The sequence below is a fragment of the Protomyctophum bolini genome (assembly GCF_963924005.1).
Source record: "Protomyctophum bolini genome assembly, chromosome: 13".
Lineage (NCBI taxonomy): Eukaryota > Metazoa > Chordata > Actinopteri > Myctophiformes > Myctophidae > Protomyctophum > Protomyctophum bolini.
In genome coordinates, this window is record NC_137874.1 from 35,961,632 (window position 1) to 36,033,720 (window position 72,089).

The window sequence follows — 72,089 nt, forward strand, 5'->3', positions numbered from 1 at the left end:
ACTGACTGCACACTGTGTAGCTCCCATGCCAATATACATGGCATGTGACATTTCAAGCTACAGTAAATGCTCTTGATTGGAATTCCTGATGAAAAGTATTCAGTGCAAAACGTCCTGTCTTGTATAGGTGCGATTACACAAACTTTGCATGAGAGCGAAGTACCACATGAGACTACAATATTTTCTCTTTTCATGGACCTTCATGCTTAGTCCAGCTAGGTACGCAATAATTCCCGAGCCATGTTCAGGAGCTACAGTATCTATAACATATATAGTTTGTTTACCTAGCGTGAGGTAGCTTGATGTACAAGCACAGCCCCTGGACATATAGCCTTGATAAATAAAAATATATACACCTGGTGCACACATTCCCTGTCTGCAGCTCATTGCATCATCAAAGTAGTCACAAACATAAGGAAAAAAGAAAGAAAGAATAATGATTACAAAGAAGGAAAAAAGATGAAAAGATGAAGGGTCACTAATAAGGTCCCTGGTTACCACTAAGGTTGGCGTAGCAACCAACCAAAAAAAAAAAAAAAAAAAGAAACACAAGAAACACAGCTTCACAACAATTAACAATATAGCTCGATCGCGTCTTTGTGTGGCAAAAACCTTTGTATAATGTGTAGGTGTAGTGTTTTAAAAAAAATATTTTATCACACTTAACCCATTCTGACCTGAGATCAGATTCATACGAGGTTTCCCCTGGACACACACTGGTCTGATTAACCCATTCTGACCTGAGATCAGATTCTAAAAATGTCAGTGGTTCTTCGATTTTTCAAAAATAGCAGACCTACAAGCTCGTAGCGCGCCACTCGGTGGCGCGCTATGAGCTTGTAGATCTGCTATTTTTCAATAGCTAAAGCATAACGTGATGCTAAACACCAAAATGGGTTCCCGTTCAGAATGTGTTAATTGGCTGCTCTGTGGTTTATGCAACCTGTTGGGGTGCAGTGGTTCCATATGGGAACACTCACCCTGGGATACTAAGGGTGATGTAAGCCATTCATTTTTCCGCCAGTGTCAATAGCGTCCTTTCATCTCAGAACCATGTGAAGTGTGCTCGCAGCTTTCCCGCCTCATTAAGGCAAACTGTCACCCACGGAGTACAAGATAACGGAGGTGTCAAAACACATTGCGGATTATTCCCATTTGTACGTACATGGGACCAAGACTGTACAGAGTGTTGCTTCAATCAGTATTGTCCAATATTTAGGGCAGTCCCACTACTAGAGGCAGCTAGTATTTTCTGGCGTACAATTAGAGAGTACTGTGTCAGTACAGAAAACAGTACAGTCCAGTTAGTTAAAGAATGAACAATGAACAACTGTTGGAAATAACTATTTTTTCTTTAATTAGTGCTGGCGGTAATCGTCCAGGGTCGTCTGGTCAAGATGTGTTCTTCTAAAGGTTAATCGTTCCCGAGTCTAGTAAAGAGACTTATACAGATAAATTGGGTGCCCGAGAACTAATGACAGGAACAGTGTTTAAATATTAGTGTTAAATAATCAGTTGAGTCTAATAAAGTCTTAGAACCTAAATAAACTACAATTCAATAAACTACACCAGGAGTACACCTGTTCATGACAGGGTGTCGTGCCGTGATAGCAAAGAGATTTAAAATGGCCTGTGACTCGTTCAAAAATGTGATTTGGAATTTGGAACACAGTTGCATAGAGGATTGAGAACATAATATCTGACTGACATAGAAAAGCAAATCTGTGACAAAGTGCAGGATAATTTGGGTTTATTTTATAATGTGTGGTATGAGAACATTGATATAAAAGACAAGGTCCAGAATTGGATGGATTATGCACCGGGTCAATGGGGCCAGTGCCCATGTGCCCAGTGGCCCTTGACGGCAATATATATTTACATTAAATAATATATTAAATATAGTTCAAATGTGTTCTACACTCAGTGCAAGTCCCCTCCCATATAGCCATTTGACTAACTCAGGTAACATGTATTTTTTAAGATGTTCTGTTTAATAAATATCATGTAAGTACTAGGTTATAAAATGTAAATCCTCTACGATGAAGGAGGAGCTCTACGGGAGCATTCTTAACGCACACATGTCTTACAACTCATAATTTTAAGGCATGTGTGCGTTAAGAATGCATAGTAGTGTGTTTGCCTCTTCTGGGTAGCGTGGGTCAGAGTGGGGGGCCTTAAAAGATAATTGGCCCAGGCCAGGGTCCTCCATGAGTCTTAATCTGTCCCTGCCACTGCATGCCAGCTGCTTATTTTTGAGGCGTTGATGGCAACATGCATGTCACAGAGGAGCTGCTCCATCTCCAAAGTCTGAAAGGACAAATGAAGGGATTGGATTTATTCGAAGCAGTGGCTGTGGGCTGCTATAGAGAGCCTGAAATTGCCATGGCAGAAGCTGAATGGAATTACCACTTACTGCAACAAAACTCTGCCTGGAGGAATGCCCTAATAATAACCTGCGTCTCCCCCCCCCTCCCCCTTTCAGACAAAAATTGTAGAACTTATAGTGATTCATATGGTGTCTTTTAGGTATACAGTGGACATAATTTGCCTGCCAGAAAGCTCCACTTGAGCACATTCATAATAAAGTCAGTCATTTGTTTTCTTTTATGTTGCTACTGCTCATAATCTGTCACTAACCACTAATCTGTCAGGATCATTAAAACCTTATCCCACCATGGTGATGGTGATAGAGCAGATAGACATACTGGCCCTCATTTATCAATCTTACGCAGTCGCAGACAGAGAAACGTGCGTACGCCAAGATCACCATCACAGGATTTAGCAATCTATCACCACTCTGACTTGAGTGTACGGCCTGCTCAAATCTCATGTCTGCTCTCAGGTCGTGTAGGAGGCGACATCAGTTTGTTCCATCGTAGACATGCGGTGCAGCATTGTCTGGCAATCTGACCGGCATTTAAACATAATATTATGCAGCAGCCACTATTCAGTTGATGACTTAACTGAACATCGCTTAAGTGGCTCTTAAGTATCTCTAACATAAATAATAAAGGTAAAGGTAGTTGTAATTATGGGATTAACAGGTGACACAATTACAAGCATTTAAAAGAAAGGTATTAAAAACTATCTACTGTATTAGGTTGGATGCTTAATCAGTCACCCAATTAAACGGGAACATAAAGGTTTAACAGTTATTCAGATATCTGGACTTTTGGCTTTTTAAGACCTACAGCATAAGCACTTGCTAGAGGATGGACATCTCCAGAGCGCACAGGAAAGTCATAACATCGGTACTGGGGGAAATTGATATTTGAATCATAACATAGCCTATATTTTGATGTGATTTGCATAGTTTGACAAAGATTATTCCCACATCATAGGCTGTATGATAATCCCACTCGCCAAAAAGTGTTAACCCAGTATATAAATATGGTGAAAATGTGTTTTATGTATTATAATGGTTTCAATATTGTCTTTATCCTTTCTAGTATCTACACCAGAAGAAACAAATGGTGTGAGACAGAAAAGTGCAGAGCTGGACAGAAGAATCTTAACCCCCTCCAGCACCCTGCAGGACACAGAGGGCGAGGTCCACCAAACACTCAGCACAGTTTCACCACTGAACGGCCAGAACCGCTGGTCCGTTCTCAAGGGCCAGCTGCTCCATGAGCGGCTGCTCACCAAGGACTTCCAGGGAGACCAGCGCTTCTTCAGAGACGATGGATCTCTGGCCGCTGGTCCCACCATGCCAGGCTCTGCCCCCGTCTCTGTCCTGGAGGAAGGGGAAGCCACCACCCAGCTCGTGCCCCACGAGGATTCCCCGGCGTTCTCAGACATCGCCACGACCGCCACCTCGGCCGCCACGACTACCCCGCTGACCACATTCGCTCCCACGACACCTCTGTTGCCTGCGTCTGCATTGCAGAAGAAGGTCTCTGAAGACAAAGGGACAGGGGTAGACGTGGGGACAGCGACCACAGAGTCCCTGACTACCTATGTGACACATACTAAGAGCAATGGAAACCACCCCACCACAACAACTCCTTCCACCCTGAGAGGCCTGCCTTACGGCCAGGGTGTGGTTCCTGTGGAGACTCCCTCTGCACCCACCTCAGATAGGACAGCGGAGGGCAGGGGAGCAAAGAGTACAGCAGGAAAAAACAAAGACAGTCCTGGCCGTCCGCTCACCAAGCTGACCACAGCATCGGAAGTAGGAGAGCGCGAAGGAAACGCATCTACTGCCACAAGCACCATTACAACCACCACCACCATCACCACCATGCAAACGTCAGGTACCGTCAACATTACAAGGATGGCTGAATGCTTGCTTCTGATTGGTCAATCACTGAATTCACTATGTGTTATTTCTGGATAATGACCGCTGAGTCAATAACAGTAGCCTCGCGTGGCCAGCCTTCATCTGCCTTTGCGATGCATATTGCCCCTAGCAGATAATGTCTGGCCCCTCTCAATTGTGGAAGGGCTTCACGGCCGAAATGGAGACGCCAGCCAGATTCGTCTGGAACAAGGCTATAACCAACCAGGGCCCAGTATTAAAATATGGGGCGGGACATTGCGAAAACAAATCCAACACTGAGAGGGACGAGACTAATATCCACGCAGTGATATTAGTATCGCTACGTGAGGCTACACTAACAGACCGCTGTCTAATCAAAAACTCAGAGCACCTGCTGCGCTGCTTGTTTTTGTGCTGTATCCAACATGACATCATGTCATTGTTGAGAAATAAATCCCTCGCTCCTTTAACCACCTTGAACCTGGCGTCCTTATTTTGAGCTTGATTATTATTTTATTTTTTTCAACAAAAACAAATCTAATAGCAGTCTGAGGGTGCTAGTGCACCTCTCCCAAACCAAGATCTTCCTTGAATAAATATCACTTTAAAATATATTCTGTATATATTTTATATATATTCTGTATATATTTTAGATGATCAAACCAACAAGGTAAATATCATAGTTAATGACCAGAGTAAAATGTATAATCTCCCATAGTTGCGCAGTTGCAGAGTTCTCACCCGATTTACAGGTGGTTTGTTTTGTATGATACTGGATTTGGATTAGCAATGCTGGTTTTCATACCAAAATGCTTATGTAGATAATTGTAGTTGTAGTACTATATAGCCTACTCATCATTTGTGCTCATGCCATTAGTTGTTGGCCTACCATTTTAATTTATCTAAATAAGTTAGTGGCTTTATCCAAGACCAAGGCACTTTACATAGATTGTGCATTACATTCACCCACACATGCATACACAGATGGCGGTGGAAACCATGCAAGGCACCAACCAGCTCATCAGGAGCAATTTGGGGTTCAGAGTCTTGCTCAAGAACACTAACTCTGGGGGAGCCCGGGTTCAAACTGGCAACCTATCCGGCCACTCTACCCCCTGAGCCACCACCGCCCTTACATATAGTAAATGCCAATATAGTAAATGTTGGCTTAAATTTCGGTGTACTACCTGCCACTGACCCAAGGACAGATAAATTTAGAATTAGCTCTGCCAAGTGAGCTCAGTGGCGATAACAGAGTTGTTCATGTGGCAAACCAATTTGGCCTGCACTTTGTCTCATCCACTAATCCCAGAATGAGACGGAGCCTGGAGAGTGTGACCGACCGGCCACGGGACTATTCCGACACAGGTGGACTGTCGGAGGGATCAATGGTCTGGGCAAAAGGGATCACATGTCTTTTTTATGTCTCCTCCAGGGCCCTGCACTCTGAACTTCACTGACCCCGAGGGTGACATCGAAATTGTGCAGCAACCTGCCATCACACTGGATTCTGGCATGGAATGCACCTACCTGGTGACAGTCTATCTGGGCTATGGCATTGAAATTCAGGTGAGTGCTGCCGACTTGTCATCATTCAAATCCAATCAAAATGACGCAATGACCCGAATAGCTTGGGTTTGTGGAAAAATCTGTAATGTTTAGGTACTGTAGATGCAATACTGTAACATACTGTAAGTGTGTTTTTGTCCTTCATTTTACAATACTAAAGGTCCTTACACATTGGCAAATTAGCGATGCGACGCAAATAAACGACCCGAAAATGCAAAATATTTGGCTGGTGAAATGCGACAGGTTATTGATCCGTTTCCAATGTCCCATAAGTCGTTAAGTATTTTGTGTGTGCATAACTTCCTTTCCCTCTTGCTGTGTTGCCAGATGTCGCAAGAGAAATAAGTGGCCAGGTCTATGAAAACAAGCACAAATGAAAATAGCAGATCTACAAGCTCACAGTGACACGTTGTGAGGTTGTACAGCTGTTATTATTTTGAATATTTCGTAAACATTTTAGCAAAAATGGCACAAACTATTAATGGATGTCCGTGGACGATTACATACCGGTATTAATCTGGGGTTCCTTGACGTGAAGAAATGTGGGAACCACTGGTTTAAACAACATTAGGAAGCAAGCCCAAATAAGCAACTACTGTACACTTTAGAAACAAGGCCAAAAAAACCACAACAAGCAACTACCAATATTTTTTTTACAAGCGACTTTACAGAAAAAGAAGCCATAGGTCGCTTATAATAAGCAGACATGGCAACACTGACTGAAGGAAGTGAAGCACACACACAAGGAGCCCAAGTACATTCACGCTGAAACAGGTGGATATTTGCCACTCCTCTCCTCCTCCTGCTTTATGTCCTTGGTATCCTTTCCACCACTTCTTCACTACCGTGGTGGGGCCCAAGAGTCATTTGGGATCCACGGCCAGTCGGCCGCCCCCTCGTGCCGTTGGTAAAATACAATTACCGGTAGCACGCAAGTTTGTTTACCTATATTGTTGTTTTTTGTTTTTTTTATATATATTTTATATTGATTTTAAACCTGGGAAAGCACAGGTGTGCAATGCTGTGAGCATGAGTGTCACCACTCCTCTGACAATTAATGCTGAGGTACTGGGGGCCCTGTTGTTAACCCATTCTGACCGGGCACCCATTTTGGTGTTAGCATCATGTTATGCTTTACCTATTGAAAAATAGCAGATCTACAAGCTCATAGCGCGCCACCGAGTGGCGCGCTACGAGCTTGTAGGTCTGCTATTTTTGAAAAATCGAAGAACAACTGACATTTTTTAGAATCTGATCTCAGGTCAGAATGGGTTAATCAGACCAGTGCGTGTCCGGTGGAAACCTCGTATGAATCTGATCTCAGGTCAGAATGGGTTAAGGATGCTATGGCCCATGCTGAGCAGTAATTGTACTGAACTAGCTTCCAAAGGGAGCCAGCCCACCTGCTGGAAGTGCTCTTTGCCAACATGGTCCCTCACGGCTAGTCCCAAAACAATTAATCCTCACAGATTTGTTCTGCCAAACGGGCAACTTCTCTTACAGGATTTTAGTCAGGCCTTTTCCTACCATGAGCAGATGGCATAATCAAAACCACATAAAACAAGTTGGCTAGTAGATGGAGATTTGCCACGTCCAGAAATTGGGCTTTTCTGGCCTGAAAATGTGTTCTGCTGTTTACTGTGCTCATGAATTTTTTTTATGCCATAATTTCACCACCCAGGTTATAGCTAAGGCCTGGCCCCTGAGGTCAATTTGGGACAAAGCCAGTTTGCACAGCCTAGGTTGGGAACCAAAAAAAATATTTTATTTTTTTGTCCATGTGAAGGGACAATGTGTTTTCTGTATACCATAACTAGATGTTACAGACAATGGCCTGCAGTTTAACCACATCCTTATGCTGAGCCATCTGCATAAAACAGGTTTATATTGCAAGCTGCTTTTACAGGAGGTCATTCAATTAGAAGTAGGAGATACGCCACTTCAGGTCGGAAGGACTCAAGTTTAGAGCATAAAGTTTGCTCTAGCTCTGCCTGTTAGTGTTAAGGGGCAAATGTTCTTGAGGTTAACCGGGGAAAAACAATGTAAATGGATTTGTTTTCACTGACCTTAATGTCATTTGCATCATTTCCAAGTAGTAGTATTTCAAACTTGTGCATGTTTGTGGAAGCATGTTTTGGGGTCTGTTCTTAGTCTACAAAAGTGAACCATATCAGGATGTGCATTATCTGGCATTTTCAATTCTTCAAACACTTAATTTACCAGCAGAGACTTGAAAATGGGTGAGCTTTGTCTTGCTGCCTCTGGAGGGCTAAGATAAGTCTAAACGAAAAGTGTTTGTTTGAGCACCATTTCTCTGAATGCCTCCTTGGGGTAACTTTGCTAAGGCTTAAAATACACAAACTGCAGGCAGGCAGGCGCACACACACACACACACACACACACACACACACACACACACACACACACACACACACACACACACACACACACACACACACACACACACACACACACACACACACACACACACACACACACACACACACACACACACACACACACACACACACACACACACACACACTTCAACGCATTCATTCAGCGTGAAATCTGGTCTGCAAAGAATTACATGCAGGCAGAGATGGGGACCCACATACAGTATATATAATTATATACTGTATGCACCTCTATCTTCAAACTGGACCTTGTGCAGTCATGTGGGGACATTCAGTGCAGCCTCATCTTGAATGAAGATGTACTTCAACAGTTGACGGAATAGAACAGAGGCTCATGTCTTTACAAAGACCTGTGTCTCATCACGACCGTCTTCTACCGTTATAGCTTCTCCGTCTTGATGTACTAATGCACTTTTGCCCAAGACAAATTTCCCCCCGTGGGACAATAAAGTATATCTCATCTCATCTCATCATTCTACCCGATTTATGACAGACAGACAGATAATGAGAACAAAGCTAGAATGTACAGAGAGACAGACACACACACACACACACACACACACACACACACACACACACACACACACACACACACACACACACACACACACACACACACAACTCAAATACTCCCCAGCTTGCTGCTTATTGTAGGGATCAATACACACACACACACACACACACACACACACACACACACACACACACACACACACACACACACACACAACCAGCATGCACACACACACGGCCGCACTCCAACCACAGACCAATCACTTCCGATACAACCTCCCAGCCAATAGAGTCTGGCTAAACCCAGACGTGCTAACTTGGGATTCAGACCTGACCCTCTGTCGCTGGAAGTGATTATGTAAGATAGTGGGGTCTGAACATGGGACTATGTCAATTCTTCAACTATACGTTCAACCTGGGTTCCCTTTTTTTGGCATGTCATTATACGTAGGTAAAAACCTATAATAATAATATACAAAACCCTAACAAAGTATATAAACTCACAGTGTGTGTGTGTGTGTGTGTGTGTGTGTGTGTGTGTGTGTGCGTGCGTGCGTGCATCAATGCTTATGCTTATGTGTAAACCACATTAAATTGCCTTGCTGTTTAAATGTGCTATACAAATTATTAAATTAACTTGCATTGCCTACTTTAGTTCATTAACCCATTCTGACCTGAGATCAGATTCATACGAGGTTTTCCACTGGACACACACACTGGTCTGATGAACCCATTCTGACCTGAGATCAGATTCTAAAAATGTCAGTCGTTCTTCGATTTTTCAAAAATAGCAGACCTACAAGCTCGTAGCGCGCCACTCGGTGGCGCGCTATGAGCTTGTAGATCTGCTATTTTTCAATAGCTAAAGCATAACATGATGCTAACACCAAAACGGGTTCCCGTTCAGAATGGGTTAAACACAGTGTGACTCCTTAGAGACTTTTTGATTATATTTCTGAGACACAAATACTGTATGAAGCAAGCATCCAAAGCATATGCAGAAGTGTTTATTTTAGTATCTTGGATCGAGATGAGACGATACACCTGTGGGTGTAGTTAATCAGAGCTTCAGCCAAAGAGTTTGTCAGTGCATATCGTCGTTGTTGGGTGGAAACCTTGTATGTCCCAAACCATTCCTTTTTCATTACTATACAGCAGTTAAAACAATAATAGATAATAGTGAAAATAGCCGGTCTACAAGCTAACAACATGTCACATCACAATTGTCTGCTGTTTTCACTACTTTTGTGCGACACTTTATTGATGAACTATAGGGCATTAATAACATTAATATATAAAAAGCTTAAATATGGAGATATGAGGTTTCTACCCGATAGCGAAGATATGTTGGATAAAGACCTTAGTGCACTATTCAGCATGCTGTTCTACTTGTTGCAAGTTACAGATTGGGACTTCAACTGGATTAACAGTGATTGTTTGTTTTTTTTATTTTTTTTTATAATATTTGTTTTATTTGGAAAGTGCATTGTAGTACATACATCATTTCAACAAAACGACACAAGAGCATTTCCCAAGATTTTCTTCTTTTCCTTTTTTCCCCACCCCTATTCCCTCCCTCATCCCCCCTCCATGCGGCACCATCTCCAATGTCTCTGTATAGTATAGTCCTTTTTCTACAGGCATCGAGTCCGCACTCAAACAGAGACAGAACAGTGATTGTTTTTAAGACAATTGTAGCTATTCGGAAAGGAATATGATACTGATCTGATCAAACAATAGCAAAACATGGGACTTGAGCAGAATCCCTTATCTGATTTCAGCAGGACATACTTATACTTGCAGACATCGCTGAATGTCACTGTGCACAACCCTTTTCAGGTCAGGTTTGTTGTGTCTATGGATGGTTCTGGTACCGGATGGTACCCAGACCTGGCGAGCCGACCCGGAACTCTGAACCCCCCTTCCCCCCACAAATGTGGTAATCTGGTTCTCCAAATTGGAGAAAGAGACTGATTTCCCTTTAGAACTGAACTGGGACTTTTCAAGTCAACAACTTAAAGTGGCCCTCAAATCATGAGTGTTCAAGAACCCTGCCCCCCACTATAAAAAACCGACCCTGTCACAATTCCATGTTCGTCTTTTTCTTCCATGTTTCTATGGCCTATTGTGGCTTATTCATATTGCTGTCCTGCTTTGTCCTGCCTTATCGCTACTTGCAGCGATTATTTTCTAGTTATAATTATAATAATAATGTCACGACTACTGGTATGTCACACCGAAGATATATGTACAAGGATACGTGGAGTAAAACTCTTCCGCCTTTATCATCCTTTTGTATGTTTTTAAATTGTGATAATAACATTTCCACCTGGTAGGGCTGAACGTTTTCCGATTACATCAATTAATAACACAGTGAAATATTGCTCAGATCAATGCTTGGGACTTTCATTTTGAGAGCACTATTCATCAGCGTCCTTTATGTAATCTTTGTTGACAGTAATCTCCTTTTCATCGTAGTCCGAGATAAAGAAACTGAGACAAAATGGATTGTTGTTGGAGCCGAGCAAATTGATTGCTTCCACTTTTCTTATGAGCTTATTTGTCATGCTCGCATATCTACCTCCAGTGGGATCACAGACTGCTCCCTTCCATTAACTGGTAGAATTGCAAGGTTTTGTCTGAGATAATCCATTAGCAGATTCGTTCTCTTGGTGGTCCATTGGGCTTGACTGTTTTGAGAACTCAAAACTCTGTTACAGGTAACATTCTCTCCCTCAGAGATGAAGTAAAGAGACTATACACATATCGAAGGACAGACCTCCTTTGGTATGCCCTCTGAATAAACCTACAGCACAGCACAGCACACCACTCAATGGGTAGCATTGTCACTGGCAGACAGGCCACTGTTGTAGGTGGTGAAGGTGAAGAAAGTAAAGGAAGGAAGGTGAGGGGATACAAAAGGCAAGCTATAGAGGAGATTAATATTCTTCACGCTGTTCAGCTTGAATTACACTGGAAATGATAAAAGGAGACAGCTCCTCATTTCTTATTGGAATATCATTCCATGCAATCCCTGACAATCCAATATATCATAAAGGAGTATTTGCTTAATACTCCTTTCAACACTCTGGCCAGTTTGTAATTAAAAGAGGATGAAAAATATATATTTAAACGTTTTAGAACGTTAATTTTGGCCAGTCTGTTCAGCTCTACAGTCAATGGTTATCTGTCTGTATTGTATTGTGTGTGTGTGTGTGTGTGTGTGTGTGTGTGTGTGTGTGTGTGTGTGTGTGTGTGTGTGTGTGTGTGTGTGTGTGTGTGTGTGTGTGTGTGTGTGTGTGTGTGTGTGTGTCTCTATATACGCATGTACTGTATGTTGAAGGCTCTCATGTTTCTTAATGGTAAACCACATTTGCTTTATTTTACAGTAGCGAAATATCAAATAGTTGCATTTTCATGAAAGCAAACTGGTATGATATTAATGTTTTATGGCAATTACTTCTTGAGGAGCAAATAAATATATTTTACCATGGACCCCCATGAAAGATGTGTTGTTAAAAAGCTTGTAGATTGTCTATTTTCAATTAGCCAAAAAATATACGTGTTATGTGCTTAAACTGATTTTGATGCTATGATTTTGAGACATTCAAATGTTGTGCACAATTTGAGACTTATATTTACCATTTTCTCGCCGTGCCTTTGGTCAGAGACTCAGAGCGAATACTTTCAACACAAAATAAATTTAAAAAGAGAAAAAGGTTAGTGAATTAAAGATGAGTCACAGCCAACATCAAGCTGTCCTCTGACGGCATGTCTAAAATCCCCCCACATCACTCTATTCGGGGCTTTGATCCCGAGATACTTAAAAATCTGATGTGACGTGTGTTTTATTATTTGATCAAGCGAATCCTTTGGGTTAGCCAGCCTCTTTCCAGGCCATCTGTCCCTTTTCCTTGCTCTGCACTGATCTAACGTTACCTGTGTGCGTCTCTGTAGTGGTTATCAACATGCAAGGGACTTGAGAGTGTGAGGGAGAGAGGGGGGGGGCGTTCAGGGGTCAGTCTAGACTGGACGTGGTCTAATTTTAGCCCAAGGCACAACGTATGGTGGAGGGTTCGGTCTCCATTGTCCAACATGATCTGAGTGAGTGTTAGAGCTGGAGAGAGATTTGGATGGCGTGGCTATAATGTCCTCATCACACTGTGATGAGACCTAGTTTACCAGCGCCACCTGTTTGTTTCTGTGAAGTCACTCATAGTGTTTCTTTTTGTTTGTTTGTTTTTCAATTTATTTCCTACAGGTCTGGTTTTAACATTCAGATGCAACCAGAGATAAATCATTGGACTAATTTACATGAAACTATTTTCGGCGCAAATGTTGCAAAGCAACTTAGGCTGTGATAAAAAGAAACCCACACACTTGTGTGAACTGAGGGGCGCTCTTAATTATCACCATACATCATCATACATCAGCCAATCAAATCATCACAGACACACACACACACAAACCTGGGGGCTGGTGCCCCTAAACAAATAAAAAATAAATGAGGTGAGGGGCGCTCTTATCATCATACATACTCTCATTCCGGCCAATTAGAATTTGCGTCCTCATCTTCAATGTTTGCGTTTACACAAACACTCAAAGCTGGCCATTCATTGTCATATGGCATTTCATTGCCGGGCGCGGCGCAGCGCACGCTTGCGACCAGCAGCAATAAGTTTGGTTTGATTGATGTACGTTATATGTGTTTCAAGCCTTATGACCTGCTGTAAAACCAATTGCCCTTCGGGGACACTAATAAATAACCTTGAACCTTCATGATGTTTGTTAGGACAATGTTTGTGTTTGCACACACCCTCAAAACTGGACATAGAGCCCCTCAAAAATACAAATGCTGTGATTTGACAGATACGTGTGTGACATGTGTGTTTGTTTAACCGTTTTACTGCCATGGAATTTTTCAGAATAAAGGCGCTAGACTAGAGTGTCAAGCAGATGGGCAGATTTTACTCTGAAAGCCCCCACCTTCCATTTTCCCCCAAAACGAAAAAGAGTTGAATTCTATTACTACTTTGCGCTACCTACATTTCCAAAGCATATGTGCAATTGTGCATATGTACCACAGACTATTTACTTGACGCAATATTATGTCAAAAAAGGGGGAAAAAAGAAAAAGTCTAGCCAGGAATGGTATAACAGTTTCAGTCCATCTGTGACCCTAGCCTCCAGCAGCATCAAACACACGACACACAAGGGAATGTCACAGGGGAGCCATGCAGGCCTGGCAGTGTAATGGAGGCCACGACAGGTCTGCTGGCTTTAATCAACTTGAGATGAGACAGCAGGAGCCTTTGTGCCACGCCTTAGGGGAGGATGCCAGGACATAAAGGAGGCCAGTTTGATCTTGATGAGCTTTTTAGGGTGTCAGGGTTTATAGCTGAGATGAGTTTGTCAGACCGGGCCCTCCCAAGAGAAAAGCTTTCAGGTGACACTAATTGCTGCGCCACCTAGCTAGCTGTCATAAAGGGAAGACGACTCTGTCTGGCAGAGGGAAAAAAATGCTCTCTCTCTCTCTCTCTCTCTAGCTCTGTCAGTGTCATGGAGAGTAGGGCTGAGTAGAGATGCAAGTCCCGAAAATAAGAACAGAAATCAGCAATGCATGTATTCAAATCTATGCAAAACCGCACCCTTCCACAAATAACAAACTGAGATGTCCAGGCCCATGAGGGATGTCAGGAAGCAAAGTCAATTCATCAGAAAGAAAACATATAATAAGTCTCATTAACATATTTCATATATGCTGAAGTTCCTTTAACCTCCCAGGCTGATAAGAACTTCCTGAAGGAAGCGTATCTTTGGGTATAGTCACTGTGGCAGGCTGTGGCAACCCGGGAGTTGAGAAACTTACAAAAGTGTCAGCTACAATGTGCCAGCTGCTATTGTGTTTAAACACAACATGAGCTGCTGTGCTTTGGGATTAGCATTCAACTCTCGCTGATTAGCAAGCCGCCATTGTTTTAGACAACCGTATAAACAGGAAAGGGTTCGGGCTGTTTATGTAGAGGTGAATGTTCCACTGAGATAGCCATAGTCATACAAATAGCATCATAATAGTGTGCTCTCTCTCTGCTAATGCCTTTGTCAGGATATGCATGAAAACAACAATTGGCAGTGCTGCATCACAGTGGCTAACATTGTAATAACTTCTAATAAGTATTCATAAACCAAATTCGTAGATTGACCGTATTCACACAGCAGTCATTTTGTTCTTACTTGGGATGAGGAGTACAGTGTTGCCAGATGATTTTTTTTACTATTGTACTAGACTCTAGTACAATAGTAAGCCTCTAGTAACTAGAGGCTTAAAATTAGCATACACAATAAAAAAAAAGAGAAACCACAGGTTTAATTTCCGCAGCTGTCTGGGGTCTAGGTGGGGTGTTGGTGACAGGCTGATAGCTAGTGATAGTGAATTAGTGATAGCCTACTACTTTCAGATCCACAAAACGCAGCGAAAAAAAACGCCCCAGTGTGCAACCACCTTTACTGTAATGCTTGCCATCGGCACTGCACTACTGTATAGTTCCAAACATAAAATCCTCAAGCTGATGATGAACAGCGATACATGGATCACGTGATTGCGTCATGGCGAGATCAAAGACGGTCATAACTCTCTCTTTAAACGGGTCTGAGTCCTCTCTAATCTGAGTCTCTGTCCATCACAGGTGTATTGGAGGTTGACGGGGCTGCGGGGCAGTCATTTTCTGATACAAGTTTGCTGTGGTCAAAGAGCAACCTGTACTGTATGTGTAAACTTGACACATCCACCCACAGTGATGTAAATATGAGTCCCAGGATGCAGGGATGGTCTTTTAGATGAGTCCCAGGGACATTTTATGAGTCCCACTTCAACGATGTTATAGGAGTCACGGCAGCCGTGCACGCTCCAATGGGGGCACACGCACGCTCCAATGGAGGCACACGCACCATGCAGTATGGTATTATTGGGTGGAAGATCATACAGAGAATACAATTATTGTAAAAATACGATGGTTATCGTACAGCCATGGCAACACTGCCGCCGAGTATGAAGTGAGAACCTTTGTACTGTGTACAAAGGTTTCAATGCTCTCTGCGTAAATATGAGCAATATGGATTAAAGTGAAGTATAATGACTGTTATCAAAGCTCTGCTCAATTACCTGGAAAAAGCCTTTCTTGGAATGTTGCTCCAGTAACAGACAAACCAAAGTGTGAAATAACAATTGTTATCATACTGGCCTTACTTCCCCCAGTGCACCCACTGAACCTAAATGTTGGTCGAGTTCCCTGACAGTAAGGAAGTGTACTTATTTCTTATTGGCTTAATTTCCCATTTCTATGTGACTATGTGAGATTGTGTATTTCCGCGGCAGTGGATCACCGGGTGTTTTCAACAGTATAGTAAGAAGCCGAGAGTATATGTGTTTACCTATTTATTTGAGAGGGCATGAAAAATAAATTCCTGGCTGTCACTATAATGCATTGTCAATGTCAACAGAAGCATACACAATGGAAGGCAAAATACACCGACATCAAATGTACGTTTTTCTCATTGGAACAGACTTTAGTGTGCATCACATGGTATGGATTATCTTGAGGCCATGTTTCATGTCGTCAGATAGCCTGTAACCCTAGTCACACCTGTCAGCCGCAGGAGGCCACTATCTGCCTGGAATGTGATAACATGCATCTTCCTTTTTACACGCTCACACGTTGCTGCACGCTGCACAGCAGTGCATTCCTGGGATGCTTTCTGTACAAGGACTTTCACAAACAGTTCCAGCACAAAGTATAAAGACATTGTGCAGAATGGCAAACATAGCCAAGTCTTTTGTTACTGTGATCTCAGGGTTATCGTCTGTTTCTTCTCTTCAGATTTTTCTACATCCTGGCAGCAGACCACGGTCTGTCAATGAATGGCGTTTTAGCCCTGCAGGATGGTCAGTTCATTGAAATGGTTTGATTGAAGAGACAACGGCCGGAGGAAAGAGATGACTCGCCTTGAGATGACTCGCATTGCCCTCTTCTCTCATTCCGACACAGTTCAGGAGATATTTTATTTGAAGAATAAGAAGCGGAGGACAGAGAGGATACTTGATTCTTACTGCTTTGTAGGCTATCAACATTTCCAGTTGAAAAATATACAATTATATAATATATTGACTGATGGCAGTGAAGTTTTTGTCTGTTATCAAATTAAGAACGTATTGGGGGATTTGCAGAAACTATTGTGGTTAGGAATGATCAGCTGACTGTCCCAAAGACACTATTAACTAAACATAAATAATAAATAATAATATAATCAAGTGGCCTATCTTGATAAATGCAGTGTTGGGGAGGTCTGGACTCTCGTGAGGATTTTTTCTAGTATCATTGTAATTATAATAATGCAGTATACCTGTTATCAAAGTAGCTGGAGACCTGTCTATGACATGACATCAGTCATTATAACCACCAACTTTGGAGAGTTCGGGGAGACACATGGGCTAAATGTGGACACAGGCACACACAGACAGAGATTCTGTGCATTTACACGTACGTAGATAGATACGATTTAAGATTTAAGATAAGATGTAATACATGCACTCTCTCTCCTTTCCCCTGTATCTGAATCAGCATCTGTTTCTTCCTCATAATGTACCTTGCAACCATGACTACATGCCAAATTTCCAAAACAACCAATTCTGTAGACCCTGTGACCCTGTGACCTAACCAATAATTTTGGAACATAATGAAGTTTGGGCATCGTCCAAAATTAGGTGTTGATTTGAAAGACACTGCAGGAAACATTCTCTGCCATTGTTGGATGGTTCAGACATTTACGTACTTGACAAATTCTATTCTCACTCTCAAATAGTACTATAGTAACTTCATAGAATCGGTTGTGCCTGAAAGCCAAAAAATGTACGTAAAAGGGTGACGGCTCAGCTAAAACCAATAAAAACGGGATGGCTGAAGTAAAGTTGAGCCGAAAGAGACACCGCCGAGCAAGCCTTTAGGCGAGCAAGTTTTGCCCATGAAGGGTCGTCTTCACCAAATGTTGTGTACACAAATGTATGCAGTGTATAATTTAGTAAATCTCAAGAATACACTTAAACTTCATTCACTGACATCCAAACAATATTTTCACTTCAGTAACCGCAGCTTTGGTGGGGTTATTGCCTAGGTGAAATGGGTTCCCTCTCCCTCCTTCCTCCCTCCTTCCACCTCCACTCTCTTCCTGATAGAACTCTGGTCTGACATCATCTCCCCCCAGCCCCCCCCCCCCCTCTCCCTCTCTGATCTGAAATAGGCTCTCTTTCTCCTTGTCCAATATGTTAACTTCACAATGGACAATATTCACAATGGATAATGACACAATAGTAACAGTATTGCCCTTTAAGCCAGCTCCCATTATAATCCACCGGGGTATGGAATGTATTTACATGGCTATAGTGTGTACTGCATGCATGTGAGCCCACAATGAGTATTGTGAGGTGTGTGTGTGTGTGTGTGTGTGTGTGTGTGTGTGTGTGTGTGTGGGTGCGCACGTGTGCGTGCACGCTCCCTCTGGACCTGTGGCTGCGCTGCTGGTGAAGATAAGGTGGTCTGATGTCTCCTGACACGGCCAATGATTCATAATTGAGGCGGGACAGCTGTTCCTGGCTGCTGTGACACTGTGACAGGTCCCAGAGTGGATGACAGACGACAGTGCCCTGTGGAGACAGCCTATCTGGCGGTGCAAATTTACACCCACCGCTCGCTCACCTGTCCCTCATACTATAAGCCTGCCTGCCACATGAATAGAGAGTGGTGGCAAAGGTCAAAATCCCACCCCGCTCCCTACAACCTGCTTATATGTGAATGTGAACTGTTTTCAATGTAGGGCTGCAACTATTTTTTGTTTTTATAATGATATTTCATTGACATTATCAGATATTTCAAGTGTCAATGGTGTACAAAGGTGTCAATGGTTTCTTTTACTCACATGACGAACCATGCATGCCACTCTACTTACTAGTAGAGTAACAAACATAGGTTACACACATACGCATATTACAGATAAACGAACAAAACAGAAAACAAAAACAAGAAAAACAAGATCTGACATAAAATGTCATTACAGGTTCCCGCATTATGATTATTATTTTGGCAATGTCTTACACGCAGTTACTTTATCAGCTGAAGCTCTATAATTAAGCATTGTGAAAATGTGTCTTGCTACCTTTCCAATGAAACATGGCGACGGGCGATAACAGAGCAGAACCAGATAAAGTGCCTCTCGGGGCACAGGTCTCCACCAAGCCAGGCCCTGGTGGCACTATAACAGGCCAATGTGAAAAGAGCATGGGACAATGTCCCTGGTGATTGGTTGAGCATGGGACAATGTCCCTGGTGATTGGTTGAGCATGGGACAATGTCCCTGGTGATTGGTTGAGCATGGGACAATGTCCCTGGTGATTGGTTGAGCATGGGACAATGTCCCTGGTGATTGGTTGAGCATGGGACAATGTCCCTGGTGATTGGTGACACTTGAGTGTGTTAGTTCTGGGATCAGTTTAGTGAGCCTAGGAATGGAATGTCACCTGGAATGTTTAGTGTTAGTCTAGTTTTAGTTGACTAAATATAAGATTTTAGTCGACTAGTTGATTTAGTTATACTAAAATGTATTTTGGCGGGCCTTAATGCCGTCGTAATGGCTGATTTTATACTTGCTGAAAATAGCCGATCTACAAGCTCACAGCGCGTCGCGGCGCACCGCGTTGTGAGCTTGTTGATCTGCTATCTTCAGCATGCAACCAAGTGTAAAATGACTTCTGTCTTACTTATACTGGATCTTTTGTCCACTAGTCGCTTGCAAACATTTTCGTCTAGATTTTATTTGTTGACGAAATTGTCTCTATATTTTTCTATTGATACATTTTATGATTAATCAAAAACATTAAATGTCATATTTGTTTAATTGTATGAATCAACACCAAAAACATTCTAATTGATGTTCAGTCAGATAACTCACAAATAGATTAGGGACATAAATAGCTTGAGAACATTTTATTTTATAAAATGTTAAATGCAACTTTGAATATTATTATATCTTGCCTTTCAGGCTCTCCTATAATTATTCTCTGCTCTGCACATTAGAAGAACCATTTAACCCATTCTGAACGGGAACCCATGTTGGTGTTAGCATCATGTTATGCTTTAGCTATTGAAAAATAGCAGATCTACAAGCTCATAGCGCGCCACCGAGTGGCGCGCTACGAGCTTGTAGGTCTGCTATTTTTGAAAAATCGAAGAACGACTGACATTTTTTTTAATCTGATCTCAGGTCAGAATGGGTTAATCAGACCCAGTGTGTGTCCAGTGGAAACCTCGTATGAATCTGATCTCAGGTCAGAATGGGTTAAGATCAGAGAAGATAATACATGTTTATTACATGGCTTGGTTGAATGCTTGATTCTGATTGGTCAATCGCTGAATTCAGCGGTGTGTTATTTCTTGATAATGACCGCTCTGCTCTATAACAGACCGATGCCTAATCAAAGCCTCAGAGCACCTGCTGCGCTGCTTGGATTTCACTCACTTCCTTGTTTTCTGAGGAAACTGTGCTGCAGCTGGGCAGACGGCCAGCCGCGACACTTATGGATATACTTTCAAATCAATACCGTAAAAGCAAGGAAATACCTCGTTTTGTTGTTACTTTTGGGTGAATTTATTAATAAAGTAGCCGTGTAATAAGCAGGATAATCTATGACACAAAGGTAGTTGTTAAAATAATGCCCTTCTCAGTGTTTATTCTTCATCAACAACTACTGCCGCGTCATACATTATCCCTTGCATAACAATCTCTTTATATTAAATGAACTACCCAAACTGGAGACAGCAGGTTCAAACTGGTTAACTGTTGCAGACACTGGACTTTATTATAATCAATTCATTTGATGAACCGTTCGGCGCGGTGCAACGGTTCGTCAAACGAATCAAATTGCACCCGGCCTTAATGTGAACGCTGTTAGTGACTTTCTCAAAATAGTTACTACAGTTACGCTAATGCTGCGTTCACACTGGCAGCTAAATAAGAATCTACAAAGTGACACAGCTTATCTGTCGCCGAGTCATCGCTGAAGCGTTGATCAACGCGCTTGTTGACGTCAAGCGTGCATCCGACAAGCGAGAAAAACACAAAAGAAAATATAATGCAAACATGGGATGAAAAAGAACAGGGAAATGGCTGACGGAATTGTGGCGAGAGAGAGAGAGAGAGAGAGAGAGAGACTGGGGGGTTTTGTAGCTGCTGCAGTTGAAGCCAGCTCAACTTGGATTGTAGCTTTGTAGATTTTGTATCAGCTACAAACATCAGGCTTTGTATCTTCACGTCAACTGGCTCCCTTTGAAAATGTCAAAATTAAGGGGTGGCCTGTTGCTTTGTGGCTGGCAGTGTGACGGCAGCATGAGGCCTCTGAGTCTGTCGGTGCTCATGTTCAGATAAGTGATCAATCACATGTTCACTGTGCTTGCTGTGATGTAAAATCATTGATGAATGCTATTGATTAGCTGTATCATTATCAACATTACTAAATGTGTCGCTGTCGACTATTCTTAACAAGGAACAATCAGTGACATTGGGAATTCTTTCTTTTACAAAATAGAAAATACAAATCTACTTCAGTAGTTTATTTTTACTCTCTGAATTCCTCTGATATACATTCTCTATTTTGCACAGAAGAAAGTTTTTAAATAAATGAGTTGTTTGGTGAGGACCAAGACGGAGACAGCAACATTTGTGTGCTGAATCAAAAAATATGATATATTATGACATAAGATATTGCAGCTTTATTTATTTAACGGTTTTAGTCTGGGAGCAAAATAATTTAATTTCAATAATAAATACAATTGTTAATCGTTTTTAATTATGATCACATTGACTACTTGCATATTTGCATATTTGTGATGCACTTTACATAGTCTATCAATAATAAATATTGTTGCTGCCGGGCAATAACCTAGTAGGCTATCTCTTTTATTTGTTTTTACTTTTAATGTCATTTGTGAAAGTAAGTGGTTAGACTTTGTGTGATAACATGTTACAGAGTCTATTTTGCAGGTATACTGTTGTGCTGTTTTACTTGTCCATTGGTGTAGCTGTGGCACAACAGGTTTATAGTAGATTCCTATGAATTTCTATGAAACAAATGATACAATCACTCTCAAAAAGCCTCCCAGCACCTGTCACTACGCACTTGACTTAGACAGTGTATTATTGCTTTTTACTATCTTCCCTGGAGAAGATTTTAGCATGCAGGACATCTACCTTGATGATGACAGACTGATATTTGTAGAGAGAATGCTGACTGGAATATGTATGAGCATTGCATGGCACTGGCAAGAAGTTATCTCTCATCGAAGCAAAAGCTTTACATAATTGTGTTTGGAGTTAGAGGGTAGACATGGGAGAGATTGAGTAGGGAGAAGAAAGGCATTGAGAAGTAGGTTCTTAGCTTATTATGATTCTTGATGACTATTTCTTATGAATTTGTGTTGTTCATGCTTACTGTAAATTGCTCTGTATTAAGAGTGTCGGCTAAATGGCTAAATTGTACGTAAAAGAAAAGTCACATCAATTTAATTTTTATGGTGTACAATTTGTATGTGTGTCCCCTTAAAAGTAGATACAGCAATGGCAGCACAATGTGCAAGATGTCACCAAACAGAACCGCATTCGATCACGAAAGCATGAAATGCCTGGTAAAAGTGAAACTCATCTCTCACACCAATAGTCACCAGGACGTAGGTCAGTCGTTTGATACTGTAGGTAGGCCTATAGGATATTCTGTCAGTCACTATGATAGGTAGGCCTATAGGATATTCTGTCAGTCACTATGATAGGTACGTAGGTCTATCTATAGGGCATTCTGTCAGTCACTATGATAGGTAGGCCTATAGGGCATTCTGTCAGTCACTATGATAGGTAGGCCTATAGGGCATTCTGTCAGTCACTATGATAGGTAGGCCTATAGGGCATTCTGTCAGTAACTATGATAGGTAGGCCTAGAGGGCCAACCTATCTGTCAGTCATTTGATAGGAATATCACAGTCTATTGGTCAGTTGTTTGGTAGATAGGTCTAATCATTTGTCTGTCGGGCCAAAACCTTCAAGCACAAACAGAAAGATAGCTTATCAAGAAATGTGAAATGTTTGCGATTCAATAAATAAATAACATGATTTAATGAAGCACACTTCAGTAACGAAGGCACAATGAAGATAATATTATTAGTATCAGGATAAGAGCAAAATTTAAGCTCAATTTTTCTTCAGTGTAGCTTTATATTTGCAGAGGAATTCCCTATATAAACAGACGCCACCGTGAGGTGAATTAGAAGGTTATAGATGAACAAACACACGTATTCCTCACTGCAGGTTTTCAGCCCACATACTGTAACCCACTTTGCAAAACACTGAGCTTTCAGTAATGACGAAAAAAGACAAGTAAGAAAGGAACCGTGCCTAAGGCTCTGTCATTGCTGGTGCCCTTGAGAGTCTATGACAAGAGATGCACCAAGACTCATGGCATTCTTTGATCACATACGGGAATGATGTTCTTTAAAGATCGCTACACCCACGGAATTGTATGACAATAATTACAATATCTCGTATATCTTTTGTAATTATAAAAAGATTGTTGGCTTATTGATTTGACTTGGGGGGGAAAAAACATAGTATTCCACTCTCACACAAACGGTGGCTGTCTCACTTTACGAAATACAATAAAAGTCTCTTCTCTCGGCACATGTCACCAGTTTCATTTCAACTGAGTGACAGCTATCAAGAGCCGCTGCCATTCTGCTATGTGTCCATGTTCCTATTGTGTATATAGTGCGCGTGCGTGCGCACACACACACACACACACACACACACACACACACACACACACACACACACACACACACACACACACACACACACACACACACACACGCACACACACACACACACACACACACACACACAAACTAACTACAGATTATTCATTGTTTGTGCGTGCGTGCGTGCGTGCGTGCGTGCGTGCGTGCGTGGGGAACATATTGGCCTCTATTTTTGGCGAAGACATTTGGTGAAGAGTGAACTGAACTTAAGTACAGCTGCAACTCGGGTCCGTGGCACTAAGAATTGAGGGTTGAAGTGGTTAAATACTGTATGTGGGTATTGCGTTATTGAGAGGGTTTAACCACATGCAATCCCCTGGAGGTCCCCTCGCCAGGTTTAGGAGCAGCTGCTGTTCAAACAGGTGGAAGGGGATAGCCGTAACTGGCAGGAAAAGGGGAGAATAGAAATAGCGTTTTTAACCACTGATACAGATCCTGAATACTAAGAGGGAAGAAGCCAACCGTGTGTGGAATGACCCGGGCAGACGTTACCATTCATCAAAAACAATCGGCTAAATGAAACACATCTCACCCTGAGTTTGTTGTTACGAATCTGAACAAAATAACACACAATGCTTTTTGCTTTTTTTTTTTGCCGTTATCCATCAGTGGACTGTCCCTGGCTTGAATGTAACTACGTACAGTAAACCCTATGTACTTTATTGTATATCAAATAGCGAAAGTAGCAGATCTACATGAGCACAATGCGCCATGTTGGGATGCATTGTAAGCTTGTAGATCTGCCATGTTGGGATGCATTGTAAGCTTGTAGATCTGCCATGTTGGGATGCATTGTAAGCTTGTAGATCTGCCATGTTGGGATGCATTGTAAGCTTGTAGATCTGCCATGTTGGGATGCATTGTAAGCTTGTAGATCTGCCATGTTGGGATGCATTGTAAGCTTGTAGATCTGCCATTGCCAAATGTTTATCTGCTCAGAAATAGGGATGCTACGGGTTCATGTGCTAAAGGTTATTGAAATTTATATATTTGTGTTAAATAGCTCTATATTCCGAACTAATCATTGCTATATAGAGTGCTTGTTCAGTAACAGGGGTCACCACATGCAGCTCTTTAATAAACTTGATATTTTCAGGTTGACTTACTGTACCGCTTTTTATGTACTGTACCGCTTTTTATGAACTCACATTACATACACCCCATATACAATGGACAGTAATACTAAATGCTTTCTTGTGGATCACCCACCATCTCTCCCCAAAATCTCCAACACCCACTTCAATAAAATAAACAGCAGAGACACACACGCACGCACGCACGCACACACACGCACGCACGTCATTGTCATTAAAACACATGGGCTCTGTACATTTCCAGGTGCTCAATGTGAGCGTGACGGAGGGGGAGCACACGGTGACAGTGGAGGACACAGGAGGCCGGGAGCCCTCCATCTTGGCCAACGAGTCAGTACTGATTCCAGGCCTGGTGCTACGCAGCTGGAGCAACCAGATCGCCATCCGCTTCCACAACAACTATCAGCCTCAGCCTGGATCCCTCCTGCTGCACTACCAAGGTCAGTTTTGATAACACTCTTTCAGCCCAGGCTCCGCTGCTCATGTAAGAGGGAGAGCAACACAGTATACTTTCATCCAGCTTTACAAAAAGGTGTAGTGGAGTAGAACTCTACTGTATATTAGGCTGGTGCTCTCCACAAGGCATTGTCATTTATTATAGACTGAAGAGATTCCACTCAGTTTCCGAGGGGAGGCGTGCAGACTGTCCACAGGGATTATTTTAAATGCATTGTTCCAAATACAGGTATGAAGAATACAGCCACGTGTTCACACGTTTTATCAAACTACTAGTAAGGTGCGCGCAGCAAAAATGTCCAGGAAGTGCTGTGTTGTTTTCCCAGTGGTACAGACTGCAGTGAAAATACTATTTTAATATCAGAGCAAAGTCAATAGATGACCGATGCATGTCGAATGCGGCCTCAAGGTCTTGATCAGGGTGCAATCAATCGAGAGTAAATCTCAGCCAGGAGGCTGAGATTTATACCTGATTGTATACATATACCTGCTTCCATCTTTAAGATAGTGTGTAGAGGGGGGGGGGGGGGGGGGGGTATTTTCTTACATACTTCTTTGTACGACAAATACCAAAAAATAGCACATTTACAAGCTCACAACACACCATGAAAACCACCAAAGAAAGTCAAAGTTAGCCAAATTTGGACCATTTTCACATTAGTATACCCGGTAATATCAAACATATTGTTTCAGACAATATACATTTCCTAAAGGGAAATGCATGTGTTTAATTCAGCCTGACCAAGAGCAGGGACAAAACATGGACACCACCGGCACAAAAAGCTAAAATAAGACAAACGTTGGATGAACTCAGATGGGATTAAAAGCCAAAGAAAATAAATGAGTCTTATAAGCAGAGACTTAGAGACATTGATAGACTCGGCAGATATCTAATATGTAAGGGCAGGCTGTTTCAGAGAGATACTCGGGGGCCAGCTCATTTAAAGATTTAAAAGCAAATAGGAGAACTTTAAAATCAATCCTAAAATTAACATGGAGCCAATGAAGTGAGGCCAGTACAGGGGTTATATTTCTCTCAGTGTGATTTCACCGTTTGAACTCCACGGAAGCTTGCCGCTCTCGTTTTTTTTAATACCAGTCAATAGGCGAGCAGCAGCATTCTGGACCAATTGCAGTCGTCTAATTGACGACTATTTGATGCCGGTGTAGAGGGAATTGCAATAGAAAGAAATCAAAGAATTGAAAGTATGCCGCATGGGAAGTTATAATCCCTGGTCTAAAGGGGGACCAGACCCCTACAGTCTGTTTAGCAAAACATGCTCTGTATTTCACATATCAGTGAAACATATCATATCACAACATTGGTGACATCTGTGACTCCAGCTGTTACCATTTAAAATGTCATGATTAATCTGATAACCAGCGACCAAAATGCACCCAATATGACAGCTCGGAGTCGGACTGAGTTGAATGTGCACAAACATAAATACTCGTGGCTTGTGGGATATGTGTCAAGTTTATGAATGTATATTGCTTTCACTTCTAGTGATTTTACTAGTTGACTAGATGCAAAAAAATAAACCTCTGGGAAAATGTGTTGTACGTCAGTAGCTGAAGAGACCCGAGTGAATTCATAAAGATGACATAAGTTGTCGTTGAATAAGGATTTGAGTTCCTTGGCCTGCTGGCAGTGTGACAAGACATATGATGCTGATCGGTCCAGTAGTTTGCAAGATTTGAGAGAGAGAGAGAGAGAGAGAGAGAGAGAGAGACACACACACACACACACACACACACACACACACACTTTTTCCTGTAGCAAAAGTAATAGCCAAACCTATTGTGTTTTAAAATGTCCTATAGCCTTTGTCGTACGGCAATATATAAAGGGCTTCAATGGTTACCATCTCTAAAAATGCACAGTATTATTGGCAGTGCAGATGCAATACACACTGTGAATAGCTGGGAGCCTTGATGCTGGGAGCAAAGGTTCAGCCACTTCATGAAGGCCAAGGCCCAGATGGAAGCCACTTCAACCCTATAGCGTCCGTATTGTGCAAATGTTCATCAGAAATAGCAGATCTTAAGCTCACATGCAGTGTGTCACATGTTGTGTAGCTCATACATACTGTATGGCACGCAATACCTTTTAGGAGCAGCGGCTGATGTGAGTGCTTTGTTCTTTCTGCCCAGCTCTCAGTGTGATTTCACCGTTTGAACTCCACGGAAAGCTTGCCGCTCCGAATGCCGCTCAACGTCAAGTGGCACACGTCAAGGGTTGGGCACTTTTAATGATAAAAAAGATACGGAAGATAAAAGCCATGCTAAAGCAAAGGAAGCATGTGGGAGGAGGCGGTGCATGGAGATCAGCGAGGGAGATTAAATCAAAGAATAGAATCAAAAGATGACAGGAATATCATAAGACATCAAAAACCATAAAGCAATTATGGAAATGAACCCCTCTTGATTCTTGGAAATCTTCAAAAGAAGATAATGGACTTTCGTGAGTTTTTCCTAAATGGCATCGGTGACACACATCTACACCCTGTTGTTTTGTTATGTCCAAGCATCCCCCCCCCCCCCCCCCCCCCCCCAAACATGCCAGCAACGTGGACCTATTTCCACACATTTCAAAGGGATACAAGTGTTTACTGTAGATTGCTGGAGACATTTCAATTAATGCACAGTATCACCTTATCTTTGATAATTGTGAGAAATGTGATTGGACAGGCGTGGCGTGGCAGACAGATCTGTGGAGCGATGGGATCTGGGCTCAGGGTAATTAATGTCTGCCAAAGCATTGAGGCTATGCCTCTGATGGCAGACTGATGCATAACAGCAGTAGCACTGGGATGTGATCACATGTGAACTGATGGGGGTTGGTGGTGGTGGTGGGAGGTGTACGGGTAGTACGGGTATTAAAAGTCTGTGAAGCGCACATGAAAGGTGGAGCATCCATTAAGCACAAAGGTTGTTTCTGCACACGCATATATGATAGCGGTGACTCAGGGGTAGAGTGGCCGGATATGAACCGCAAGGTTCCTAGTTCCCAGAGTTAGTGTCGAAGTGTCCTTGATCAGGACACTGAACCCCAAATTGCTCCAGTCCTCCCGATGTGCAGGTTGGTCCCTTGCACGGTTTCCTCTGTCACCGGTGTATGAATATGTGTGTGAATGGGTGAATGTAATGCCATAAAGCGTCTTTGGATAAATGCGCTTTACATACACATTTATAAATGCACCATTTACCTTATCCCGCACTATGCATAAGCAAATTCACACAATCACAGTGTTGTTACTACATCAACAGAAAACACTGATAACGACACCCACAGTGTCACTGAGGAATAGAATACACTGATGAACATATTGTATTGTGTTGTTGAAATTTGCATAACTGCAAATAGTAGGTCACATCCGCCTGACAAAGCCCTGAGGGGCTGAAAAGCATGTACCTAATACGAGACTGAGTTTGTTTATGAGACAGTCTGCACCTCTAATCACCATCAGTTGAGCACTAAAGCTTTGGACCAAAGGCTACCAGTGTTGTTGGGAGTCATAATTTCCATCCTGGACTCTGTCCATCACGATTCATGCATTCACCTGTCAGTCAAGTGCTCCTAGGGGATCACTGGATAACATGATGAGAATGACCGGTGATTTATACTTGATCTACAAGCATAAATGCTTGTAAGCATGCGCTTGCAGATCTGCTATAGTGAAGCTTGAACCAGGCATAACTGTTCCTATAGTATAGACGAATCCACAGAGCCTTGCCCTGTAGGCCAGGTGTAGGCAATCAGTGCTGAGGTGTCACGCTGCACTTCATGTTACACCTCAGCTATGGCTGCGCCCAGGGCACCCCTCCGTGGATTCGTCTATACAGGATAGGCAAACACTAATACACTCACTCTGCACGGAAGCAATGCATTTTTAGATCAATAGAGTTGTCCCTGGGAAAGTGATTCAGTATGAGAGAGAGACGGGCCAGTAGTTCTGCCGTGATGCTATTGATATTTATGTGGCCGGGTTAAACACTTTATTTTAACGGTCATCAGTTCAATAAAGGCTATTAAGATTAAATAACTTGGGGCCACTAGGCAAGGTTTCATTAATGAGAAAGACCCATTACGACCTGGAGGCTAGTGTAGAGGTTAACATGTTTACAGGTGACTTTATTTGCACTGTCTCAGAACCACTGGTTTTCTTCTGGAGAATGCAGTGCTGCACAGTGGCAAAGTAAAAGTATCAATACTGCAATGTAGTGTTTTGCTTTTGTCTCCTTTTTCTATGTAATAACTCATTGAAATATTAATAAGGTGGCCATAATAAGCTTCGGCTTCAGTACAGCCCTTTCATTTTTGGTCAATTGTTACAAATGTTACTCTTTATTCTGTAACTAAATAACTAACTACTACCGTTACAAGTAAAATTCAAAATTTACTTGAGTAAAAGTACAAATGTATTGGCATCAAAATGTACTCAAAATGTACCCATTCTGACCTGAGATCAGATTCATACCAGGTTTCCACTGGACACACTGGTCTGATTAACCCATTCTGACCTGAGATCAGATTCATACCAGGTTTCCACTGGACACACTGGTCTGATTAACCCATTCTGACCTGAGATCAGATTCTAAAAATGTCAGTCGTTCTTCGATTTTTCAAAAATAGCAGACCTACAAGCTCGTATCGCGCCACTCGGTGGCGCGATATGAGCTTGTAGATCTGCTATTTTTCAATAGCTAAAGCATAACATGATGCTAACACCAAATGGGTGCCAGGTCAGAATGGGTTAAAGTACTAAAAGTACTCATATTGCAGAATGTCCCATTTCGTAAAAAATGTGTACAAAATCTTTTGAAAATAGCCGATCTACAAGCTCACAATGCATCGCGATGCCAATGGACGAAATGTATATTTGGGCCATTGGCGCTCTGCCCTCCCTATAGGCACGGAGCACTGCCCAGTCGCTGCATGGGCTCAAATCAATTCAACTTTGACCCAAGCTGCCACTGACCCTACTGACGCTACTGACCCTACTGACCCTACTGACACTACTGACCTTTCACAACACAAGACCAGTTTACAGCTTCATGTGAAATACGTAAATGGTTTTTCTAATTCATTATTAGATTTTTATTCATCTTATCTTATTCATTATGCCAATTTCCCCATGTACTGTATATCGTCCCTGTCACGCTAGAATAGGCCAATGTGAAAAAGGTGGCATTTCTTCTTAGGCCTTTCACGGCAAACGGACGCTGCATTAATTTCAGCATTTTGTTCCAAACTGTGTCCAAAAATCAACTTGCTGGTAGTACTAGAACATTATATTATTATTATTATTATAGTACTAGAACAGGACAATATGAAAAGGGTGGTGTTTATTCCTCGGCCTGTCGGCCTGGGAATGTGTGTGCAAAATCTCACAGAAATCACAAGCTGCGTTCATGATTTGAGGTATTTTGTAAAAACAAATCCTGCAAACTTTGGAACATGGAAGCCAATCTTAACCAATCAAGATAGAATATGGAAAATGGGACAGATCCGTGTTGATGCACAGTAATCGCAAAAATGGGCATTGTGCTCTCTACTAAAGACTGTGTTCCTCTGCTAATTGACTAATAAAAAGTAATGGAAATATTAGTGATGTAATACATTGATCATGTTTTAGTTTTTTTTCTACTGTATGGAAATTTGATTTCCATCCATCTTAAGTAAAATCACACACGTGTGAACTGAGTGGTGCAATTCCCCCCCCCCCCCCCCTCCCCCCCCCCTCTCTCTCTCTCTCTCTCTCATTAGAGACACAGCACTACCCCTCTCTCTGTTTCTGGCGCCCCCTACTGCTACTAATAAGTCACATACTCGTGCTCATTCAGGTACACAAACAGGTACATACACGGACATTGCTGGTTGTAGGAGTGGTTGCACCACTCAAAAATATAGTTTCAGTATAAGGTTGTTAGTTATACATAGCAAGTAGGCAATTTAGACAAACTATGTATGATTTTTTTTTTAGAATGCAATTCTAAAAAAAACCTTAGTGATAAATGCCAGGCCAGCAGCCGGCCAGTGGAAACAAAGGTATAACCCGAGCATTATCAGTGTGCCTCATGGGTTGTCTCCTCCAGACAGGAACAATAACTAAGGACATAAGCCTCTGCATCTATTGCCAATGGGCCCACCATCAGCTAACCCATTCTGACCGGGAACCCGTTTTGGTGTTGGCATCATGTTATGCTTTAGCTATTGAAAAATAGCAGATCTACAAGCTCATAGCGCGCCACCGAGTGGCGCGCTACGAGCTTGTAGGTCTGCTATTTTTGAAAAATCGAAGAACGACTGACATTTTTTAGAATCTGATCTCAGGTCAGAATGGGTTATAATCAGACCAGTGTGTGTCCAGTGGAAACCTCGTATGAATCTGATCTCAGGTCAGAATGGGCTAATCTCCCAGGCCGCCGGCACCGTGGAACCATTATTTGTAATAGCAAAACAATCATACTTTATGGCCCAATAACACATTCAGCTGAATGGAGGCAGAACGTAATTTAATTCTTCAGGAATTGGCCCGACATTTTCTCCCTGCGGCTCCCTTTACTGTATGGGCTCAATAGAGATATAAATGCTGCTATGATAATGGCAATAACTAGGTTCATTGGAGCCAGTGATAAACTATATGAATTGAATGGATGTCCCTGAGGCGCCTGTTTTTTTTTCTTTTCTGTCTTGCGAAGTAGCCGTTTCATTATGGTGAAAACCACTGACTTGTGCAGAAGAATAACCTAAGTCAGTAGGTTAGGCAGATTAGATGGAGCCAGTTTTACAAGACGTTATGGGTACCGGACGGTGTTGTCCATTATGTGCTGCACTGCATATATACAGTAGTTATAAGTTATTGTTCAATTGATGGTTTCTACAACATGCCTTCAATGCCCATGCCAAATTTGCATGTATCCATAGAGGGTATACGTGTGACATCATCATCAAGCCCGGAAGTTATGCAAGAATGCCTACCGAGTGGCAAAAAACTACTTTCTGGCCGTGACAGCCCATACATCCAAACAGAAAAGTCCTATCTGATTGCATTAAACAACATTAAACAATGTTAAACTCACTTTGCCTGTTGCTTTGCCACTCGATGTGCCATTCTCTTTAAGCATGCGCATACCCTAGTCTATATCAATGCCAAATTGAAACCGTTCAAACCCAATCGGCTCTATGAACTGTATGCACTTAAAGGACCAAGGTTCATGTTTTAGGTTGTTATTAGAGAAAGTTAAAGATGAGTGTTCAATTATTTTCATTTGCTGCTTTCTTTCGTTTTAACGATTTTAGCTATTATAAGTGGCTAAATATGTATTTATTTATTTTTTATGGCAATTTCTTTATTATTATTTACTATAGGAGAATTTTACCAAAAGGAGAAAGTACTCTTTATGCAGAATGTCTCATTTAAAGTTTTCAAATGTATATATATTTTTTAAATAGCAGACCTACAAGCTCACAATGCGTTGCATCGCATTGTCTCTGAAATGCAGTGGAGTAGAAGTAAAACTACTGACAATTTGACATACTCAAGTAAAGTACAAATACCTCAATGAATACTTTATTTCGGTCTTAAATAATGTACAGGGTTAAATTACATTAGGTAAGTAAATGTACTTTGATTTACTGTAAGTGGTTCACTGCTGCTTGTCTGACATTATTGAACTGGCCTTTCCTACAAATTGCGTACCCATAGTTCTGCCAGCTCTACAGTATGTTCAAACCATGACAGACTGGTATTTTTGGTATTTATACTTGTGGTGGCGTTGTGGACGCATAGGCTTATAAATCTTCTAATTAGAACACGGGTATTTTTGACATACGCCCAACAGTGTCAATTTGTTTTATGCCAGATGGGTAGAGTTTACTGTTGGGTCATCAACCGGAGACAAGTATGTTTTTAATCATAGTGTTTTGCTTTAATGCAGATTTAATTTATGAGTCACATATTCTGTGTATTCATCCTCCAATAAATATGAGCTAGAGAAAGCTTATATTTTATCAAAGCTCTGTGCACAATGAAACACAGAGCTTTAAAACGGCTTCATGTCATCACCGTGCCAATACTGTAGACGGTTCCGTTTATGGCTCACCACAGATTGTAAAGTTATGCACGGCTTTATGAGCACCTACATAAATGGGCTGTGGACAGCTAATGAAACAATAATAGGTTTCCCTGTAAATATGTACAGCGATGTAGGAGGCCTAATTCTATAATCCATTGTCAAGGCTGCTCATTGCACTGCTTGAAAATAACAGATTTTCAAACTGACAAACTTCTATAAACGAATGCAAAAACTAAAAATGTACATAGGCCTACATGCTATATATCGATATACTGCATTGCCCAGCCCTATTTTGATAATTATTTGAAAGTAATACAACTAAGAGAGTAATGAAACCATATTTATCATCAACAGTCTGTTGATGACAACATTTTGTGCATATCATATTTCTCCCCTGGACGGCAGATATTCCCCTGATTCCCTCACATGCGTCCTGCAGTCCACTCAGCCAGCTGTCACTCAAGCTGCCCCATTGTTCATGTCATTGTTAACGTCCTAGCCGCTACAGCCGCTGCTTGGAGTTCTGTTAAACCCAGTCTGTTTGCCAGGCAGCATTCTGTTCTGTTCTGTTTGTTCCACCTGTTCCAGTGGGTTTGAGCCCTGTGCTTACCTCAGTAAAGCTGCTTGTTTGTTTGTATGTGTTCGTCTCCTGCGGGTATACGTACTTCCATGAGTGGGGAAAAAGTGCACACGTCTTAATACATGTCCCTCTTGAAGTTAAGCAGGGCTTTACTCTGAACCAAAAGTAAATCACAAATTGTGATTTCTGACGGAAGTAGAGGAATAGCCATCGAGATTATGACGACAGATCGATTTAGAAAGTCCTTTAAAAGAAATGTGTATCACAATTCATAGTGTAAATAAGGGCGGGGGGCATTTATTGTAATATGAAGCCACTACACATGATATTCAGTGAAGCAATAGCACAAATGTGTTGAACTCAAATATTGTCTTCCTGTTGCCGATTGATAACTAGACAGACCAATCCTAATACGCTGGACTCCCTCCCTATTGATGTGAATAAAGAGTAAATGAGTTTGTCCAGTGGCTTGCAACGGCTTTCTAACTTTTCTATGTAGACCCAAGAACAACCCAATCAATAATACTAATACCACCGGAACAATCACAACTACAGTAAGCCAAAATATACTCCTGAGAGCTTTTGTCTGAGCAAGATATTTACAGTCAGACCATTGCCAATTATGTAGACACAAGCGTGAGTGCGTGCGAGCGACAGAGAAATTGGAAGCAAATATACTTTTGATTTATGCATTCCATAATGTTTTCGAAGGAAGTATTGTAGGGGAATGAGAGCTCGTATTCAAGGAAAGTGCATGTCAAGATCAACAATACACACAAAATGTGTCACACATCAGTGGACACAGAAGATTAATCTGTGACGTCACATAGTATTCACTGCACTTTTTAAATATTTGTTCGTCATAAAGAGACACATACAGCTTTATGACTTTCTCAGACAACCAGATTGAAGATTGAATTGGAGACCTTATTATAGAAAGCTTCTGTTGGACAAATTGAGCTTCTCTTTTCCCATTCCAGAAACCATGTAGAAGACCTACAGTATATAGCTACAAATAATCCAAACTCATGTTAACGAATGGACAGAATATAGAGTGGAAACTCACAAATCACAGTCAATTCCCTGATCCATAAGCCAATCAATACCACATAGCTACATCAACACACAACAATGTTCGACATAACTTCAGGAAAAGTCAATTATACTGTGTTGTATGCATACGGATAAATTTGCCCAGACCTTCATTTACATTTATAGCGTTTTTCTACCGCATGGTACGGGCACATTCATTCAGAAACTGTTAACGTATACTGTACCCTTAACACATACAATATAGGACAGGTGAACTACAGATTGTTTCCAGACACATCACCATTTATATTTTAGCATGATGACATTGAAGGGGTACTACTATCTGCAGTGGAAAACAAACTACTTGGTAGTTGAATTGTGTAGATCTGAGTTGAACTGGTGCTACAGTATGTGGTGGAGAAGTGCCATAATAAGGTTAGAGACTGTCGTGCTTTCAGTCATACTGTATGGCTCTAATCAAATGGCAGCAAGTTAACATAGCAATTGCTAACTTGGTGCTTCTTGGCCAGGTTACTACTGCAAAAGAGAGTTTTAATCTCAACGAGGTTGTTTTTTCCCCACCCGGCTAATTAAAAAAAAGTTCTCTCCTTCTTCTTATCCCCTCTCATTCTAGCCTTTGTGCTGAGCTGTGTTTTCCCGAAGGAGCCCGCTGGTGGAGAGGTGACTGTAACACATCTTCATCCCGGCGGTGAAGCCTACTTCCGCTGTTTCACCGACTACAGGCTGCAGGGCCCCAGAACGCTCACCTGCCGCAACGCCACCACACCGTACTGGAGTGGGAAGGAACCCAAATGCATGGGTAAGAACGAGACGGGGATGGCCCAGATGCAGCCGTTTCCCTGCCGCAAGAAACATTGTTGATGCCAACAGCTGCCTAGCCACATGTAGTCTGTAGTGCTTCAGAGAACACTATTATATACACTGTAAATGGCCAAAACTAGTGGTAATTACTGTGTGCCTTGCATGAACTGACATTTGGGGGCTTGTTTTACCTTTGCTGCAGTAACAGAAATATATTCTGCCAGCAAACATTCGCTTATGGCTTATCTGTGCAATAAGCATAACTTTACAATTTGTTCAATTAGATGGGCTGTGCAATTTTGCATATGGTCTGGATTCTAAACTGTATTTAACGACATAATTATGCACAGAAAATACCCACATAACAATGGCTGAATTGTAATCACTTGCATCTTCATACTTAACTTCCTTCAAACTTACAGGTGGTGGCCCTTACAAGCCGTTTAGTTCATTTTCCGCCACCCCCTTTCACCCAGCTGCTTAGTTATTTTTCCAAGGCCAAATGAGTGTATTTGCATGTGATTAGCAGCACAGACAGCTGTTCCGTGGAGACGGGGCAAAATAAGGACCATTGGACCAAGCTGCCTTAACCCATTCTGACCGGGCACCCATTTTGGTGTTGGCATCATGTTATGCTTTAGCTATTTTTGAAAAATCGAAGAACGACTGACATTTTTCTAGAATCTGATCTCAGGTCAGAATGGGTTCATCAGACCAGTGTGTGTCCAGTGGAAACCTCGTATGAATCTGATCTCAGGTCAGAATGGGTTAATTAGAGGTGGGCTGCATGACTATCCTATCTGGAGTTAGTGAAGGTTGGTCTGCCAGCCCCAGTCGCTCTCTTTGCATGCCTGCCTGCCTGCCTGCCTACAGCTGCTCCCCACTGATAGTGTTCCTGCTGTGCTTTGCGCTTCCCCTTACAAGTCCTTCCCACAGACCCAGACATTTGGGTCCTGGTGAGCCAGCGAGCACACAGCTTCCAGCCATTGATTACCGTTTCAATCCACCCTCGGGCGGGGACAGAGACTTCTCTCCAAGACTCGTTCCATAATCTATATACCATCGCTTTCAAACCCTCCCTACCCTCTCTGTGTCTACTCTTCTTCCTCTCTCTCTCTCTCTCTCTCTCTCTCTCTCCGCCTCTCTCCCTCTCTACATCCAGCATTCTGTGGTGGAATGATTAAAAATGCCACCCACGGCCGTATTGTCTCCCCTGGGTTCCCTGGAAATTACAGTAACAATCTGACATGCCATTGGGTCCTGGAGGCACCAGAGGGTCACCGGCTTCATATTCACTTTGAGAAGGTGGCTCTGGCAGAGGATGACGACAGGTAGAGTATGCACAGCGCAAGAAGCACATTGTGTCAGTGTGTGTGTGTGTGTGTGTGTGTGTGTGTGTGTGTGTGTGTGTGTGTGTGGGGGGGGGGAGCAATTTGACTAAAAGTTGAAAGAATTATGAAAAATGAATGCCATCAACGTCAAATTCGAAAAAAGTGATTTCCCTTCTTAGACCTTTAGCCAGGGGCATAAACCTGGACACTAATCTGCTCACAGGTGATTTTTTGTATGGAATAAATTAAATTGCAGCATATGATTGTGCAGGGTTTTCTTTTTTCATGTTATTACCAATTTCTTCATTACCACCATTCAACATCCACTGTTAAAACTGTTCAAACATTGTTTTACATACAGTACATATTATGCTTCAAGGGAGGGGTGACTAAAATAAAACAAAAATGGACCAAAAACTAAAAAAGTAAGCTAAAACTGGTGTGAGGCACCGTTTCCATTAGTTGTTAAGGTAGATTAATCAGTGTTGGTAAAAAAAATATACAAAAAGTTAGAAAGTTGGTGACCAACCTTCAAGTGATGCAGTAATATAACTAGAGTGAGCATTTCCGTGTGGAGATCTATGCCAGGCATGACAAGGTTAGCTACACATGTTGGGCATGCACATTTGGAAGTAAAGTCAGTCCTAGCCAATTAGAATGTACTTCAATATGGAAAATCAGAGATCACATGACTCAATGTGTAACGATTTACATGGGTTTTGTAGTAGCAAAACATGAAACGTGTGTGTTGAAGAAAGGGCTAAATGGGTCTGTATATGGGGAGTTGCATCATGATCCAAAAAAAAAGGTTCAGCAAGAAGGTTCTCAGTTCGATTCTGGGCTCCCCAGAGTTAGTGTTGAAGTGTCCTTGAGCAAGACTCTGAACCCCTAATTGCTCCTGATGTGCAGGTTGGTGCCTTGCATAGTTTCCTCTGCCATCAGTGTACGTATACACAAATGTGTCTGTGAATGGGCGAATGCAATGCACATTTTAAAGCGCTTTGGATAAAAGGCGCTACATAAATGCACCATTTACCAATTACTGCCAATTTGTGTTTCAAATTGACAAATTGCTAGGCCTATTGAACAAAGCCATCATCAATGCTAGATTAAAAGTGGCAACAACAACAACGTTAATGTTATTACAGCCACCAAAAATGGAGCACTGATGTGGCTCTCAGATCAGATGGCTTGTGATAATTCTCTCAGTTCTCCAGAATGCTCTTCATATTCGCTCCGTTTGCATTTCAGGCTTCTGATAAAAAACGGGAACAACATAGACTCTCCTCCGGTGTATGACTCCTATGAAGTGGAATACTTGCCCAATGAGGGTGTGATCAGCACAGGACGTTACCTGTTTGTGGAATTCACCACAGACGGGACGTTTACCTCCACCGGTGCTGCCATTAGATACGAAGGTAAGTTAATGCCGTTTCAGGTTGTAAAATATGATCTAAAGATAATATTCACATTCACGTCAGGCATTATATTGTATGTTATTCATGTTTGATGCATTGCATTGTGTTTTGTGTCTTCAGCTTTTGCCAAAGGAACGTGCTATGAACCCTTTGTCAAGTATGGGAACTTCAGCAGTAGTGACTCCACCTACAGTGTAGGAGCAGTGGTGGAGTTCTCCTGTGATCCAGGCTATACACTGGAGCAAGGATCTGTTGTGATCGAGTGTGTCGATGTGCAGAACCCACAGTGGAATGAGACGGAGCCAGCCTGCAGGGGTGAGTCCATACGTTTAACCCATTCTGAACGGGAACCCATTTTGGCATCATGTTATGCTTTAGCTATTGAAAAATAGCAGATCTACAAGCTCATAGCGCGCCACCGAGTGTCGCGCTACGAGCTTGTAGGTCTGCTATTTTTTGAAAAATCAAAGAACGACTGACATTTTCAGAATCTGATCTCAGGTCAGAATGGGTTAATCAGACCAGTGTGTGTCCCAGTGGAAACCTCGTATAAATCTGATCTCAGGTCAGAATGGGTTAATGGTTGACAGGACTTTTTTGGGGCATTCAAATCTCCCGACAGCTTTTATTTCGCATAACCAGGACCTCCTGGCTTTTTACTTTTTTTATTCAAAAGACACGGACCATCGGCAGCTAATTCTATAACATGCTAAGCTGCTCTTCCTGACGACTGACAATACATTTTCACTTATTATAATAATAATAATAATAATAATCTACCGGTATCCTCGTCTGTCTGCTTGCGAGGCTGACACAATTGCTGGCCTTGGAGGCACATGGCCCCGCCATAAAGCCTATTCAGACCATACTTCTTCAGAACACACACGCACCCACGGCTTTATGTCAAGGTCAGTTTTCCAGGACAGTGTGCACAGCTTTCGAAGGTTTGAGTTCAGGAGCCTATAGAAAGCCAATTTAAGTTGTTTCAATAGAAGTCGACACTCAACTGCGGTCTGATGAATGCACAGCAATTGTATTTATAATACCAACATATTCCATTATTCTTCACCCTTTCTGCACTTCAGTGTGTCCTTCTTGTATAGAAGGCCTATGTCATGTTCACAGCTTCAGAACTGTCCATCTTGACGTGAGGTAGACTATTAACATTTGATGTCAAAAGGTCAAAGACAATTTACCATTCAATCTCGTGAATGGCCTGTACATACTGAAGAAATGGAAAAAATCTGCACACCATAGGCCTGTACACACTACCAGTAAAACAATATAGTTAGTATTTATTTAGTATTATATTTTAATACCAATTAATATGATTTGATTTGTCAATGGTAATATTGAATTGAATGACACAGGAGGTGTGGCTTTCATGGCAAGATTATCAGGAGTCTCCCCATTTCTCCCACTGTGCTCTCCCTGTTGGTAAATTCTGTCGTTAATCTACCAATTTCATGCACAATGCATGTGTAAACAGCCTGCCTGTCACTCGTCTGTGCTCACTGAAACCCTTTCTGCTGTTTGCTGTGGAAAAATGGTTGAGAAACACACATTTCAGTCCACTTTGTGCGAAAGCTGCCCCTTTCAAACAACTAACCCACCCACCCACACACTGACATTGTTTGCGTCTAATATTTTCTATGATATTTTCAATGTGGACTTTTGATCACATTTGAACACTGAAAAAATTAAATAAACAATAATGAATTAAGTAATTTATGTCAGGGCAGGCCATTTGACTGATATTCGAGAAAATCCCCTACTTTCACACAGCCAAATGTTGGCAGGTGTTGGCAGTGGATTTAAAGGAACGCTGAGGATCTGTGTACCGTATCTATTGGCAGCGGTGCAAAGTAACTAAGTACATTTACTTATTGTAAATACTGTACTTAAGCACAGTTTTGAGGTATTTGTACTCTACTTGAGTATTTCCAATATCCAATACTTTTACTTCTACTCCACTACATAATTCTATATTGCAGTATTGATACTTTTACTTAAGTAGAAAAATAAATGAGTGTGCTTTGTCCTCCAGCCGTGTGCAGCGGAGAGATGACCGACTCGGCGGGGGTGGTGCTGTCTCCCAACTGGCCCGAGGCGTACGACCGCGGGCAGGACTGCATCTGGGGCATCCACGTTGAGGAGGACAAGAGGATCATGATAGACATCCAAGTGTAAGTGATGACACAGCTGATTGATTGATTGATTGATTGATTTGCATCGTCACCGTGAATAAAAACACAATAAAGAAGCGCAAGGGCTCATTGCCATTATGGTCCTCTATTATGTGTGAGTGTACAAAAGAATGGAACCAAAATGTCGTCCAAGTTCACTCTCAGAGAGGATCCATTTGGAAGAAAGAAGCAACGGGTGAGAGGACGGGAGGTCAAGTTTACTTACTGTACGCTAATGCTGCAATCCGTACGTTGTACTGTAAGTCCTCCCCGAAGTAGAGAGATGCAACTGTAACTAACACCCTCCATTCATAGCCGGTTCTCCTGCGGGGGGAGACCAAACCTCTACCGCTCAGATAAGACTTAAGAGGACATGCCCACTGGCCATGGAAGATATTGGGCGTATGAGCTTCAGACAGGGCTGTGTGTCAAACAGTAGCAGGTGTCATACCCGACACTATGGGGTCTACATTTCTCATCGTGAGAGTATAGTATTAACCTTTTCTGACCTGAGATCAGATTCTAAAAATGTCAGTTGTTCTTCGATTTTTCAAAAATAGCAGACCTACCTGCTATGAGCTTGTAGATCTGCTATTTTTCAATAGCTAAAGCATAACGTAATGCTAACACCAAAAGGGGTTGCCGCCTAAAATGGGTTAACATACACTACCACACAGATGGGTTAAAATAAAGTTTTGCACGTTCGAATGAAGTTCAAGATTGTAAAATGCAGCGAATAATTGAAACAAAGTGCGACAGTCAATACGTTCAAACAAACAACAAATGTTTAAAAATGGACATAGGTAGGATAGAATAGCTAGTTAGGTAGGCCTACAGCAGATGTAGGTTTTTTCCCCCCAGGGCCGTGCTTGATTTTGAGATACACAAAGGAGGGGTAGGACCTGATAACTTCCTACTCCTTTTTCCAACATGGGATATCATTAAATGATGATGTTAAGATAACTTTGGCACGGGTGTTATTTAAAAAAAATATTTCCATTGTATTTTCTCATTTATTTTGTTAAGTTCGAAATAAATTAATGAAATGAAACTCTGAGAGTGTATAATTGTCAACAAATGTATCCATTTGGTTATACAGTATTTGTACGCTCTCTTAAATGGATCATTTAACTTTAACAATTATGAGACAGAATTGTCTCACTTTTACTCTCAAATTGAATAAACTTACTCTACTTTAGCTGTGGAAAATAGTTTTCGTGACAGCAGGCACAAATGAGATGGGGTTTTATTTCTCTCCAGTAGGTTAAGGATTCTGTGCCTTTTCCAGCACACGTTCTGACTAGATTAGCCAGTAAGCCTCTATTCTCACTCTCCCCTGGTGTGTGTCTCTCAGAACAGGCTTTGAAATGAATATGTTCTGCTTGTGAAACCACTCCCAGCCACTTATCCAGACTTCTCAACAGTAATTCGGCTCATACACATGCACAGTGCTATCATGCACATCCACACAGCCACACAGGCAGGCGGACAGACGGACACCATCCCTCAGACACTTCACACAGTAAAATCTGTGTTTGTAATTCTGAGAGTGAATATAGAAATGTGGTTTGAGAGGCGGCCTGGGAATCAGAAGGTCACTCACTGGTTCTACCCTTGGCTTGCCCAGTGTGTGTACTATAAATGTCCCTGAGGAAGACACTTAACAAAAGAGCACTTTAGCACATCCTAACAGCTCTCCAAGGGCACTCACCTGAGCCACCTTAGCATCTTTTAGCCATCTTTTGGCCAGGCTAAAATAATGCGGAAAAATCCCTTTCTCAAATACTACAGTGTCAGCAGAAAAAAATAACACCTGTGTTGAAGTGAGGGGCACTCTTATCATCATACGTCAACGCATCATCTCATTCTGGCCAATCACAATTTGCGTCCCCACTTTTGTCTTAAATCTTTGAGTTTAAACACTTGTCTTCTATGCTTGTGTTTACACAAACCCTCAAAGCTGGACATAGAACATGGGGCTCAAAAATGAGCCCCATCTATGTCTAGATACAGTGGGGCGCCCACTGTATTGACTGTCGTCAATGTGTGTTTAACTGCTGCTGTAAACAAACATGAAACATTTAACAAACATATGGCTGATTTACGTCATAAGTGCTATAAATAAACATTAAAAAGCCCATAGACTTAGCAGCCGTAATCTTCAAAAGCCATGCATTGGGGGGGCTAGCACCCCTCAAAAATAGCCGATCTACTGTACAAGTTCACTAAGTGTCGTGTCGTGACACGTATCTAAATAATAACTACAAGAGCTTGTGACTAAAATAATTAACTACATTGAATCCATTGGAACAAAGGTTCTTTTTTCCATTTCCTGAAAAGTAACAGCTTTGGACAATGGACATAGAAGGTTTCCACCTACGGCCTAACACGCCATTTGATGTTTCCACGAGCAGCCATAAAACACTGAGATATGACAGGACTTCTGCCAAAAGCAGTTTTTATAGATGCATGTTTAGAGGTCACGTTAGCCCAATGGGTTGACAAGCCTCAAACACATACCCTGCTGCAAGGCGTTGGCGATGGTGTGATTCATTTTACATACTCTCACAAGGACAGCCTCACACGGACTTAATGTGACTGACGTGAGTGTGATGTCTGTGAGTCACATCAGTCACATGATCTCAGCTTGCTCATCACCATGTCCAGCAAAATGACAAAACATTAAAGCCTCCTACATGGAACAATGTTTGGTCACATTTATACTTCATGAAGTAAAGCACTGCAGTGAATAAGGACTTTTACGCACTCGAATAAAAACATTACAACACCAGGGCTAACAACCAAGAGAGGGAGAATCAATTAATCAAGGGCAGGGATGAAATGGAACCTGTCAGAGAGTTTAAGTCAATCTAAAGTAAGAACAAAGATTTCCACAGAGCTCAGCAGCTTCTTCCTGTGAGATTGAACAAGTCGTGGCAATAATTGGGGTGGGAGGTGATGTGAATGTCCTTGTTCTTGCTAGTTCAGGCATATTGCTTGCGTATGACCCTGCATGATGTCCCAAACTGTTTTTGCCTAGCAATCCTCGAAGTTCAAGGTTCATGTATATATTGTTACGCAGGTACAGTACATTATGAGTAAAACATATTTTGGTTCAGCTTCCTTCCGACAATGTAGCAGTGAAGAAAAGGCAAATCAGCATTCATCATTGGCTGACACACTGTACCCAGTACAGTTATATAAACAACGTCACAGTACCTGCTACCTAAGAGTTTAGGTAGCAACAGGCACGTGTTGGGAGGAGAAAAAAAAGACCAGATTTGCATTTCCCCCCTTCCAATGCATTCAAGTATGTCATGAGCTATAGAAATGATAGCAGAAGAGGGTGGTGCTAATGGACAGACTCAAGATCACACAGAGGGCATCATGGCTTTTAAAAGCCAGCCAATAACCATGAGGGCAACAAGACTAACATTCTAAAAGCCTAAAACAGAGTCAGTGCTGCTCTTACACCAAACCCAGGTTAAGGTTTGGTATTATAACAAACATATCAGCAGTGGTGGAAAAAGGTACTCCAATGTTGCAGTATAAATACTGCAATATAAAAATACTATATTACAAGTAAAAGTCCACAATTCAAAATGTACTTGATTAAAAGTATAAACGTATTGACATGAAAATGCACTTAAAGTACCAAAAGTAAAAGTACTCATTATGCAGAAGTGTCCCATTTCAAGTTTTTAAATGTATAAAATCTTTTTTAAATAGCAGATCTACAAGCTTACAATTGTGAACCCCCCCCCCCAAAAAATAAGCTCTCGCCCAGCTAATTTTTTTTACAAAAGACTAAGGTTCCAGAATAGCACATCCTGAAGCTGTGTGCGTGTGTGCGTGTGTGCGTGCGTGCGTGCGTGCGTGCGTGCGTGCGTGCGTGCTCCACGCTCCACACGCCCCAAACTCTCCTCCCTTCTGTCTCCAAAACAATGGAAATGCACTTCCCATAGCAATCAGAAGTTACTGCAGACTCACTCCCAATCTTCCGCTGTAGTCTGAAAACCCACCTCTTCAGACTCCATCTTAGCCTGTAGCACTTGCCCTAGCCTCGACGACCTCACAGGTGTATACTTATGAAACTTAGATAACATTTTATGTAGACATAGCACTCTAGTTACACATACTTATAGTTTCATCAGCATATAGATATTCCACTGTTAGGTTCTAATTAGCTTACGATTCATGATGACTATTTTTATGTATTTGATGCATTAATGGTTTTTGTTCTTGCTTATCGCTCTGGATAAGAGCTAATTGCCTAAATTGTAAATTGTCTAAATTGTGTGTGTGCGTGTGTATGTGTAAGAGCATGTGTGTGTGCGTGCCGTGCGTGTGCCGTCCGTGCGTGCATACAGAGTCAAAGCGGCGACTCTTGTGGATGAGCGTGGTCTCGTCAGGAGGGTGGACACTAGTCTGGACACACACTTTGACATTAATGAGAAGACGTTCAGTTCAACCCACTATTATCATTCATCACCATGTCTGTAGCAGCAGTTACAGAGGAACGGTGTACATAATGAGGGCTGATTAATTCATTTAGGCCAAACAGGAGGGTTGGCTCAATGCTAATTAACACAGGAGCAGGAGTCGAGACGGAGCCATGTTGTTGTAGAGGCGAACAACAGGTGACTTCCCACCTGCAGTCATAATGATCGTGTCATCTGCACACAGTGGCAGAATGCCTGCCAGTTTAACGCTGTGGAAGTTTATATTTGTTTTTGTCATAGTGTTGTTAATGTAGTAGATAAAGACACCTGGCTTCACTCTGACCTCTTGTGGAGATGATTGTGCATTACAATGTGCACTAGGGTTTTACAAACCAGGCTGAAGACTTAAGAATAAATAAACAAACAATGACAATAACTATTTCTATAGCACTTATATCACCAACTGACAGCACAGCACAAACAATAAAGTACTACGAGACAAAACAAATGAACACTCTTATGGCATATAAGTGTCCTTTACACTTTAGCCAGTGCGTGAGGAGAGGCTTGGCCACTCAGAGAGCCCAGTAGAAGGCCTCGTCATTTGGAAATGTGTTGGTTGGACAGTGGAATTCAGCACCATTCCACAGGAAGATGGAATGGTCATTTTTTCAATAAACCCTGGAGCTCAGTCAGTAGAGGGTCAATGCCCTGGCCTTTAATAATCAATTCTCTGTAGTTTAATTAAAAAAGGAATAACGTCCAAGCACAAGTAGAGGGAACCTCATTATTTAAAAATGTTGCGAAATATCTGTTTTTGTTGAATGAGTCCTCTCCTCTATTCAGCCCAACCGTTATAAATTAATGCTGCATACTTCATTGGATTGTTGTACATTATTAACGTAACATTTTACTTCCAACATCCTTCTCCTCGTTTTGTTTTCATCTCTGGTGGAGACAATTCAGTATGATTTGTGTCTGCATCTCTCTCTACAGGTTAGACATTCTGAAGACAAGACATTCAGAAAGATTTACTGAGAGCCTGAGAAGCCAAAGAACTGAATTATACATTATATATCTGACAGTTTACCTTCAAGCGTTTGGCCCAATGCTTATTAGGTTCTGCAAAACAAATCCATGTTACCATGATTTGTTTTACATCCTTAGGATTTGTGACTGTGTGCTCTGAGCAACCTCACATGGAAACCGTAGTCAACTTTAAGCCTGATTCAATCAGAAATTTCTTCCGACTCAAAATATCAGATCTACTGTACAAGCTCACAAAGCGCTGCAGTGCATTATGAGCTTCTAGGTCTGCTAAATCCGGTGCTTGAGACCGTCGTGCGACAAAGCATAGCATTAGGCACATTTACTTATGTCATACAGCATCTTCAACACAGACCTATGCTGTCTTGCCTCAAGATCTATGGATAGAAAATGGAGGCTTAATTTACTCCATTTGCTGAGCAACACAAATCAGAGGGATCAATTTGTCCAGCTCCACCTCATTCTTCTGGGACACTGATGTTTTTCCTCTCAGCAGATGATATTTGGGCTTAATAGGGGCTGCTTAGAGGTCAAACCTGAAGGGAAGAAAATGTCAGAAAAGCCTTCTAAATACAATCTGGTTTATTTATTACCATGTATTTGCTACATGACTGACACATTTTACATAACTTCAGGTATGTGTTCACACACATGCAAAGAGGAGAGAGTCGTAAACTGATCCCAATTGAGAATAACTCTATAGAAATGTGCAAAGTTCCTATACAATATGTGCAATAATATTTCTTGCATAGAGGAAAGTCAATAGGATGACCAAAAGCTGTGTAGTTCTACCTCTTTGGAGCATGAATGATTTTATGGAAACCTGCCGAGTAGATGTTTTGTTTGTGTGGAAGTGGAATAATTTGGTCTAATGTTGGCACAAGAGGAAAGGCCATGGTTAGGTCAATCTGGATCAGAAGGTATACGCTGGATCATCTTTAGAGCCCTGTGAGGCTTGAAATAGATGGTAATAGGAAACATTTTATGTAGACATAGAGCAAATGCCATCAGGCTAACACAAAGAAAGAGAATGGGGGGAGAAAAAAAGAAAAACTCTTAAATGACTGCTTGAATCATAACTTGTGGTAGAGTAGGAGGGGTGGGGGTTGAATTATGACTTCCCCATCTGCCACTCATTGGGACACATTCTTATGAAGATAAATTATTTTGGCCTACATTTTAAACAAACAGTCTCATGGGTATCTCAAAATAGCATTATAGCCAGCCAGTCTATTCCAGTAGATGCAGAGTTAAATCTAAATATGCTGTATATCTGATGCAGGAGACAGGTGAACGATAGCTACAAGACAATGTTTTCCATCCAAGGTTGACTGGAGAATGCAGCTAACCCTCCTTTTTCACCACCCTTAAGTGCTCACCAAGACAGCCAGTGAACATTAACAGAAGACAACCCACAGATGCGCTCAGAGACCTGCACAGCTATTTTGACACCTGCCTTGAGGCACATAAAGAACAACCGCAGAGTTTTCCCTGCAGATTATTTCAGCGGGGAACTATGACGGGTTCCGTGGCTTATTATTTCTCCTTCCTCCCCATGCTTGCCCTCCCCTATCTCTGAATAAATGTCAAGCTTTGCTCTCGCTCAGAAAAGAGGGCAAGGACTTATGAATCTCTATATGGAAAGGTTAATGCATTCTTAAGTTAATCAGTTACAGCAGAGCTTAAGGCAAACTGTGTTTTTCGTGAGTTGCCAACTCGCCATTGTATTTGCTCTCACACACGTGTCTAATATAATGAATAGAATGATTATTTCTGTTTTCTCCATTATAGATTCAATTACTTCAATTCATTCTATACCTTTTCCCTCTTCCCGTATTTTGTGGTCAGGGTCTTGGCTGCCAGGATGTTTAAGTTGTTTGCTTTTTGTAAGAAAACCTAAATCTTAAGTTGAAGGATTCACAGTCATTTGTGCAAACTGAAAAAGTTAGCCTTTTTCCAAGAGGGGACATTACTGACTCAATAATCATGGCATTGATGTTGTGTTCAGTTAGGGAACGGCTAAGAACGTTTTAAGGTGTTTATTATGCTGTCGTATTTGCAAATAATATTATTTATAGTGTGGTACATTTGTGAGAGCAGAGTAGCGGCAAAGAAAAATGTATGTTGAATTATTTAGTGCTCTTTACAACACATCAGAGTCATCCATTGTCTACAGAAAACACTGCAGGCTGCAAATAACGGCACACATGCACGTAAATATTCCTCTTGTGCATCTAATACACAGAAGTGTTCAATGCTCTACCCTACAAGATCAACAAGGTTATGTCTGGGAACGTATCCAGCTATTTATTTTGTGTAAATGATGCCTGAATGACTCAGTATTAATGGTCTCCCTCTGTGAATACTCAATTGATTTAATCGATTATTTAAAGAATATAGAATAATAAAACGATACAAAATCATACTACCGGTAATCGATTTGGCCAATATTAATTCAAACTTCTCGTTCTCGTAAATGTTGATAAAAACATGCTTCTTGATTATTTAATGAATCGCAAGAAAATAATGAATTGTAAATCCTAACTCATAACATAATTTCTCCACAGACTCCATGTTGGCAAGAATGACCTCTTGACCTTCTATGACGGTGATGACCTCACAGCCAACATCCTGGGCCAGTACAGTGGCACCCGCTCGCGCTTCAAGCTGTACACCTCCATGGCCGATGTGACCATCCAGTTCCAGTCCGACCCCGCCACCAACATCTACGGCTACAACAACGGATTCACCGTCCACTTCTTTGGTGAGGGTACCGTCACGGCGTCACTGATGAAACACTGCCTTCCTTATTCTTAATCACATCAGCCCTAGCATGCCTTTTCTGGGAATGTCGTAAATGGGTGAACATTTAGCGGAAATAGGCAAACATCTTAGGCATGTACCGATTATCGATATAAATCCAGACGATATGAGTCGATTTAATAAAATAAAAAAATCAATTTTCAAAAAAGATGTCAAAACAATTATTATTCTCTAGAAAACAGTTCCTTGATGACATGAGTTCTTGCTTTCTCCTTTTAAGCTTTAGGAGATTGTTCACAACTGGCTTATGTTCACAAATCCTGACAAACAGAAGGACACTGTTAAGATTATCCACATGCACAGAATAGCAATAATACATAAAAGATAGTGCGCTATTAAACCATAAAATATTGGCACTGCTGCGGTCGTCTGCAGTGGACCGACCAAAATAATTCAATAGTTCAAATCCAATATATTTGATGAAGTCGTTACAATTTATTTTCGCCCAGTAGCGAAAGTGATGCTGGTTATAACCTCGTTTAGTTTCTGACGGCTGGATACTGTTGCTAGGTTACAGGTATAATAAGGTAAATAAAACAGAGTGATGGGTTCCATAGAGAGTCGGTGGGGTTATCGGGCGATATTTGCACTCATTAGACTAGAAACTGTCATACTGTAGTGTAGACAGTAAGTACACACAGTAAAATCCTCAGTATTCATTTGTACAAATGTAACCCGAAGGACCCTTAAAAGGGGTTATAGTAAAAAATCACAACCGTTTGAAGTGAGGAGCGCTCTTATCGCCATGCATCATCAATCATCATACGTTCCGTGCTCAGCCAATCAAATCATCACAAATGTCATTCTGGCCAATCACTTTTGGCGTCTTCACTTTTCTGCCCTCACTTTTATCTTCAATATGTAGCCTACTTTGCTCAGCCAATTAAAATCATCGCTCTGGGGTGATCAGCCCAGATCACAAGTCAATGTTTGTGTTCAGACCCGGAAAGCTGTGCATAGGAGGCCCCTCAACACACAAAGCTGTGCATAGGAGGCCCCTCAACACACAAAGCTGTGCATAGGAGGCCCCTCAACACACAAAGCTGTGCATAGGAGGCCCCTCAACACACAAAGCTGTGCATAGGAGGCCCCTCAACACACAAAGCTGTGCATAGGAGGCCCCTCAACACACAAAGCTGTGCATAGGAGGCCCCTCAACACACAAAGCTGTGCATAGGAGGCCCCTCAACACACAAAGCTGTGCATAGGAGGCCCCTCAACACACACAGCTGTGCATAGGAGGCCCCTCAACACACAAAGCTGTGCATAGGAGGCCCCTCAACACACAAAGCTGTGCATAGGAGGCCCCTCAACACACAAAGCTGTGCATAGGAGGCCCCTCAACACACAAAGCTGTGCATAGGAGGCCCCTCAACACACAAAGCTGTGCATAGGAGGCCCCTCAACACACAAAGCTGTGCATAGGAGGCCCCTCAACACACAAAGCTGTGCATAGGAGGCCCCTCAACACACACAGCTGTGCATAGGAGGCCCCTCAACACACAAAGCTGTGCATAGGAGGCCCCTCAACACACAAAGCTGTGCATAGGAGGCCCCTCAACACACAAAGCTGTGCATAGGAGGCCCCTCAACACACAAAGCTGTGCATAGGAGGCCCCTCAACACACAAAGCTGTGCATAGGAGGCCCCTCAACACACAAAGCTGTGCATAGGAGGCCCCTCAACACACAAAGCTGTGCATAGGAGGCCCCTCAACACACAAAGCTGTGCATAGGAGGCCCCTCAACACACAAAGCTGTGCATAGGAGGCCCCTCAACACACAAAGCTGTGCATAGGAGGCCCCTCAACACACAAAGCTGTGCATAGGAGGCCCCTCAACACACAAAGCTGTGCATAGGAGGCCCCTCAACACACAAAGCTGTGCATATAGGAGGCCCCTCAACACACAAAGCTGTGCATAGGAGGCCCCTCAACACACAAAGCTGTGCATAGGAGCAGGCTAGTGGCCACAAACAGAGACACTCAATAACAGTGTACTGTGTTCCACATCAGTTACATTTACCCAGTGCTTAACCCATTCTGACCTGAGATCAGATTCATACGAGGTTTCCACGGGACACACACTGGTCTGATGAACCCATTCTGACCTGAGATCAGATTCTAAAAATGTCAGTCGTTCTTCGCGATATGAGCTTGTAGATCTGCTATTTTTCAATACATAAAGCGTAACATGATGTTAACACCAAAATGGGTGCCCGGTCAGAATGGGTTAATGTGCTGCAGTGAAAGGGACAACAGACTGGCTGGTGCCACTGCCAATATGCTGTGGCTCTCCTGGCACGCGACACAGGGCACCGGTCTTGCAAATTAGCAGCTTTAAAGCCCCCAGTGCTATAATTTAAAGAGGCATGAAAAACCCTATTTTGCAGTTAGTTTTCTGGTTCAGGGTAAATTCTGAAACGTACAGGCTGAGGCTGCATAAAGCTTACCATATAGTGCAACATGATGTACAGTAAGCAACACAGCTGCAGCTCATAAAATGTGCAAATGCATGCAAGCACTGACAATACTGCTGGCTACTGTCTAATTTTGCAACACGTTGGCACACCTAAATCACTTTAACGTGTACAGCACAACAAACCACAAAAACACCCTATTTGTACACTCCCTGAGAGTGTATAAACGTAACCCTCAGGGGTCGAGTTGGTTGAATTAGTTTTGTACACTCTCTGTGAGTAACAAATAATGAAAAGATGAGGATTTTACTGTGTATGTGCAATCATCAGTATTTAGTACGTCGCATATAGGACACAGCACAGAACGCTTTGGTGTATTCCTCAGAGTCTACCCTATAGAGTTGTCTCACTGGAGCCGTATATTGCCATTATCAGCTATAGAAGACTACAGAAATATAAAGTGTCTGCCCTACCATAAATAACTGTAACTAAATAAATGTGTCTGCGTGTACCGTAGGTACAGTAGATTATTATTATCTACCTACAGGTACAATTGCCCAATGCCAGTCCATGCCTGTATATTGTAATCCCGTTATTACACCAAAAATGTTACAATATACAGTATAGCATAACAACTTGTTTTTATGTAGGCTAGAGCTAATGTTTATCATGGTTTTCATAATTGCATTATAGACAGTAATGGCACAGCCCTTGTGTGAAATGGGACATTCTGCATAATGAGTACTTTCTATGTTTGGTACATTTTGATACCAATACTTTTGTACTTTTATTGAAGTAAACTTTGATTACCAGACTATTACTTGTAAGGGAGTATTTCTACATTGCCGTATTGATACCTATAAGTAACAAATGTGAGTAATTCTTCCTAACCTAACTGCTCGTCCATCTCTCTCTCTCTCTACAGAGGTGCCGCGGAACGACACGTGTCCAGAGCTGCCGGAGATCACCAACGGCTGGAAGAGCACGTCCCACCCGGACCTGATCCAGGGCACGGTGGTCACGTATCAGTGCTACCCCGGCTACGAGGTGCTGGGCTCAGAGATCCTCATGTGTCAGTGGGACCTCACCTGGAGTGGAGAGGTGCCCACGTGCCGGGAAGGTGAGTGAGGGAGGCCACCTCAATATTTTAACCCATTCTGACCTGAGATCAGATTCATACGAGGTTTCCACGGGACACACACTGGTCTGATTAACCCATTCTGACCTGAGATCAGATTCTAAAAATGTCAGTCGTTCTTCGAATTTTCCAAAAATAGCAGACCTACAAGCTCGTATCGCGCCACTCGGTGGCGCGCTATGAGCTTGTAGATCTGCTATTTTTCAATAGCTAAAGCATAACATGATGCCAACACCAAAATGGGTGCCCGGTCAGAATGGGTTAATATTTTCCCCCTCTTCCTTCCAGAAGCCAAGTTGTACGGGACAATTATTTGTCGTCTTAAAAAACTCTAAATCACTGGTTCTCAAAAAGTGTGGGGTCCACTTAAGCCAGGCGTATAATATTCAATAAGATCACACCTGTGTGAAGTGAGTGGCGCTCTTATCATCACACATCATACATCATCCCATTCCGGCCAATCACAAATTTACGTCCTCACCTTCTTCAATGTGTGATTGGAGGCTTCTATCTGCCTGTTTAGAAAGGGCTTATGCTGATCGCTCATGATGTAATTTTGTCCTCTAGTGACCTATACCTCCCTCTAGTGGCTGCTACACTAGGTTTAGATAAAGTCTATCTTGAGCTTGGATGATGTTTTTGGTTATCTTATGCTGAGCAATCACTACACAATGCCAATACAATATGGAAAACACTGATATTAATGGTTAATTACTTTGAATAATAGGCATTGTAACAGCCGAGACATTGAGAATTCTGTAAAAGAAAAAAATCTGTGTTTTTAGCATCGGCCTCAGGTGTACATTTCTCAAGTCATGTGATTGTTATTATTATTAACCCATGCTTTAGCTATTAAAAAATAGCAGATCTACAAGCTACGAGCTTGTAGGTCTGCTATTTTTGAAAAACCGAAGAACGACTGACATAAGAAACATAGCTTTTTCAGAAAACTGTCAGGATGTAGAAGACATTCGTAGAATCTGATCTGTCAAAATGGGTTAACACAGTTCTGTACGATGTGATTCTATGTGCCGGTACCAGTATTGATGTGTCAAGACCCAGGGAACGTGGAGCACAGTCGCAAGGTGCAGACGGGCAGCCGCTTCGCAGTGGGATCAACAGTGCAGTATACCTGCAACAAGGGCTACAGTCTGTCTGGCAGCAGCCTGCTCACCTGTTACAACAGAGACTCAGCCATCCCCAAGTGGAGCGAGAGGCTGCCTAAATGCATCCGTGAGTCAACAGAAACACGCACACAAAGCATGCACGGCACGCACGCACACAGGATTATGTGATTTACAGCAGTGGTTCAGGTTCTCAACCAGAGGTCCGGGGGCCACCAGAGGACGTGTGTGGTCCTTGAGGAGGTTCCACGTGGTCCCCAGCTAAATGGTGGAGTCGATGGTGGAGTAAATGGTACACTCTCAAAAGTTAAATTATTGTTAAACATCTGCATTAGAATGTAGAGGAATTGTTGTTTTGATTGTTTGCCTGTTATCTCTCCTATGGTACCAACATCAATACAGCATGGAAATGTGGACGTACAGTAGTCTTTAGTTTCGCGTCTGAGAGGCTAAATCTCTCAAGTGGTGGTCCGTGGCTCAAATGCAGAATAAATAAGCCTCGATATGAAAAGGGTTGACAACCACTGCTTTACAGTACAAGTATCACTTTTTCCGAGGCAACCAGGCTAAATCAGCACTAAATCACGATAGTTTCTCATTCAACCAGTGGCCCGCCATGGACGACTAGTGGTCATGACATCTGATGGTCCAAGAGAAAATATTTAAAACATATTTAAAAACTGTACCGTCGTTAAATGTATCCAAAATAAAATATGTTGAAATAATATTTGGTAGGTAAGATGTAAGAAAACGTATGAATAGGCGTAGTGTGGGGGAAAAGGCTTTAAATGAAAGACTGTTGAAAGAAGAAGTTGAGCTAATAGCTTGTAGATCCCACCAGTGGGCAACGCCACACACAGGTAAGAATAAATATGTAATCTGTAATGGAATAGAAATCACTTCTTATATACTAAAATGATCTACAATATTTTTATTGTGGGGAGGGGTGGTCCATGAGCATTGTTCGAAATATGCTAGTGGTCCAGTCAGAGCTCAAAATAGGTTGAGAACCACTGATGCAGGATAATGTGATGACATCTACTACCAAGTTAAGCCATGCACAAGCCGTACAGCCTGAACGTTCCTCTGCTCTAAAACGTATAGGTTTTGAGAAGGTTATGTTATGTGCAATGTGTAGCAGAGTGGCTCAGAGCCTCAGCCTGATGCTCTCAAAAGCCTAATATCTCCCCCGGTCCATAGGCATATCCCTTTTGTCTAGTGGTTAACATATTGGACGTTCACGCGGGAGACCTGAGTTTGAATCCCGGGCGTTACAAATGCATGCATTGTCACCCTCTCTCTTCTCTTCCCGTCAGCTGAGCGGTACGAGCCCTGCAGGAACCCGGGTGCACCCTCCACCAGCATGCAGAGCTCAGAGAAGGCCTTCTACCAGGCGGGGGAGACGCTCACGTTCTCCTGCCACACCGGATATGACCTGCAGGGGGAGCCCACCATCCACTGCATCCCCGGTCACCCGTCACAGTGGAACGGCACGCCCCCCGCCTGCAGAGGTGGGTAACGACTACACGCCATAGTTATGCATTACGCAACATGCCACACACAGGAAAATAAAAGGTGCAAACTGGAAACGAACCTTTTAAACCCTATATATCCACTTAAACCCTCCATTGACCGGTGTCTCCCACGGGTCTATCCTTGGATCTGCAATTTCTTTCTCCTCCTCAAACACCAATTCACTTCGCAAGAAATAGCTGATCTGATCTACAAGCTCACAACACCTTGTGCTTGTGAGCTTGATCTGCTATTTTCTGTGAATGGATGGCTATAGCACAGTACTAGCTTTTTGACTGTACTTTTTGCCTACTCACTAAACTGTGATTACTCTTTTCTAGCGACAACCCAATATCTGAATGAACGTAGGCTGGATGGTATGTCATTACAATGAAGCATTGCAATATCATTCGAATAATTTGTCTATTACCAAGGAGCCTCCATACAACAATAATGTGTTTTTTTCTATCTTTCTTATTTTAGTTGCCGATTCAGAATATGGTATGGAGGGCACCCATGTAGCCCTCGCAGTTTTCGTTCCAACTGCAGTCATTTTGGTCATTGTCCTTGGAATGTACATCTACTTTGCAAAGTAAGCAGCAGGGAAATGTTGATTTACAACGTATTATCATTTGCAATTTATCTTTACTCCTTTTATTACACTTTTCAATTTAAACAAGCTTTTATACAATGCTTCTCCGCTCTCGTCACGCAGATTCCAGGGGAAGTCTATCAGAATGCCGTCATCCTTGCCTCCGTATGACAATATGACTGAAGAGTCAGCTTTTGAAAACCCCGTGTATGACAGCGGAGTAAGTACAGATTTCATGAATCTACAAGACGTGGATTCACAGAACACCATTGTGCTGTCCTGATCCACCGTCAACCATCTGGCACAACCCCGCCTGCCATTTCATGTTTCACCAGGAGAGGGCAATGTCCACCTCATCTTCCATCCCATCGACAGGAATGCACTGACCTCCAAACTGGTCCTGCTTCAACAGGCACTGTGACCTCTCAAGCGAATGCTTAGTTTTAAAACTTTTTTTTTTGTGTTTCAACTTCTTTTTAACTTCCATCTAAAAAGGTCCTTGCAGACTGATGCGTTTTTTCTGAAAAGCAGCAGAAAGAACGTCTGCAAGGATCTTAAGGGTTTTACATTTGGATTTCTAAATAGCAAGAGTCTGAAGACTTAATGCTAACCAAATGACAAAATGGTGTATACAGTAGTTCATCCCCCATCTCCATTGTATGGTTCAATGTTTTTGTTTTGGAAAATCTTGATGTGACCAGTCACATTCTGTCTCATATTCATGCTTGTTTTGTTAACTGTGTATCTGTCTATCATTTCACGATCACAATAATATGTATGCATGTATGTATGTATGTACAGTATGTATGTGCTGTACGTATGTAGTTTACTATGGGCTGTTGTATGTCCAGTGACTCCTCTTTCATTTACTATTCTTGTCATGTGTAGAGTGTGAGTATCTACTATCTAGTCTGACTGGAGCATCCTTCCATTTTGTTCCTCCTCCCCTCAGCGTCGGCAGACACATAGATACTAGCGTCAATGTATGTCTGTCGCACTTCGGAGCTATGAGGTGAGGCCTCCTTCTGAAGCCGACAGTCGTCCATAAAGAAAACATCTCAACTCACTCAATGTCACCTGCCCTTGCAGCCATATAGGTTTGACTACCTCTGCCAGCCTGCCACCCATACAATTACAGAAACTCAAAGAAGAACTGCACTGCAACCGATCCAACCAATGTCCTTGTTCTTCTACTCCTCCCACTTTCACTGTCAAAATAAAGTGTATAGAAGTAATAATGAATGGTGTTAATGACTGCAACCAATCAGAAATTAGTCTGATCCTATTGCTGTGAAACAAAAGCATGATGCTTTGAACCAACAAACAGTGTTTTGAAACACCTTTCAGAGTTTTTAAATTCTTAGACCATCAAAGTGAAAAGATTCTTCCTTGTACACTAACAACACGTTTGGTATTATTTTTTATCTCAATCTTTGTTTGAATCAGAGAAACATTGGTGTCTCAATAGGGAGCTCTGGTGACTTTCTAGAAATAATTGACTGTTGAACATACTGTCGAGGCTTGTTGTGACTTCACAGGGACTGTAGTGTCTAGTGCCTCAGCTCTCAGCTAGGGCCCTGGGCTCACTGGATTATGGACAGTACATTTATTAGTAGTCAATGCATGTACCTTTTGCACCCAGGAGCCTCTCAGGTGATAAGAGTCATCATATTGCAGGAGTGAGCATGCAGGCAACCCTCCTCCACTGTTCTCCTTTCAATTATCATTTAAATGCTATGAGAAACGGTTCTACTAAAGTCAAATAGTCGTGTAGGGGATTGGAAAAGTAATTCATTAAGTCATTCATAATGAAGATATTTAAACCTGTTCTAATATCAAGGAAGTGATTATTACTCTGTCTTATTTATTCTAAATAAAACATTAAGTAGGAAATTATGTTATGTTAAATAGGACATGTATGGTTCACTCATTTGGCGTTGATAAATAAATATCAACATTCAATTTCTTGGCGGGTGTGGTTTGAGATTGAAAAGCGGATGAATCTGCAATAAACGATAAGAAAATAATAATAACAGAACTGAATTTGAGGTTAAATGTGAACGCTACGGCCCATATACGTGTTCTTAATCGTAAGGGAACAACAAAAACTTGAAGGGTGTTTTAAATCACATTTAACATACTCTACCACAACTACTCTTTAGTTTTAAAATAGTGCATGGTTTCAATATCTGTAATGTTTTCAAAGCACAATCACAGTGCTTCAAGACACTTCTTTTCTACAGCGATCCTCAGCGATAAATCTACCCATTTGTAACTCTGAGAGTGTAAAAATGTAATAATTAGGCATACATTATTTTGTACACTCTCAGTAGTGTTAAATGAACATTATATATAACACTTCACCCCCACCCAGCCCACTCTGTTTTGATGATAAAACAAAACACAAACGTTGATACAATTGTGATGCTGTTGTACTTGTACCATAGTATTGTGATGGTACTGTATGATGGTACAGTGAGTTAGTATACCACTACTTTTTATTAATGCTGCTTGTGTGTCATTTATTTTCTTTTTTTCTTATTTGTTTTAAGTATACAACATGCTGCACTTTATTATAGGGGGCATAAATAGTCAATCTAAAAAAATACTATGAATTAATTAAAGTAATTCTTACATTAGGTTACTATGTTTAGCGACTGAGATGTAAAGATTATTTGTTTGGCAATGATGTTTTTATCACTAGTTCACTGACAAATCATCCCTACAAAATATTTTTGTTTATAACAATTTCAAAATTGCAATTGTTAAAAGCAGGTGTTTTTATATTATCATGTTAACCAGTGCAACATAATATACGTTATTTTAAGTTTGTTAAGCCGTTATTTGATTGCAAGCTTTATCCAGTATATTTAATTGGAGCGGACTACACCACAACACCCATTATTATAACATAACACAATGTAGTAATATAGGTCCTGAAAAAAATTGCATAATATTTAGGTATCTAGCTGGACGTGCCCCCTAAAGTAAAGTCCCAATCAATTTCTAAAGCTAATTTTATGTTTTATGTCTATAAGTTTCTGACATGCTGTTGTTCACATATTGGTACTATATACTCCAATTTCAGGTTTACTGATATGCCCAAGAAAGACATATAGCCTATATTCTTGACCACAACAAAATATAATGCCCTACCATTTTCATCTGTGACCATTTCAGTTACATTACTTTACTCTGCTGGCATAAGTTATTGTAGCTCATTTTAACACATGTGCACTTGTTTTGAAATTGTTTGGATGTTTTTGTATATTCAGGGTAGTTTGTACAAGTGTATATCACTAATTTAATATTTATTTGTAAACATTTTACCATTCTTTATGATCACCTTTCCTTGTGCTTGTGTGGTTTTTACAGGACAAATTAAAGAGATCTAGTTTCTTTAGAGACCTTAAAGCCGTAGTTAATTGGTTATCTATCCAACATTGTTGCATCGTGGAAACAAAGCTATATTCCACGAGCAACACAGTCGTATACACTAACAGTATAGGCTTCAAGCTTTGCCTTTTTTGAATTTCTCTCCATACTTTTCAACTTTCCCTGCAACTTTGCTCCCAAATATTTCCTTTTTGTGGGCTTTTGTATGTTTCTCTTTCCACAAATCAGATCTGCAAATCTATGGATTGCCATAATGTTATTTTTATAAAGTAAAATGCTAAAGACCTTTGGTGGCGTTTGTTATTATTATTTTTTCCCTCCCTGTAGGCTACATTAGTTGGAAGTCAGCAGTAGTATATCAGTCTTCCAATAATGGCATTCAAATTAGTCATCTCTAAATTACAAATGTAAATGAATGAAGATAGTAGTATGAAGTAGAAGTATGAGACTATCAACAATAACATGCCTATCTTATGTGTACATCTGTTACATATAGCCTACATTACATTTGGGACCAATGATGACGCTAGTCTTGTGCCAGGGACCCAGGGTGCAATTGAGTGACTAGGTGTTCCTCATCCCTATATCCACCTGTTTCCAGTGTCCCATGAGACTTTGACGTGTTTTGTGTGTGCATAACTTATTTTTCCTCTTGCTGTTGCTGCTGTGACCAGTGTTGCCAGATTTTGCAAGAGAAAACAAGCTATGAAAACAAGCACAAATATTTCCAGATGTCCGTGGACAATTACATATTAATCTGGGGTCCCTTGACATGAAGAAATGTGGGAACCACTGGTTTAAACAACATTAGGAAGCAAGCCCAAATAAGCAACTACTGTACACTTTAGAAACAAGCCCAAAAACACAACCAGCTACTACCAATATTTACAAGTGACTTTACAGAAAAACAAGCCAAACGTCACTTATAATAAGCAGACATGGCAACACTGGCTGTGACAACTGAATAGAAGTGTGGAGAAAGTGAAGCAGGTCACACAAGGAGCCCCAGTACATTCCCACCGAAACAGGTGAATAGCAGCTCATCATAGTTGAATAGCTTCCAGCTTCTTCCTCCTTCCCAACACAACCACCTCCAGATTGTCCGGTTTCACTACAGAGCAGGCTAGCCTGCATTTATTCTCTGACCAGGAGGAGAGTTGTAATTTACAAGTTACTTGCACAAACAGTTCCCTCCTAACTAGTCCTAGTCGACAAGGAGTCTCAAAGACACACAGCTGTAGCTTGTTTTTAAAATGCTCAAATCCACCTCTAGGTGGCAGTGTTAATTCTGCATAAGGCCCAAATCACCATTCATTGGTGACTTCAAGCTGAAATATAGAACATGTATTACACTATTAAATGATCACATTCTGTATATCCTTAAGCTGAATTGAACTCATTAAACTAGGACAGGTGAGAGAATGCAATTAGAAATACTGGCATATTTTTAGTAACATAAAACCATTAGCATGTGACATGGCCGGTGATAACCCAATTTATCTTTTGCGGTCTTAACAGCTGCTTTACTACATTTTGACAATGAGGACTTTATATGCCTGTCTGATCTACTGCAATGGTCTGTCTCTGCTATATCTTCAAATACATTCTTTAGTAAATAAATACGTAAGGGCCTTTTCTTGTAACGGCTCAATGCAGTAAACTGTGTGTGTGTGTGTGTGTGTGTGTGTGTGTGTGTGTGTGTGTGTGTGTGTGCGTGCGTCCGCGTCCGTGCGCGTGTTTTCTGTTCTCTCTCTCTCGTCTTATCGCCGAGTTTACCTGTGGAGGCGTGCAGGATAGAGCCTGAGGTACTGGGCCAAGTAATGACTTTAGCCTTGCAGTTTTGATAAGCGGTTTATACACATCCACATGTTTACTGTTAATTGTGGTTGATTACTATTATTGGCACATCCTACAGAGTTATCAATTAATTAAAACTGGGGTGGCCTTGAGCTGGTGTTATATTCTGGAATGCAGTGTCAGATGTCCACTTGACATAGGAGAGAATCCGATATGGTTTAAGAATCACTGGGCGGTGGGTTTAAGAGGTGTTTCTGATATTATAATTAATCCCTCAAGTATGAGGTGACTGAAAGGAATTGATCAGTGTGGGGATTCCTGTTCACTGTTATTTTATATTCAAATAAAATTATGCTTTTAAATAAAGTTTACAATATTATGGTCTACCTGTGGCAGTTCAGCCTGCCACTGAGACTGAATGGCTAAAGTTTGAATTATCTATTGTGTATGTTGCAGAGAATTATATTATTTTGAGACCTTGGATGCAGAGAAGTCTGTTCTTTATTCACCTTTTCACACGATCAAAACTAAACAAAGGTATTTACACAGCAACTGGCAGGTTGGCCCTCGGTCCTCACACCTCTGCAGTCCTGCTTTGACTGACAGTTTTCTCCAACTTTTGGCTGTTCTTCCTACAAGTGCCTTATATTTTCGGCAAACACTATACCCACACTCTAGGGCAAAGTGTGACACTACCCCAATAACTTGTGATCCATCTATGGATTGGCCTTGCCTTGTACTTTTTGTCCGTCTGTCTGTGAGCAGCTTATCTCCGCCACCGTTGGACCGATCGGCATGAAACTGTGCACATAGTCCTTGGAGGCCAAGTAAAAACCTCTGCCCCATTTCTCACATTGGCCTGTTATAGTGCCACCAGGAGGCTGATACATTTTTTTATATTACTCCTACATATTTTGGCCAAACATCGCACCAATCGGTACACATTATCTCCATAGTCAAGACTGATCTGTCCGATTTTTCAATTGATCATACAATCAAAATTAATTTCCCCAAATTGCTCCCCAAAAAAGTCACACCCATTTCCACCTGTCAGGTTTTCCACCATGCTGTGGCTGTGGATATAATTGCTATGTTAACACACTATTTACCACAAGCTGCTGTTGTATTGCTTATAAAACCCACTGACAACCACTTCCAATCATTAGTATTACAGGCAAAACTATTACAAAAACTATTCAACTATTACAAAACTATTACAGGCATGGAACTATGCTTTTGTGCTGCTGCTGGCGTAGCGATACTGAACACAAAACATTGCTCCAGAGGGTTCTAAGTTGAACGAAAGTTGCGCTATATGGTAGAAATAGGTCAACAGAACAAATTATGCTAGTTTTGTGGATTACTTTATTTTTAATGCATGGCCCCCAGACGCCCACCAAATGACCGGAACTACTTAATATTCACCCAAACCAGAGCAGACCAGAACACCCACCACAGGGATCAGGTGCATGGTGACTCAACTTTGCAACCGCTATATCAATGGCAAGTATATTTCCTACAGCTTTAAGTCCGAATTAACCCTTCATCAAATAAATACAACTTAATTTATGGAAAGAAAAAAAAAAAGGATGAAATACGGAGATACAAGGTTTCTGCATGGCAGTGACAATAACATACGAGTTGGGCTGTCTCAGGGGGTTATATTGTGTGCACTCTGTGAGCAGCCAGCCACAGTTTTGGCTGAGCTTGCACTCTGATGCAGCAGCAGCAGCAGGCAGCGCTTGGCCATTAAAATGTAAATTTTCTGCATGTGCACTCAGTGGGTCTGCATGGGCTCAGGAGGAGGACTGAGGGCCTGCTCAAGGGCTTCAGAAATGTGTCAGCTTGTCCCCTTCATTTCACGTGTTAATCACAGATAGACAGCACAGACAGCCCACATGTCTGCTACAGCCACAGACGGGGACGTCTTTTTCGGCATTACGGAGACTATTCTTAAATAAATAAAACTTAAATAAAAATGTGATAAAAGAATGACGTGCGTAATATGTATGCATACTGTTATAACTTTTTTATGTTTGGCTTTGTTTGTCTTCCGTTTGGAGTGGTTTTCATTTACTTTTATATTTGATGAGCACATGCTTCAGCGATGAAGTAACTTATTATGTACAGTAGATGCTTGATTCAAATCTACAATTGTGGTATAGTTACTAACATTGTTGAGTTACACCCGCTCCCTTGTGTTACAACTAAATCTAAAAAGGTATGATGGCTACAGTATAGGCTCATTACCTGGCTAAACATGTAGAGTTAGGATATTACTGAAAACGGACATTAATATGACATTACTGTAACGGAATAAGAAGAAGCTTATACGGGCAGTTTGCATACAAAACATGCTGAGCTTTTGATCACATTTCTATAGGTTAATGTGCTTAAAATAAGTGAGTACTGCATTCCCTTAATCAATATATCTTCAATTAATGCTTTGTCACATTATCTTGGAAATGGCATAAGATGCTTGTCATGTATCAAAGAAAAAAAAATACTTTTAAGACATGTTAAATTGTAACACTGAACACCATTGTCAGTTCAAAATTAGGTATCACATATTAACAGAATGTTCATATTACATTCATTCTGAGATAGCAGTGGAAACAGTTTCTAAGTCCTTCTGTCAGTTGTGGTCTGACTCTGGACCAAAGACAGGAATACACTGAGAAAAGGCTAAGGTGTAAGCCCTAAGTGTAATCCCAATAATTCAACATTTGATTGTAAATAGAATAAATATATTTATCTTGTATTTGTTCTATGCTGCATGTCTTTGACCGTTAATCTATAGGCTTCTTTCTACTTTTGCTCCTCAAAAGGTGCACTTCACACGGTCCCTGTCCAGAACGCTTCTCTGTAACCGATGAACAGGTTTTGTCATTCTTGAGACGAGTGGCAGTGTCACGAGATAAGGGAGTCACTTTCTACCTGGGCTGATTGCTTCTTTCTCTCCGAGGACTTCAAAACCTGGGATCAAAAAGGTCATAAGCCAGTTTCCCCCCCCCCACCCCCCCTCAGCCCCGCCTCCACAACCCCTCAAATTACTTGTATGGTGGTTGAGGAGAATGAGAGGTGACAGTCTGGTCTGGGCGGACACCCTAGAGGGGTGCCGATAATCCCCTAGATGGTGAAGAGCTACCGATACGGCGTGTGACGGAGATGAGGTGGGGTAGTGGCTGTCTGCTGAACGAGATGAGTCTTGAACGAGTGGTAATGACAAGTGGGATGAGGGGAGAAGCCAGGAGGTGTGAGAGGACTGGAGAGGTGAGGGCAGCTCATGAGCCAGTGGAAGAGAAGAGATGCTGCCAGCATGCAGCATGCACAGCCTTAAAGGAATACCACTCCTTTTCAACATTTTTCAACTATGTCATTAATATACCTTAGAGTTGTTGCCTGGAAATAATAATAAAAGTTACCCTCCTTCTGTTACGCCGTCGTGATGCCACTAATCACACGACCACAAGTTATAGACCTCCAGTTCTAGGCTAAACAGAATAGGGGGACTATTATTTCCACACAACAACTCTAAATGACACAGTTCAATGTTGAAAATGAATGGTATTCCCCTTTAATGAAACCAAGGCCAGCTGAAACGTGTCAAAGACTGATGTGTTGAAGATATAGCAAACAGGGCTGTATGACACTCGGTTTCATGTCTCTTCCTGCAATGTCCTCTCTATTTAACTATGCTTAAAAATATGTCTAAAATATCTAAATAAATGAATAGATAGATAGATAAATAAATACTGGTGTGTTTTGTTACGTACCACCAGCAGATGGCAGTGTTCTACTAAGTCAGCCCTCCGGGGTGGTAGTTGTCTGTCTCTCTACGCACCATAAAGGACACCTCTGACACTTAATCCTCCCTCCATGCACTGGTGGCTGGGCTGCTTAGTGGGGGTTATGGAACGAGATGGTTCACAATTAAACTAAAACGGGCCCTGCTCACAATCCAACGGAGACCAGGACATGGCAATTAACCCACTAATACAGTAGACCATTAGACCTCCCTCCTTGTGTCGGCAGCCTCGGGGCACCGGCTTAGCATGGGGCTGTGGGATATTAGAAGAGATAGTTTAATGTAATGACCCATTCAATGATTTTTAGCACACGGAATGATTTGTGGTGGTCGGAGAAGTTTCTACAGCATTTGTGTATTGTGTACCGTTTCCATCCATCCTAATATTTCTTCACATCACTGTGGAAAAAAGTAAGTGCTGTTTAGAGTAATTTGTCACTTTTGTCTTTAAATGTTGATGATACTAAAGGCTGCGGTCTAAATGTAATTAATTACAATGCTGATATCTGCTCTGCCTGAGATGTGTCCAGATGTGTGCTATTCCAAGAGACATTACTCAAGCAATTCCCCTCAACTGTTCACCGAATAATAGCTACAGTATGTTTTGGTGTCTTCCGTTTTCATGTGGCTGTAAAAAACAAATATTTACAATCTGTCCGTTTTCCCTCATTACAGGTGAGATTTACCTTTTGACTTTCTGGTTTGTGTTTTTGTTTTTTTTGCTGGGTTCCACCGGCAGCTCTGCAGTATTCTACTGTATGAATGGGTTTAATATGCCATGGAAACGCTGGAGCAGGACAACTGGGGCAGCTCACTAATGGAATCTGGACAGGTTTGAAGTGGCCTGGCCACAGACAGTATTTGTTCGTTGGACGCCAGATGAATGTTGCTGTACCAAGGGATATAGTAGAGTAAGGTCATGACCCTTACACACCTGACCTTTACTTCAGTTAGCCTTTTCAGACCACTACAATTTATAGATGTCTGTGTGCAGTAGCCTTGGGTAGATAAAAATGTAGTGATGATGTTATGCTTGCTGTAGCACACAATTGGAAAATCTCAGAGGCACCCCTGCAGATGCACGGCAGTACACACATACTGTGCATACAATCTGTGCGGAAAATAAGGTCATGTTCATACAAATAAAATTGAGGTAGTCCCCAATGTTTGTCTACAGTACTATTTACTCCACACATAGCCTACTTAAAATGTATTGGGTGTGCAGTCCACTATTTTGTTCCCTTTTCCCCCTTTTTTCAGTCAATAGGTCAATAGGTAACCGGAAAACATAATTAATACTGCTTCCAAATAGATGTACTACAATGAAGCAAATGACATGTATACTATGATTGATCTGTGGCATAAACTGTTGGATCAAGATGACAAGAGGAAAATATCTGAGTGACTAAAAAAGAAGGCTTGTTGTTATGGGGCATGGATGGCACGAGCTTCAGTCACAAAGACATTTCAACTGGCTAGAGCAGTGGTTCTCAACGTTTTTAATTTCAAGGACCCTCATAACTCAGAGCGTTACAGACCTGTGATGATCCATTTGGATTACCCTGAGGGTCCCCCTAGGCCTAGACCACACTCTGAGAACAACTGGGCTGGTGTTTCAATATGAAGTGACTAAATGGACATCTATGGGAAACAAGTAAGTAGGGTCGGAAATTCTGTGCACATTCGATGACCGCGAAGCTCATGAATTATAGTGTGACATAAAGAAAAACAGAAGAGCAACTCTTCCTCAGGTGACTGAGAATGTCGACGCAGAACGTGATCAGACTGTCGGCAAGAACAGGCTGTCAACAACAGAACAACTACATAGAGAGGCATGTCATAGTAGCACACAGACAGGTATCTTTTTGCTAAGACGAAAGAACATTTGAAAATTCATTGGTGCAAAACCCCATAAGCACTGGTCTATAAAGATGTGGAGAGACAAGTGATATGGTCAGATAATCCATCCTTCACCATAGTCTCCATGTCCGTATACCAAGAACTCAGGCCTGCATTGTTGATCCCAACAGTGAAGGGGTCCGGTGGCGATGTTATGCCGTGGGGGGGCATTTCCCTGGATTGTTTGGGTCCACTTGTTCCTTTATAGACTCAAGAGACACCACAAATCAATACAAAGTTATTCTGAGTGATTGCCTTTATGCTATGATGAAACATTTCTATCCTGATGGGAGTTGTCTCTTCCAGGATGACAATGGCACAACTGGATGGTTTGAAAACGATGTGAATCATATGCTATGGCCGGCCCCTCACAGTCACCACATCTCAACCCAGTTGAACAACTATGGGAGATTTCTTTTTGACAGCTCTCTCCACTACAATCATCAAAACGCCAAATGAAGTAAAATATAGAATGGTGTTCCATTCCTACCGGGATATTAATGTGTTGACACCATGTCACGTCACAAACGTCAAAAAACAGTCAATGGCCTGTGTGAGTACCCAGGTGAAAAGGTAGTATAGTCAAAAAAATCAGACCCATATCTGAACTGAGTGGTGCTGTTGGGGTGTCGGAATATTGGAGTAGTGGGACTGTTGGTTGTCGGACTATCGGCTGTCGGACTATCGGCTGTCGGACTATTGGTTGTCGGACAATTAGAATAGGCAGTACAGTAGAACTAATGTACTGTACTGTCTCTCATCATGCACCTGTGCATGTGCTACACCGTAGTCTGTACTGCACTGTGCTCTGTGCTGGTGTTAACACTAAAAACTGAGCTTCCCATCATGCACCTGTGCACAGTGTGAAGCTCAACAGCACCACTTTGTTACCTACAGATTATAGACATATAAAGGGACACACATTGCTGATCCTTAGAGTGACTGCACCACACAATATAATATAAGTGTATATACAAATTAAATTAAGAGTATATATATATATATATATATATATATACACAAATATTATTAAGAGTATAATAAGAGACAGCCTACATAGTGTATAATTACACACCGTTATGTTTGCAAGAAATTGTATTACTTTCGCTTTTATCATGCGATTGCCTTGCAATCCTACCGAACATACTGATGTTATGGAAATAGGACAGGTCCCCGTTCACAATATTCCTCTTTATTCATGCATATCTTGTACCCTCAGCCCAGGATGTCCTCCAATTTGCTTATGTGTAGCACCCCCTGGGGGGCTATGGCTGACAAGGCAGGAGGCCGTGTCACACCTCAGAGATGTGCTATACTGTATTTGCGATTACAAATTGCAGCCTCAGGAAGCCATTTTGCACAAAACAAAGAGTAAACCCTCTGCACACTTCTGGCATTACCTGATGTGGCTTGACGCCAACTCTCACTTTCCGGTGTTTGCGGGAGGCAGCGGCTTCCCTAATGCTTCAAATCACTCAGACTCATGTAAACAAATGTACAAATTAGCGTCTGTCTCTCCGGCATCAGACCCACCGCTGGCATGGATTATCCCAGACGGAGGGGAAAATACTTTTTCATCAATTCTCTTCATGAATTGGAGCAGAGAAGACACGACTCATAGGCTTTTCATTACAATGTTCATAGACACAGATTTAGATTGTAAATCAGTTTTGTCTGGTGCAGTAAGTGAAGGTGCTTGATTTGATCAACCACCCTCTCTGATAAATTGCAGTTCCCTCAATCATTCTTATAAATGTGCTTAAATGTACCATGTCTAGTAGGCCTATACAAGAAATATCTAGGCTAATACAATAAATATATATTTTTAAATACATTAATTTAAATAGTGTTCCTTGAATTAACGTGAAGAATAAGGTAATTATACAGTATTTGCCTACAGTAACAGATACAAGCTCCCCTGATTCCAAGGACGAAAATCTGCTGAGTGGAGGCATTCCAAAGATTACACCCATTATGGAATCATTTGACTTGTTGCTTAGTGTCGGTCGGGGTGCCTATCAAACCAATCTATCTTGATTTTTTCTTTTCTTTGTTGGAACAAACAAAATGATGACAAAAATTATCTCCAAGATATATACTGTAGCCCCTGTAGGAGTCCAAAAATGGCTAATAGAAATGCAACTGAGAGGATCTTTAAGTGGCCGGCATGTACTACATGGTGGGGAGTATGAATGCATGTAGAGGTGCCAGGCAGCAGAAGTACTCTGTATATGAATGTATAAGTGCCACTACTATGGTGGGGAAGATGAATGTGGAGTGAAACCTAATCGATTGTCTTCAATGCAGTGAAACTAACAAGAAGCAAAACAACTGTGAGCAAGGGGTATCTATTACCAGGCAGACTGTGGTACCAAGATAAAGATAACATGAGGTTGTGATATATAACACTTGGATATCACACCGTCTCAACTGAATTATGTGTGAACGTGATTATTCACATCCTTATTATACCGGTAGCCGAGTACTGTGCCACACGCGTGAATCCATTTTGCGTCCGAGCATAGACATGGTAACACCCCGCCTGGCGCCTGCCTCCGATTGGCCTACCGACACTGCCCGTCTTGACCGTCTTCCGAGACGCGAGGTTACTCCGACTTTGTCGTCATTATAGTGTTTGTCTATGAGGAAGGAATGCTGAAAAAGGAATGCTGCTGCAGGCTCCTATCGCCAAAGGATATTTTGTAAAGTAAAGCAACGTCACGTCGTTTGTCAACTGTAAAACACAAAAGAACACACCTGTGTGTACTGAGCGGTGCAACTATACTTTTTTTGTTTTTCCGTAATTTATGGTAAAACAAGAAATGACTCAAGTCATAATATATCAGCTTGCTTTCCATATCCGTTGCCCGTTATGCCCAGTTCTATATTGCTTCATAGCCTTACGGTCTATATAGCCCAATTAGCCCATGGTAGAGCGATGTGTTGCTGCCTCAAGTCTTGATGCACCCTGCCCCCCCAAGTGCCGTTTTTCTTTCTTTTTTTCTCGCACCGCACAGAGCCAAGAACACAAGTCAACTCACTTAAATCTCACTCATTTTTTTAATTTCTGTGTAAACTACGAAATTAGGGCTTTCATTTGGTGTATGCGTGTAGGCCGTCTCCACGGAACGGTATGAAGCGAAAAGGAAATCATTAAACCCTATTTGGTGCTATGGGGTGAACGAGCAAATGGAATCGTGCACGCTGCACAAATTTGCCTGGCACAAATAACTTCTCTGACTATACAATTATATAAACACAATGGACACAAGGAAGTGGCAGGCACTCACATCTGCTGGAGAGGACAATTACAAAGAGATGCAATAGGAGAATAAGCTGGAGAGATGACGCAGCCTGACTCTGTGCCTGGACATCTCCATTGAGGCGCACCGCTCTACCAAACTAATTTGGCACGGCTAACGGGTAAGTTACGGGTGATTTTAAACTCCACTATCGCTTTCCCAAAATAGCAATTTAGGGAAAAGCGTGCCAGCACACCCATGACCACACCTCTAGGCGCAAATACCGGTGTCGGCAAAAAGAATAGCGGGTGACACTGGACCAAAATACCGTTAAGGGACAGAGGAAGCTTCCATATTCGTAATTTTCGGGCAGCGGCTGAATTGCAGGCTGCGTCGCGGGTAAAGGCTGCGACGACATTGGAGCCCATAGTGTCCCATTGGCCGTATAGAGCTAGTCTCCCATTGGCTTAGAGGCCAGCCAATCATGACAATCTCGCCAATAGACCACGTGACTGACTAGAAAGTCTGATCATTGATCAGCTCTGCAAGCTGATAAAATAAAATAAACTTCTGTAGTTTGATCTGTAGAGCTATATAGCCACTCAAGGCCACTCCTGTATGCACCAATGTTTTACAGTTCCGTAGACAGAGAAGGGACGGAGATGAAAAATATTGGCTGTGCCAGAGCTTATGATTCACTTTTTATAGTTTGGAATTGTGAAGCTGCTTCGTTTGTCCAGTGGTTTAGTGACCTCTGTACACAATAGATTTAGTGTCCTAAACCTAAGCTATGAGAGGTAGAATGTGACCTTGGTTATTTGAACTTGAGCTTATTTCACAAAACTGATTATAACAACATGATCTCCGTTTCACGGTTTGGCCTATAGGCCATGCCATCTAGAACAGGATTTGTGTGCACACGTAGGACTACTATGTCTGTCCTTTCAAAAGTATACTAGAATACTCACAAAATGTTAACTCTTTAAAAATGTCGCTGTTGAAAAGCAATGCATGTAAATAAGAAATCGGCAAATATCTTTGTTGGACATGCACATAAAAGACGGTGCATTTCTTCAATTAATTGAATAATCAAGAAGCCTTTTCTAATTTAAAAATATATATCAACTACTGCAAGAAAAATAAAATACTAATTGTCTCAATCAATTAGTCAGATTAAGTCATGTTTTATACTTTGTCGCAAAACATAGTATAGCTTGTAGATCGGCTATTTTTGAAAAATCTATTTTATTAAAATGTATTTCTTTTCTATTATTGGTTAGTTCGATTAACTGTTACTTGCAAGTTGCAACCCTAATTTGCATATGTCGAGATAGATAGAAGACATGCTGGGGAGGTTTGACTGTGAGGGTTATAAACAAAAGGAGGAACAAAAGGCAGCGAGACAGTGAGGGTGGAAGGGATTGGATGAACCGGTGAGACGATAATGCAGCATGACACTTCCGAAATGAATCCCTGGTTACTATGGCAAAGAGGCACGAAGGGACAATCTCCCAAGAGGCTCAAATAAAGCCAGCTGTAAATGATGTTTGATTAGTATTTAGATCATGCACTTGCTCAGGAAAGACATTTTGTCAGCTGCTCGCACACATTGCACACTAATACCTCCGCAATTGATTCCCTTGTCTGCCCGGGACTGTGTGATGGACTTTCATTTAATCTTTATTCATCCATACATTCCCAGTCCGCCACCGTCGTAGTGTCCCACTATACTTTGCTCTGAAAATGACTGCTGCACATTCCTGTGCAGTCTGGGTAGCAGGGATGGACCAGTGTTTAACACTCCCAGACGGGGGGAATCATACTCCTTGAAGAGATGAAGAGAAGATTCAGCTGAGGCAAAGGCTCAAGAGAAAGAGGTGGTGTTCCTCCTGGCTGAAATTATTAAACATACAGTATGATCTACAGCACACTATAAGGGAATATAGAGCTAATGGGCCCAATTACCAGAGTTCTTTTCCTCCTACAGTAGATAGGATTCAGCCCGGATTATATTTTTTATCTGATAGTCCTAACCCAATATACTGTAACTGTATATTAGATTATGCTTTATATTCTAGGAATTGCTAGAATGAAGGCATTAACTTTGGGCACATGTACAGAATGTACATGTCCATTTATTGCACACACTGCATTCACACTGACAACACGCCACACACACCCCCCTCT

The 72,089-nt window shown here is 41.7% G+C and overlaps 1 protein-coding gene across 1 annotated transcript; it reads left to right on the top strand.

The window, feature by feature from the left end:
- Positions 1-4,232: 4,232 nt before the first annotated feature.
- Positions 4,233-56,043, top strand: sez6a (seizure related 6 homolog a; the record flags this gene model as incomplete). Its single annotated transcript, XM_080779813.1, has 15 exons — positions 4,233-4,253; positions 5,694-5,827; positions 25,002-25,197; positions 35,542-35,727; positions 36,892-37,060; positions 38,312-38,478; positions 38,599-38,793; positions 40,526-40,664; positions 48,721-48,917; positions 52,320-52,514; positions 53,574-53,765; positions 54,973-55,167; positions 55,510-55,545; positions 55,652-55,760; positions 55,884-56,043. The coding sequence occupies exons 1-15, from the start codon at positions 4,241-4,243 to the stop codon at positions 56,041-56,043; spliced, it is 2,283 nt and encodes a 760-aa protein (XP_080635939.1). The 5' UTR covers positions 4,233-4,240.
- Positions 56,044-72,089: the final 16,046 nt, after the last annotated feature.